At 39.1% G+C, this 72,089-nt stretch overlaps 1 protein-coding gene and 1 pseudogene across 2 annotated transcripts in view; both read right to left on the reverse strand.

The window, feature by feature from the left end:
- Positions 1–8,027: 8,027 nt before the first annotated feature.
- On the reverse strand, positions 8,028–46,411 carry LOC143638144 (cytochrome P450 2G1-like; annotated as a pseudogene).
- A 23,680-nt stretch (positions 46,412–70,091) lies between these two features.
- The window catches only part of LOC143383396 (cytochrome P450 2A13-like), a 6,183-nt gene continuing 4,185 nt past the window's right edge, over positions 70,092–72,089 (reverse strand). For both annotated transcript variants that reach the window (XM_076837886.2, XM_076837887.2), the window contains 3 exons: positions 71,581–71,768; positions 70,824–70,965; positions 70,092–70,273 (listed from right to left, as the gene is read on the reverse strand). In XM_076837886.2, the coding sequence (XP_076694001.2) occupies positions 70,092–70,273; positions 70,824–70,965; positions 71,581–71,768 (512 nt within the window). The remainder of the gene's footprint in view (positions 70,274–70,823; positions 70,966–71,580; positions 71,769–72,089) is intronic.

The following is a 72,089-nucleotide window of genomic DNA, read 5'->3' on the forward strand; positions in this document are numbered from 1 at the left end:
GTTCACAGTTTCAGAGGTTTTAGCCTATTGCCACTTGGCCCGATTGCTTTGAACCATCAGCACATGATGGTGGGGAGTATGTGGTAGAATAAGCTGCTCACCTCCTGGTGTCCAGGAAGCAAAGAAAAAGGTCAAGACTTGGGTCTCATAATCCCCTTTGAGGACATGCCCCTGATGACCTAAGACTTCCATTTAGGCCCCGCCTCCAAGGTTTCCATCACCTACTAATCATGCCAAAGTGAAGATCAAGCTTTAACACATGGGCATTTGAATGACATTCCAGGCCTAAATTATAGAGGTACTGTTTTTAAATTTTTGATTTCCAAGTTTCCCTTGCTAGTCTATATGTGTGTATATAGGTATACATATATAGTATACATACACACAAACGCTTTATTTTGTACATTGATGTTGTGTCCTGGGATTTGTTCTAGAAACTTTTTGTGTGTATTTTCTTGGATATATTACACAGACCCAATCCAATAATCTGAGTATTTTTCTCAGAATAATTCTTCCCAAACTGTATGTATTTTGTTTCTTTTTTACCTTATTAGCTAGAATTTCCAGTAAGATATTAAAAAGGTGTGGTGGAATCAGACATCCATGTCTTGCTCTCAGTCTTTAGGAGAAAACATTTCGTCATGTCTTTGTAAGCACATCTTAATTTGAACACTATATTTTCACTAGAAGTACTTGATCTGTATTTAGATTTTATAAAACTTAAAATTGAAAAGATAAATTCACATCTCCAAGTGTTCCAAAGTTACTTAAAATATTTCCAATAATTGAATCAAATGTTTGAATTATTTAAAATGTAATAAATGTAAATGTTCAGTAGGAGTTAGAAATTATCCTTTGTATGCACACAAGAAAAAAACTGAGCAAATTGAAAATCAACAACTCTTCTTAGATCTATCAGAGACTTGAGGTGTTAAGAAAAACTGCTGACCCCAAAACTGAAGAAACAGACAGGTAGATACAGAAAATCACAACTTATTAGAGCAGAATCCCAGGAGCAAAAATCTGTGAGAATCAGGAAAGCTAAACTGCAGTTGGCGAGTTGCTGGTGATTCAGTGTGGCCAAGTGTGAAAGGTAAAAACTCCAGAGGAGTCGTTTTTGGAACACACACACACACACACATACACACACACACACACACTTTCTTGCTTTACCTCCAGGAAACCCACCTCTTTTCAGACTGTAGATAGGAGATCAGTGCTCCTGGTGAGCAGAGGGAGGAAGTGGGCATTCTGCAATGCCCCAGGCATTCTGATATTCTTAGGAGGCCTTCCCTCACGGGCAGCCATCTTACCAGAGTCTAGCTGACTGGGGTTTTACTCACCAATGAGACTAGCCTGGGTGAAGGGGCACACCCAGCTCCAGCCCACCTCAGCCTTCAAAGTGCAGAAAGGAAAACACACAAGTCCAGCTGCCATGCCCTTTCTCTCACCTACAGGGAAAAAGACAAACAAGTTGGGAAACATGCGCAAGAGTCACAGCTCCTGGGCACAGGTCACTAAAAGACTGAGAAATATGCACACACTACAGGATGCTCCCTCTCCCTCAGCACCTCACCATCCGTGAATACAGCCCCTGGGTAATAACAGGAGGATACAACAGGAAGAAATGTGAATTTTCAGAGGTTAAGGAGAGGTCTCTGGGGAGCAAAGACAAGTGAGACAAAAGCTAGAACATGCAGTGGTACCAACCAGATGGGAGAATAGGGGTTCTCAGGTTCTATCCTGCTCACCCTGGAAATCTAACTCACCACTACAGCAGGCAGTAGTACCTTCATGAATGTTCCAGCACTTGGGAGTGAGGCTGAGATACCCCACTAGGACCATAAAACTGAGAAAAACCATGTTCAAAGAGTCAGAGGAGCAGTTTGCTCTGAAGGCACTGCCTCTTCCCCAAGCTGGCACTGATACACAGAAGATTCCCCTTGACCCATGGTTTCTGCAATGGAAAAAGCAAATTGGAGGCAGACACTCAGTTTCCCCATCACTCTGTGACTCTTGGCAGGAGGCTCATTCCTGTCTTGTCCCATTGGAAAATCAGGAGTCCTGGCAGGACTAGACACCTTGGGTCAGTTAGAAACAGAGAATAGAAGTGGGGCTCACCGCAACCAGCACACTGACCTCAGCAACTTGCCAACAGAGGCACCACTCCAAAGAGACCAACAAGTAGCCTCACAGTGCAGAAAGCACAGTCCACAGGACAACCAAGCTTAAGGTCCTAGCTGGCTTCACCACACAGCCCTGGTGCTCGGCTCATTCTTCCCAGAGGTTAGGTTAGGTGGCAACTGCAGCTCAGTGATTATCCACAGAAAGAGCATTGAACCCCACCCAACCCCAGCAGCCAAGAAGTGATCCAACTAAGCTCTGGTCTTGTCATTAAGTGTTCTCCAGGCTGAGAGGCAATTACAGGTCAGCCATTACCATGGAAGTAATTATCCATCTGGCCCTGCCCAATGCCACTGCTCAGTGGTGACCCCACCAAGCCTCAGTGCTTTTCTTATGCTTATCTTAAGCTGGGAGGCAGGTGCACCTCCACACATATCTGTTCAGAACAAGCTCTGATCTTTCCCACCCCAAGTGGCTGAGCAATAACCTGGAGATCTCCATCAGCCTCAGAGACAAGCACATGATCCTGCCCAGCTATAGATTCCAAATCATAGCACGACCCAGCAGGGAAGAAAACCTAGACTTTTTCCTTTTCAGAGATCATTGCAATGCCCTGTCAGTGCTGGCAGAGTCTAGCCAGTGGTCTCTTGGAACACGGTAGCATATAATTTGACATCAGAGCACAGGAAGTGATACAGCCCAGTGAGAGAACTGGCACCAAGATCTGTCTGTTTGGGGTTACTATGAGGTGGTCCACCCAGAATCCCAGGCTACACTAAATGATAAAGATCTATCACCACCAAAGACCAGAAAAGGCCTGAAGATGTGGGCATATCATCAAATGTGCAGGCATCAATGTAAGGACATGAGGACAATGAAATCAGAGAAGTATGACACCAACCAAAAATATCTAATAAAGATCCAATAACAGACATGGAAGAAACTGATAACCATGAAATGACTGACAAAGAATTAGAATAATACTCCAAACAAAGTTCAGGAAACTCCAGAAAAATACAGATGGAAAATTAAATGAAACTTGGAAACCAATTTATGAATAAAATGAGAAGTTTGACAAAGAAATAGAAAAAATAAAATTCCTAGAGAGAAACAGCACAATAACTTAACTGAAAAAAAAAATCAGTAAAAAGTTTCAAAAGCAGACTTGACCAAGCAGAAGAAAGAAACAGTGAGCCAGTAGATACCACATTAGAAATTGTCCAGTTAGAGGAGCAAAAAGAAGAATGAAGAAGGCTTACAGGAATTGTGGAACTTATCAAGCAAACTAACCTTTACATAATACAATTTCAAGGAGGAGAGGGATAAAAAGATATGCTTTCTAAAAAGCATGTTTTAGGAAATAATGGCTGATACTTTCACAAATCTGGGAAAGGACAACAATATCAGGTATAAGCAACTCAGAGGTTGCCAGTAGTCAAATTCAACCCAGAAACATTCACCCAAATATAACCTTATCAGATTATCAGAAGTCAAACACACACACACAAAAAAAAAATACCAAAAGCGGAAAGAAATAAGAAACGTATCACATATCACTTATGAAGGAGACCCAATATCGCTTTCAGTGAATTTCTTAGCAGAAACCCTGCAGGCCAGGAGGGAACAGGGTGGCACATTCAGAGTGCTAAAGAAAAAAATTGCTAACTAAGAATGCCTGGAAAAGCTGTCCTTTAGAAAAAAGGAAAAAATAAATATTTTTCTAGACCAAAAAAAAAAAAAATCCAAGAAAATTTATCAGCACTAGACTTACAGGAATTGCTAAAGGAAGTTCTTGAAGCCAAAAGGCTGCTAATTCATAAGTAAAAATATAAAAGTTAAAAAAAACTCGATAGTATGAGCAACACATAATCATACTCAGAAGTCTCAAATGCTGTAAGGAGGTGTGAAAATCAATTTCACCCCTACTAGAAGGGTTAAGAGATAAAATTATTAAAAACAATTGTAGCTGCAATAAATAAACTGTTAGGGAATAAAAATTATTAGGAATGTAAAATTTCACATCAAAATCAAAAAAGATGAGAGGGGAAGAAGGGCAAATGTAGAGTTTTTGTATTCAATTAAAGTTAAGTTGCTATCAGCTGAAAGTAGACAGTTATGTAAGACTCATGGTAACCACAAAGCAAAAACCTTGCATCAAATATAGAAAGAAATCATTAAAAAGCACCATCATCAGAGAAAGGCATCAAACCACAAAGGGAAATAGCAAGTTAGGAAGAAAGAAAAGAAAGACCTACAAAATAATCAGAAAATAAAATATAAAAGAACAGTGGGAAGTTCTTTCCTATTGATAAATTATGTTAGGTGTGAATGGGTTAACTTTTTCAATAAAAAGATAGAATGGCTTAGAAACCAAGAGACAACCATATGCCAATTACAAGACACATTACTAGTAAGGACAACACAGATTGAAACTTTGGCAAACAAGATGTTCCAATGGAAATGGGATCTGAAAGAAAACAGAAATTGCTATACTTAGATAAAATAGACTTGAAGTAAAGAATATGTATATATGAAGAGATAGAGAAGGTCATTACATAATGATAAAGGGATTAATTCAAGGATAAGATTTAACAGTTGTAAATACATGCACTCAACATTGGAGCACCTAAATATATAAAGCAATTAATAAATTATTATAAGGACGATATAATCTGCAATAGGGTAATATCAGGGGAACTCAATACCCTATTTTCAACATAGAGCCTGAAAATCAATAAAAAAAGTGCTGGAATTGAGTTATACTTTAGACCCAACAGCTCAAACAAACACAAAAACACTCCACCCAACAGCAGAATACACATTCTTCTCAAATGTCCCCAGAATATTGTCCAGAATGTCACAAAACAAATCTTATTTAAGATAGTTAAAAATATGTATCTTTTTAGGTCACAATGGCATGAAACAAGAATCAATAACAGAAAAACTCTTGGAGCACATGAAAATAGAGGAAATCAAACACATTTCTTAACAACCCCTAGGGTGACTGAAGAAATAAAAAGGAAATAGTAATACCTTGAAACAATTGGAAATGGAAACACAACATATCAAAATTTATGAATTCCAGCAGAAGAAATCCTAAGAGAGAAATTTATAGTGGAATATTCCTTTATTGAAAAAGGAAAAATTTATCAAATAAGTTCCCTCCAAGAACTAGAAAAAAAATGAGAACATACTGAAGCCCAAAGTTAACAGAAGGAAGAAAATAACAAATATCATAGACCAAAATTAGAAGAGAAAAAGAGGTGGGGAAAATCCCATAAAAATAGAAGTGAGAAAAAAATACAGTGGCACCTGCCCATAATCCCAATGGCTCAGGAGGCTGAGGCAGGAGGATCTTCAGTTCAAAGCCAGTCTCAGCAAAAGCAAGGTGCTAAGCACCTTAACGAGATGCTGTCACTAAATAAAATACTAAATAGGGCTGCGGAGTGGCTCAGTGGTTAAGTGCCCCTGAGTTAAATCCCCCCACCAAAATAGAAGGGGAATCAGTAAAGCAGAGAAAAGAAAAGGATTGATGGGGGGGGGAGAGGAGGGATGGGAAAAGAGAAGAACAATGGAATGAAATTAACCAAATTATACTATGTACGTACATAAATATGCCACAGTAAATTCACCTTTATGTATATCTATCAAGCACTAATTTTAAAAATCTATTAAAATAGAAGGAAGACCAGTAGATTAGAGGAAGGAAAATTGGGGGAGGTTGGAGGAAGGCAAAGAAGTGCTGGGAACTGAAATGGAGCAAATTATACTCCATGCATGTGTGATTTATGTCAAAATGAACCTCACTGTTACACATAACTACAATGCACTCATAAATACACTTTTTAAATGAAATAGAGATTAGAAAAACAGTAGAAAAATCAATAAAACTTAGCACTGATTTTTTTTTAAAGAAGAAAACCAAAGTCAACACGTTCTTTCTGAGATGAGAAAAAAAGAAGACTCAAGTCAATAAGATCACAACTGGAAAAGCAGACAATATAACTGATTTCACTGAAATAAAAAGGATAATAAGCAATTCCTATCAGTGACCATTTGCCAACAAATGGGAAAATGTAAGAGAAATGAATAAATTCCTCAACACAAATCCACAGTACTGAGCCACGAAGACATAGACAACCTGAGCAGACCATTGACAAGTGAGAAAACTGAACCTTTAAAAAAAAGTCCTGCAACAAAGAAAAGGCTGCACCCTCACCATTCGAGGCTTTCCCTAGCCTGTTTCTCCAAATTCTGCCAGTGAAACAATCCCAAAGATACTTGAGCCTCTTCCAGTGTACTCACGATCTCATTCTTGGCACTGACTTTACTTTTTGGTCGGTTTGACATTCCAACCCATTACCCACAGCAGCCAACTTCATAAATAAAATAGGTTTATTTGATTCACAGTTTTGGAGGTTCAAAGCCTAAATGGCATCAGTACAAAGCTCTGACAAAGTGCCATGGCAGACAGCAGGCACTCCTGCAGAAGAGTGGCCACATCTTGAACCAAGAGCAGAGAGTTGGATGGGGTCAGGCTTATTCCTTTTATGGTAACCCTTTTATAAAGTCTCCACCTTTTGCAAGAACTACCAAGGAGTCACCAAAAAACGACTTTATCCCCACCACCACCTCCCAGCAATAACCTAAGGACTTCCTGCTAGGCCCTGCCTCTTAAAGGTCCACACCACCTTCCAAATCTACCCCCATTAGGTCCCAAATCTGTAATCACACATACCTTTGGGGGAATACAATTCAAATCATATCCAAACCATAGCAACTTGCCAAGTGCATCGGTAGCTCTGAAATGCTGTTTGAGGAAGGAATATCATGGCTTTAAAGATGTTGAGTGTTTGTGTCTGTGGCAGGCGTGGAAATGTGCTACTCAGATCTTCATTCAAATACAGTGAGCAGACAGCCCCAACCTGTAGCACCATCAGGATCCACCTCAGCTAGAATCAGAGACCGTTTTCTTCCCAGGAAACCCCAGACAGTACTGAAGACAGCCTCTGAAGGTGTAAAGATGAAAGTGGTTAAGGCTGGGGCACTCTACAGGGAGGCAAAACCAGTCGTAAATATCCACTATTCACCTAAGAGGAAACACGAATGAGTAATAGAAGCCTAAAAGGCCATTGGAATGTTTTGGTATTCCACAATGATATCCAATTCAACACATAATAACCCTACTATACGTGACAGCCTTGAGTTCCTGGATGCTTTTGGTTTTCTGTTTTATTTGGTTTTGGTTTTGGATTTTGGATTTTGGTTTTTAGAGGAGGGAGATGATAGGGAGAACGAATGCAGACTACATTTTGGCCCACGTGGAGGGGCAAACTTAAAGACATAGAATATGCATCAAGAATTTGGTACAAACAGGGGCTAGGGATGTGGTTCAAGAGGTAGCATGCTCACCTGGTATGCGTGAGGCACTGGGTTCAATTCTCAGCACCACATAAAAATAAAATGAAGATGTCGTGTCCAACTAAAACTATATATATATTTTTTTTAAAAAAAAGAATTTGGTACAGACAGAAACAAACAGAGTTGATCAGATGAATGGAAAACCTGCTGACTTACATTGAATCTCAGGAGTGTCATTGCTTTTCTGTTGCCTATTGAAGGCGAGTGGCTGTGTATTTCCAGTAAGACACACCTCTTGAAGGCCCACACCAATTCCCAAAAGACCAGTGGTCCCATCTAAGTAGCAATACTGACTTGTCTTAGTGTATTTGTGTGAATTTGGGGCAATGAGGAGGGTAGGTGCACCTGGAAACACATTAGACCTCTATTACCTGAAGGTTATTTGCTTTCCAAGAAGGGAGTACTAAGTAGGCCATAAAGTGCAACTCACAGGTTCTCAAGATGTTACTTATACTCAATTATCTGGGAGTGATATCAGTGTCTTAGGGCAGCACCAGCAGGCATAAAGAGAAGTTCTGAAGGATGAAGTGAAGTAGAGGAAGCGTTCCATGCTGGCCAGAGACTCCCCTGGGCCGATGTGCTTTCCTGTGGTCACACCTGCAAGGTGCTGAGGCCTGGAAGCATCTGTCCTGCCTGCCCCACTGAACCTCAGCTGCTTCATCAGCATCCCAAGGATCATGACTGTATCCACTCTATAGGGTCAGTAGCAAGACACAGTGGGCTCCTACTGTTGGTGCTCAGTGAGGACCTGCCTTTATAGGAGCTCAATACTGGCAAAATGCCTCTGTTGCCTCAGATTCCACTGAGTCCAACAGGGAATGGTTCTAAAGGATCCATAAACTTCCAACTTCTGTTCATTTTAATTCCCCAAAAGTTTTTTAAATGCATCAAGTTCCAGACATTGGTGGGAGGAAAAACTAAAAGTTCACACTTAAATTATACTCTTTGTGAAGCATCCTTCCCATGGTTTAAAGAGATGAAGGTCCACCTCACAGATGGAGATCTGTGTGACTCCCAGGACCAACCACTGGTAAGTGCTGCAGTGGTGTGCAATTGCCCATGCATGGTGCTGAGTCCAGGTTTCTCATGATTTCCACCCTATAAAAAGCCATTGTGCTGAATTTCATACCATGATGGGCAAACTACCGTCTATCCGACCAATCTACCTGTTGGTTGTGTTCACGTAGGCTCAAAGTAAGCATGCTTTTTCCATTGAAAAATGGTTTTGAAAAGCCAAAAGTACTAGAGCATTTGATTATATAGGAAAATTATATAAACTGAAAATTTTAATTATTTGGGAACTCAGACACATTCGTTCGTTTTTTGTAGAAGTTTGTGATCAGTTTGATACGACAGCAACCTAAAGGAGTAGGTGACATTGAGGATTTTGTCCCTCAAAACTTAAAATTTTATTCTTCTAAGGTTATGAAGAAAAGTTCCTCACCCTTGTTCAATGCTATCACCATATTTGTTTCTGTTTTCCTAAAGATCAGAGCCAAGGATTCCAGTAGTCCCTGATTCAAGAATGCTCTTATCTTTTTGCCTGTTGTTTATGGTGCTATGATATGTCCCTTTACTTCCCATACTGACCTGAACTCCAAATATGACATGTTCTGACATGTTCCTTTAGGGGAAAAGTAGACCACAGAAACCTACTATATTAAAAGGACAAAAATGCTTCTCTCTTCCTGAAGCGTCCCCACTCATCCAACAAGTGCTGGGGTTAGAAGGCATCTGGAGAGCAGACATATTTACCAGGTCTCTGAGGACTGAACCAAGAAGAGGAAACACAACTGTGACCTGGGGTGAAGATGGAGGCAATTAGGAGGGATCCGTGTTGGACTAGGGGGTAGAGAACCAGGAGGAGAGAGTTATGATAGAGCACCAGCAATGAAAGGCAAACCTGCCATCAGGAGAAGGAACACTCAGAAACAAGGTCCCAGGTGACATTGTGTGTGGAACTCCAAAAGGTACACTATTTGTCACCTTCTGTATCTTATGAATTGCTGCATCCATGTAGGTCAACTTGATCCAGTCTATTACACTGGGGATCCATTTGTAGTTCAATCTCCCAGTAAATCTCTTCATGGATTTTGGCTGCTAGAGGCCAGAAATAATGATGCAGATGACCAAAGGGATTATATACACTCCATTATACAGGTAACTAGGAACATTCTTGGCACATGGGAGAGTTGCCAATAAACATTTGATTATTTAAATGACCAAAATCAAGTTAAATGATGGAGGTGAGGCTAGAAAAGTTGAGTGGATTTGAATTCGTCTCTCCAATTATACCCATTAGGAGAAAGTCAAAGGCTTGTTTTTGAGTGTATTAAAGGGCAAAGGGGACACAGTTGGAAATTGATTTTAAGCAAGATAATGAGTTCCTTATCTTTGGACTTACCCAACAGGCCAGATTACCACAAGTGGGAATTGGATTTTATTGAGTCAGATACCAAGTAGAAGATTATGTGAAATGGCCTCCACGTGGTAAGAACCTATGATTCTGTGCTCACTATCTCCTGAGCTTCTAAAGTTTGAAGAGTGTAAGTAGTAGGATTCTAAGATTTCTAGACTATATATTCATCCTATTGGGAGAGATAATGTGAGGGCCTTCCCCTTCCACCTCAAAATACTCCATCTCTAGCAGGAAACCACAGTGGAGGAGTGAACTCACTGCCAAGTGCCTCCCTAGACGATGTGGAGGATGGTGAGGACCAAGTTGATGAGTCTGAATTCTCTCAGGGATTATTTTTATTCTGAAACTGAAAAGGATACGGAACATTTTTCAGTAGCCTTCATGGTGGCTGTTTATCACTCTGACTAAAACACCTGGCAAGAACAACTTAGGAGAAACTTTATCTTGGCTCACAGTTTCAGAGGTGGAGTCCATGGTCAGCCGACTCTGCTGCTCTAGGTCTAGGGTGAAGGAGAGGATCATGGCGGAAGGGCATGGCGGAGGAAAGCTGCTCACTTCATAGAAGCCAGGAAGCAAAGAGAGACAAGGAGGAGCCAGGGGACAAGATATGATCCCCAAGGGCACATCCCCAGTGACCCAACTTCTCCAGTCACACCCCACCTTGCCACAGTCTGACTGGGCATGAATAACCGAGCTGCCACAAAGCCTTGTAGGTTCAAACAGCAACTACTTTATTTCAACTCTTACCGGCATTGCACGTGCGCTCTTCTGCCAACGCCACCCATGGGGCCTTCTCCCGGGACACACCACATACCAACCGGAAATCCCTCCTCCGGAAATCCCTCCTCCGGAAATCCCTCCTCCGGCACTTCCCCAACCAATGGGAACTCTCCGGGAATCCCCGGGAGAACTCCAAAGTAGAGCAACAACTCCAAAGTAGTGGGAGAACTCCAAAGCAGTGGGCGCCCCAGGCAGCTAGAGCCGCCCCATTGCCCGACAGTAAAGGTCAAATAGACAATACAATCAATCCAGCATCACGGCAGTTATATATAGCTTAACTCAAATCATCATCTCAATGGTTCGCTGGTGGCACCTTTCAAACATTCCCTCTGGCAAATGCCAGGCTTCATTCTGAGTGGCTATGGCTCTCGACACCACCTGCCAGTACAGTAGTCTTTTCAAATTATTAATCCATCAAATAAATTAATATATTGATTAGGTTACAGCTCTCATAATCTAATCATTTCACTTCAACATTCCTGCATTAACTCAGGAGCTTTAGGGGGCAGGGGCACCCTAACAGCCCTCTTATTACCTCCTGTGTTCAAGGAACGACTTGGTGAAAAGACACTGGCTGGGTAAATCTATGGGTGCCTGGGAGATGTTCCAGGCAGAGGCAATGGCCAGAACAAAGGTCCTCCAGCAGGGACATGCCAGGTGTGCCCAGGAAGAGCAAGGGGAGACCAGAGTGGTGGGGCTGTGGGAACAATAAAGAGAACGGGAGGGTGGAAAGTAGAATGTCTTGGAACTTCAGGAAATTCTAAAAATTAAGATGTATAATTCTAACCTTTGAAGTGCTAAGGTTCTGTGGCCTTAAAAATATTCAAATCTGAAAGCCTAATATTCTAAGATTCTCTGAGATAAAGGTGTTACACTTCTTAGTCTCTAAATCCCTTAGACTGTAAACCATTAACATATCCATTATAATTTGTAGTAGTCTTTGATATCTTTTACATAAATGCTTTAAAATGTCACACACACACACATACATATGTCTAAACATTTAACTTTTTAAAAAGTCTGTGAAATTAAAGTTATCATTCTACTTTTCCTCAGAATTACATGTTTGGCCTACATGGTTAGAAAACTATAAGATTTTAAGTTTCCATGATTCAACAGTTTTGAGATTCTGGTTTTATAAAAAAATCCAAAGAATTTAGACTTTTACAGATTCCATATTTTATTCCTACATCAAGGTAAACCATGCAAAAACTATACTTGCTATTTTGTAACTGATGTGTTTGCAGGGGTTTAGAGAGGCAGGCACCATGAGAGGAGAAGAAAGAATTGGAGAAGAAGATGTGTCTGGTTGTTGACCAAGGAGCAATCAATGAAGTCTGGAGAAGTTTGAGGGTCAAGGGACGATTTCTTGATCTGAACCCCGGAGGCTATGAATTCCCTGACATTCTCCTGTAATTAGTAGATGTGATTATGTCTTCCTAGCACAGATTGCACTATTCTGGAGTATATGTGTGACAAATCTGTGGGGAATAGGTAAAGGGGTTTCTCAGTGATGGGCACCAGGGACCATGTGGGCTGAGTCTGGAGTCAGACGGCTGAACTCAGTCCAGGGCTGGGTCTGAGCTCCAGGGAAGGCATTTTGTCTCTCTCATGTTGACTTGACTCTAACTATCCAGTCCCCTTGTGGCTCTCTTGCCTTTAGTTTCTCTAGTTTCTCTAGTAGGAAGCCAGTCTCTTTCTGGATCCTCTCTTGAAAATGTTCCCTTTCCCATTCTGAAGTCTCAAAGGAGGCTCATGGAGAAGCATCAGGGAATCTTCCATCAGACCCCACTGGTGATGGTTACTCCTGCAAGGATGTCGGTGTCAGGTCCTGCCTCCTCTCCTGCTGTGTCCAATAGTGCTGGACCCTCAGAGGGTCTGTATATGAATGTCCTACACTGTGCTCTCGAAGAATCTTCTCCAACCTGCCAAGGGGGATGGGGAAACAAGGATTCCTTCCTACTTGCTCCTCAAAACACAATCTAGAACTGTAGTGGAGGCAAAGGGAATCAGGCTACAGAGGATTGTGGGAGATGAGGGTCAGTTTCCTAGAGGCCAGAGAGCCAGAATGGGACCAATAACTGGTTGCTGCACAAAAAAAGTGGAAGGACAGGTAGCTGGAATGTCATGTGGAGGACCCTGAAAAAGTGAGTCTAAGCACTACTAGGATTCCCCAGACCTGCACATGCAGGTACACACAACCTCACACCTGGACGTCAATTCGATGATGCAAAAAGTCTTACTATGCAGTAATATTTTTAAACTATCAGCTATGGGGGGATGTGTGGCAGAATATTTGACAACTTATAAAAGTGTGAGTGTATCCCAGAATGTGTGGATGGATGGATGGAAAAATTTATTGCTGGATTGATGAAGAAATGGATGGACAAAAGAGTTAATGAAAGGGTAAAGGGTGGATAGATGGATGATCTCAGAATCAAAGAGATAAAATGGTTGAAAGACTCGTTGAATAGAAATCATCCAGTTGAATGTATGAAGATTAATGCATGTGTGTGGAAAAAATGAGAGAGAATAATAGATGATTAGGTGGAAATGGAAATGAATCTAAGGGCTTTTGAATGAATGGGACTTTGGACAATGTACAACAGTAGAGCAGTGGATGGATGAAGTGAAAGCGTTTGCATGAATAGATGAAGGAATGATGTCAGGGACAGAGGTTTGGGTAATCCTAACAAATGAGCTTGGGGGGGGGGCTGGAGATATAGCTCAGTTAGTAGAGTACTTGCCTTTTTTGTCACAGGGCCCTGGGTTCAATCTCCAACATCACACACATACAAAAGTGAGCATATGTTGCAAGCAGTGTTGGACATGTGTTCATATGTGTGCATGAAGAAAGATAAGTAAGTTAGCCAAAAGGACTTGAGTGGACACACAGAGCATGGAGCTGATGCATTAAGGGTTAAAGCAGAAGTAACACAGGAGGTACTTTTGGAAGCTTATGGCCTGAGATAAAAGAAGTGTTCTTGCCATGTGGTGTAACACTACCTAACCTTTGTCACTTTTCAGTTAGTTATTTGCAAATTTAGTGAAATATTAATACTTCTCAAAAAGAGTTTAGGAGATGATCCATATTGAGTATTTGTGAGTGTACCCTGAACACAGGCAGTGCATTATAAATGCTTTATTATTGGTTGCTTTGTTGGTCTAACAGGGCATCTTTCACTGATTCATGTCCACATATGATAACTACTGCCTGGAGACCCACATGCTCAGAAAACATCTCCCTGATTGGGAGTAAAGACACAGAAGAGAAATCTGATTGGAGAACCACACACACACCAAGCCAGGTAGAGGTTGTAGAGTGCTGGGAGACACAATGTGGAGGTAACGGGTAAAGGTAAGTCCTGGGCTTGGGAAAGCTTTCGGCACAAAGGCATAGTCATCTCGACTCCTGTGTTCCTGGAGGAACATCCCTTTTCCAAATCCGAGTGTCCTCAGGTGCAAAATGACAAACTTACATTAAAACTCAAAGGTTCATTTCTCTTTCTAAAGTGCTAAATCGTCAAATATTAAGATTTCATGTTATTGAGTCTCAGAGTTACAAGACTAAAAAGTACCAGAGTCCTTGAATTTATGAATCAGAATGAATAAGATGTAACTTTGTTATGGTTATATATGAATAGATGACCAGTGAGACTCCATATTATGTACAACCATAAGAATGGGAAGTTATATGCCATGTATGTTTTATATGTCAAAAAATACACTCTAGTGTTGTGTATATCTAAAAAGAATAAATAAAAAAAGATAAAAATAATTTCAGGGTTTTTTTGCTCGAATTAGTAATAGATGACAATAGAATGCATTTTGATACATCATACATAAATGGAATACAATTTCTCATTCTTCTGGTTGCATATGATTTAGAATTACACTGGTCATGTAATCAAGTATGTACATAAGGTAATAATGTCTGACTCATTCTACTATCCTCATACTCTCATGCCCCCTCCCCTCCCTTAACTCCTTTCTGTCTTACCTCAATTCTTTCCTAGCCCCACCCACTTATTGTGAATTAGCATCTGCATATCAGAGAAAACATCTGGACTTTGGTTCTTTGGGATTGGCTTATTTCACTTACATTGATATTCTCCAGCTCTATCCATTTACCATCAAATCCCATAATTTCATTCTTTGTTAAGGCTGAGTAATATTCCATTGTGTATATATACCACATTTTCTTTATCCATTCATCTGTTGAAGGGCACCTGGGTTGGCTTCATAGCTTGGCTATTGTGAATTGAGCTGCTATAAACATTCATGTGGCTGCAGCACTATAGTATTCTGATTTTAGGTATAAAACAAGGAGTGAGGTAGCTGATCAAATGATGGTTCCATTCCAAATTTTCTGAGAAATCTCCATACTGTGCTTTCCAGAGTGATTGCACCAACTTGCAGTCCCACCAACAATGTATGAATTAATCTTTTTCCCCACATCCTCACCAACATTTACTGTTGCTTGTATTCTTGATAATTGCCATTCAGATCAGAGTGAGATAGAATCTCAGTGTAGTTTTAATTTGTATTCCTCTAATTTTTGGAGGAGGGCATACAAGGATAGAATGAAGGGGCATTCAAACACTGAGCCATATCCCCAGTCCTATTTTGTATTTTATTTAGAGACAGGATCTCACTAAGTGGCTTAGTACCTCACCATTGCTGAGGCTGGCTTTGAATTCCAGATCCTCCTGCCTCAGCCTCCTGACCCCTGGATTACAGGCATGTGCCAGGCTTAATTTGAATTTCTCTAATTGCTAGAGATGCTGAACATCAGTTATATTTCTCCTTCTGTGAAGTGTCTGTTCAGTTGCCTAGCCCATATATTGACTGGGATATTGGGGGGCAGGCTGGTGTTAAGTTTTTGAGTTCTTTATATATTCTGGAGATTGGTGCTCTGTCTCAGGTGCAGGTAGTAAAGATTTTCTCCCTTTTTATAGGCTCTCTCTTCATGACCTTGATTGTTTCCTTTGCTGTGAAGAAGCTTTTTAGTTTGATTCATCCCACTTAGTGATTCTTGATTTTACTTCTTGTACCTTAGAAGTCTTATTAAGGAAGTCAGTTCCTAAATCAACATGGTGGAGACTTGGGCCTACTTTTTCTTCTGTTAGGTGCAGGGTCTCTGTTCTAGTACCTAAGTCCTTGATCCACTTTGGGTTGAGTTTTATGCAGGGTGAGAGATAAGGGTCAAATTTCATTTTGCTACATGTAAATTTCCAGTTTTCCCAGCACCATTTGTTGTAGAGGCTATTTTTTCTCCAATGTATATTTTTGGCACCTTTGTCTAGAATGAGATAACTGTGTTTATGTGGGTTTTTCTCTGTGTCTTCTATTCTGTACCATTGGTCTTCATGTCTGCTTTGGTACCATGTCATTTTAATTATTATGGCTCTGTAGTAAAATTTAAGTTCTGGTATTGTGATGCCTCCTGCTTCACTCTTCTTGCTAAGAGCAAAGTAATTGTTCTGGCTATTCTGGATCTCTTATCTTTCCAAATGAATTTCATGATTGCCTTTTCTATTTCTATGAAGAATATGTATTTATCACTGATATATAGGAACACATTTGATTTATGGATGTTAATTTTTATCCTACTACTTTGCTGAATTCATTTATGAGTTCTAGAAGATTTCTTGTGGAATTTTTTAGGTTTTCTAAATATAGAATGATGTTGTCAGCAAATAGGGATAGTTTGAGTTCTTCTTTTCCTATTCATATCCTTTTAATTTCTTTCTTATGTCTAATTGCTCTGGAGAGAGCTTCAAGGACGATGTTGAATAAAAGTGGTGAAAGAGGGTATCCTTGTCTTGTTCCAGTTTTTAGCAAGAATGCTTGCAATTTTTCTCCATTTAGCATTATGTTGGCATTAGATTTAACATATATAGGTTTTACAATGTGGAGGTATGTTCCTATTACTATCTCTACTTTTTCTAGTGTTTTGAACATGAAGGGGTGCTGTATTTCGTCAAATGCTTTTTCTGCATCTATTGAGATAATCATATGATTCTTGTTTTTAAGTCTAATGATGTGATGAATCCCCTTTATTGATTTCTGTATGTTGAACCAACCTTGCATTCCAGCATAAACCCCACTTGATTGTGTTGCACTATCTTTTTAAAATGTTTTTATATGCAATTTGCCAGAGTTTTATTGAGAATTTTTGCATCTATGTTCATCATGGGTATTCATCTGAAATTTTCATTCCTTGATGTGTCTTTGTCTGATTTTGGTATCAGGGTGATACTAGCCTTGAAGAATGAGTTTGGAAGGATTCCCCCTTTTCTATTTCATAGAATAATTTGAGGAGGATTGGTTATAATTCTTCTTTGAGGGTCTTGTAGAACTCGGCTAAGAATCTGTCTGGTCCTTGGCTTCTCTTTATTGGTAGGCTTTTAATGGTGTCTTCTATTTCAGTGCTTGAAATTGATCTGTTTAAATTGTGTATGTTCTCCTGATTCAGTTTTTGCAATCATGTGTCTCTGGAATTTGTTGATGTCTTCAATGTTTTCTATTTTATTGGAGTATAAATTTTCAAAATAGTTTCTGATTATCTTCTGTATTTCAGTAGTGTTCATCGTGGTATTTCCTTTTTCATCACAAATTTTAGTAACGTAAGTTTTCTCTCTTTTTCTCTTCATTAGCATGTCTAAGTGTTTTTCAATTTTATTTGTTTTTTCAAAAAACTAACTTTCTGCTTTGTTGATTTTTTAATTGTTTATTTTGTTTCAATTTAATTGATTTCTGCTCTGATTTTAATTATTTCCTCTCTTCTACTGCTTTTGGCATTGATTTGTTCTTCTTTTTGGAGGACTTTAAGATGTAATGTTAGGTCATTTATTTGTTGATGTTTTATTCTTTTAACGAATGAGCTTAATGCAATGAAGTTTCCTCTTAGCACGCTTTCATAGTGTCCCAGAGATTTTGAAACATTTTATTGATGTTCTCAATTACCTCTAAATATTTTTTAATTTCATCTCTGATTTCTTCTGCTGTCCATTTGTCACTCAATACCATATTATTTAGTCTCCAGATGTTAGAGTAGCTTCTATTTTTTAATTTCTCATTGATTTCTGACTTAATCCATTATGATCTGAGAGAATGCAGGGTATTATCTCTATTGTTTTGTATTTGCTAAGAGTTGCTTTATGGCATAAGATATGGTCTGTTTTAAGGAAAGATCCATGTGCTGCTGAGAAGAAAGTGTATTCACCTGTTGATGGATAAAATATTGTATATGTGTCTGTTACATCTAAATTATTGTTTTATTGAGTTCTATGCTTTCTTTGTTTATTTTTTGTTTGGAGAATCTAGCCAGTGGTGAGAGAGATGTGTTAAAGTCACCCAGTATTATCTTGTTGTGGTCTATTTGAATTCTTGATATTAAGAAGGGTTTTTTATGTACATAGATTCTGCATTATCTGGGCATAAATATTTATGATTGTTATGTTTTATTGATATATAATCCCTTTAAGCATTATGAAATCTTATTCCTAGTCCCTTCTGACTAAGTTTGGCTTGAAGTTCACTTTATCTGATATAAGGATGGAAACCCCTGCTTGTTTACAAGATGCAAGTGAGTGATATGTTCCTTTCCTATCCTTTCACTTTCAGTCTGTGGATGACTTTGCCAAGGAAATAAGTCTCTTGGAGACAGCGTATTGTTGAGACTTGTTTTTAAACCAATCTTCTAGTCCATGTCTTTTTATTAATGAGCTTAGGCCATTAGTGTTCAAGGTTATTAATGAGATTTGTAATCCAGTTATTTTTGTTTATTTCTCTTTATTAATTTGAATTTGTCTCTCCTTTGATTGGCTATTTCTTTTGTGTAGTTCCTCCTTTTGCAATTTTCACTATTTATTTTCATTTCATCATCATGAAATATTTTGTTGAGAGTGTTCTGTAGTGTAGGTTTTCTAGTTGCAAATTCTTTTAACTTTTATCATGGAAGTTTTTTTATTTCATCTTCAAATCTGAAGCTTAATTTTGCCAGATATAGAATTCTTGGTTGTCATCCATTTTCTTTCAGAGTTTGGTATATATTATTCCAGGTCCTCCTAGTTTTGAGATCCCAGGTTGAAAAATTAGCTGAGATCTGAATGGTTTGCCCCTATATGTAATCTTTTTCTCTTACCACCTTTAAAATTCTATTCTTATTCTTTATGTTAGGCATTTTCATTATAATATACCTTGGTGTGAGTCTATTGTAATTTTGTACATTTGGGGTCTGTAAGACCCTTTTATTTGATTTTCCATTTCATTTTTTAAGTTTGATGAATTTTCTGATATTATTTCATTGAAAAGATTGTACATTCCTTTGGTTTGTAACTCCATGCCTTCATCAATCCCAATAAATTATAAATTTAGTTTTTTCACGTTATCCTATAATTCTTGGAAGTTCTGTTTATGGTTTCTTAACATCTTCTCTTCATGACCAACTCTATTTTCAGGATTATATATTTTGTCTTCATTGCCTGAGGTCTGTATTCCAAGTCATCTAGTCTGTTTGTTATTCTATTAAAATTTTAATTTGTTTTATTGCTTCCTTCATTTTGAGGATTTCTGCTTGATTTCTTTTCAGAATCTCTATCCCTTCGTTGAAGTGATATTTCATCTTCTGAAATTTATCTCTTCTTTCACTACTTCATCTTTTACATCACAGATCAGTTTAACTATGTATATTCTGAACTCCTTCCTTGACATTTCTTCTACTGTGGTGTCAATGGATTCTATTATTGAAGCACCTTGGTTTGTTTGGGATGACTTTTTCCCTCATTTTTTCATGTTTTGTGTCTGCCCATCTAGCAGTGTGGATATGAGGCAGTACAGTTTCTGCCCTGTTGGCTTATAGTGTCCCTAAAGGTTTCTAGTACTTTGCCTTTAAGAGAGAGAAAATAGCAATAATACCCAATGCAAATACTATTCAGACTTAAACCAAACATTGCCTATTAAGATCTCTACAGTTTTGTCACAATAAAAAGAAATTATGTGCTCAATTATGTCTATAATATAAACAATTTGCAAAATTGTTTACAATTTCAAGTGGTGAACAAAGGGAAAAGAGAAGAAAGGTAAGATGTGATGTTGATGAGGAAGGAGGAGAGAAGCTAGAAGTAAAAAATTAAGATAAAGATGAATTAGTAGAGATTGGCCGTTAGCAGGAGAAACAGATAAGTGGAGGAAAATATATATATATATATATATATATATATATATATATATATATATATATATATATAAACAAAAATTTTTAAAAAGAAAGAAAAAAGTAAAAATAAAAGAATACACAACAAAACTGCAATATACTATTCAGAGATCCCAGTCCTCAATAACTTGATGCACAATAAATATACTTGGTTTCAAAATGGTAGAAATGTGAGAGAGAAAAGTAAAAATTAAAAAAGGGATCTTGATGAAAAATTGAACGATTTTTTTCCATCAGAGTTCAAAAGTTTATCAGCTTCCCTTCTCAGAACTTAGTCCACCTGGATTTTCTGGAGTTTGATGTTAGCTTCACCCTCAGGATGGTTAGTATTGCTGTGATGAGTGGATTAGTCCTGGAGGCAGAGCTCCTGGAGGTGGGGTGTAGACTTTGGTATGCTCTGGTCTCTTCACTGGGTGCTAATTGGTCTGGAAATTTTAAGTCAGCCCAGCTCCAAGGCCCAGCAATTGCCAGACTGCATTCCAAGAATCTCATTTGAGTTCCTCTCTTGTGGTGTAGGAGCTTGTTCTCAGCCCAATACTTAGCCTGCAGGCCCAGCAATTCCTGGTCTCTGATTCAGTCTCACGTTCACTCTTTCCCACTCTGCCTTTTTGCATTCCTGCTCAGGCACTTCTCTCCCAGGTGGTCCTCCAAACAGCTGGATTAGAGGGGGAGATTGGAATCCAGGTGGGTTTCTGTGACCAGTATTCCCCTTTAAAACCTTCTCCACACTTAATTTTATCCTGGTCACTTAGGCACACTCTTTCATGCTGCATGAGTTTGCCCAGCTTGTTTTGGGGGCCAGACTTGGGTCTGCCAGTAATTGGCTCCCCCAGCTGCTGGCCTCTGGCTGTGGCTGTAAAATGGTTCCTTCCATTGTCCTCTGTGCACACCACCAAGATAAGGTGGCTTTCCTCCTGTGCATGGATTCTGTGCAGCACAGCTTACTGTTTTTTCAAGCGGTGTCTCTGATCTCTAAGCTCCTCATACCCCAACACATCTCAGCCTTCCTGAGAATGGGGGTTCTTTTAATTCCTTTGTTGCTTTATTGCATTCAAATAGGGGCTATTGTGGCATGTGTCTCCAACTGCTTTTGTGATTGTGGGACTGGGAATCTTTCCCCCTTAATTTATTATACAAGATCTCCTAAGTCCCTGATATGTTTTCAGTGTCCAGCATTAAATTTCAGTAAAATCCTAATTCTTGATCATTCACTCACCTGGTTAAAAAGTTGCCTATCTGATTTTCTTGGTTCATGCCATGGAGCCACTAGGGAAGCAACCCCTCTATTACACCATTTTGCTGCCTCTCAAATTTAAGTTATTTTGATTCCTAAATCCTGAGTGTGTGAATTTTTCAGTGTGTGAATTCCAGTATTCTAGGATGGTCTGTTTTAAAGAGCTGAATATTTTGGAATTTAAGAATTCTATCTAAATGTTTTAGCTAGTTTCTTTTTCCAAGTGTCTGTGTATTAGAATTGGTGTCTATATGTTTTCAGCTATAGATTTGGCTGTGAGAGGAGGTAGACAAAATCACCTTCATGAAAGGGGACTTCTGTGCAAACTTGTAGCAGGTTCCCCAGGAAAAATATTAATGTGGAACCTGGTGGCAGCTTTCCCCTTCTTTGAGTAGTTTCTAGGCAAGAGGGATAAGCAAAAAAAAAAAAAAAAAAAAAAAAAAAAAAAAAGCAGAGTGCCAGAAAAACTATGGTGCCAGCAGGTTGGGGAAATATATTCAGGGCACCAGATTTGGCACAAATAGGTATTGGGAAATGTGATATGCAGAAATTTGATCATTTAGATTCCAGTTTACTGGGTAAGGATGTCATCAGGAAAGATATTGCTTAATCTAGGTATGTTTATTTAAAATTTAATCTTCCACTCGAGTAATAAAGGATTGAATCTCAAGGAAATACTCTAAGGTCATTTCCCACTCTTCATATCTCCAGTCCCCCAATTGTTCTCCCCAGGTGTGAAACTAGATTAATGACATTAGAGTTTTCTTCCTTATGATTTATGCATTCATTGCTATAAATTTTCCTCTAAGCACTGCTGTGGCTGCATCCTTCAAACTCTGATAATTTGTATTTTCGTTTTCATCTTGTTCAAATATTTACAAATTTGCCTTCAGAGTTCTTTATTGACAAATCACATTGTGTTTTTTAATCTACAGATGTTGTGAAACTTACTGATATATTTCTCTTATTGATTTATGATTTAATTCTATGGTGACTAAGAAAATACTTTATATGTTTATGTACTTATTAAATGCTGGTTGAATGGGTAATTGGGTAAACTTTTGTCTGCTTGTGAGCATGACTTATCCCAGATCATCTAACTTCTCAATCTGAGTTTGGTATATATTATTTTAAATTTGCTGATAAGCATTTTAAAGTCTATAATGCAGTCTGTCTTGGGAAATATTTTATATAAGATGGAGAAGACTGTGTATGCTGACGTGGTTGGATGAAGCACACTGTACAAGTCAACAGATACAACTGAATGCTGGTGCTGTTCAATTCAATTATACCCTTGCTGATTTTCTGTGTGCCAATCCTGTCAAAAATGGAAAGAGGGGCATTGTGCCTCCAAAACATGGAGTTTTTTATTTCTCCTTGCAGTTTTATCACATATTTTGATGCTCCATTGGTAAGCACATACATGTTAAGTGTTAGAATGTCCTTTTGGAGAACAGATTATGTAACCAGACTATGTAACCAAAGGAAAACCTTAATAAGCACCCCAACTTCACTTCCTTTTAGTTGACTCAAAATCAGTAATTCTAGATACTATGTACCACACCTTGACTGTGGATGTTTGACTAGAGCCATTTGATGGGTTAAAACTGTTGCCCTTCAAAATATCCTCCCATTCTCTGGCAAAAGGTGCCTTTTATATTTAATTATTAAGTACAAGTTAGCTATTGCTTGGAAAAGAGGTTAAAAATACTATTTGTTAAACTTAATAATCAGTAGGTTTTTCCTAGATTTACAGAATGTGGGATGCCCAATTGTCTTCTGATAGCATAAAAGTGTGGGCCCAGGATGTGGTAATGTGGTTCATTTTTAACTTTTTTTCCTTTTTATTGGTCCATTATAGTTATATGTTACAGTCAATTCATTGTCCCATATTTATACATGTACACAATATAACAGTATAATTTGGTCGATTTCACTACCCAGTACCTCCCCTTTTCCTCCTTTCCACCCTCCTTCTGGTCCCCTTCCTGTACTCTAATGGTCTCCCTTCTATTTTCATGAGATCCTACACACACATCTTTCCTTTTTTTCTTCTCCAGCTTCCACATATGAGAAAAAAACATGACCCAACTTGACTTCTGAGTTTGGCTTATTTCACTTAACATGATGTTTTCTGGTTCCATCTGTTTACCAGCAAATGACATAATTTCATTCTTCATTGTGGCTGAATAAACCTCCATTATGTACAAATACCATATTTTCTTTACCCATTCATCCATTGACAGACACATAGGTTGGTTCCATAGTTTGGCTAGTGTTAATTTTGCTGCTATACACATGGGTATGCAAGTATATTATGCTAACTTTAATTCTTCAGGGTAAATACCAAAGAGTGGCATGTATAGTTGGGTCATATGGTGGTTCCATTCCTAGTCTTTTGAGGAACCTCCATACTGATTTTCATAGTAGTTGTACTTATTTACAATCTAAACAGTGTCAAAGTATTGCTTTTTCCCCACATTCTCTCCACAATTTATTGTTATTTGTACTCTCGATGATTGCCATATAAATAGAGTGAGGTAAAATTTCATTGTAGTTTTGATTTGCATTTCCCTAATTGCTAATAATGTTGAACATTTTTTCATATATTTGCTGATCATTTGTATATCTTCCTTAGAGAAGTGTCTGTTTAATTTGCCCACTTATTAGGTTTATTTTTTTATTTTTTGTTGGTAAGCTTTTGGGGTTCTTTATATATTCTGGATATATTAATCCTCGGTCAGAAAAATAGCTGGCAAAGAATTTTCCCATTCTACAGGTTCTTTATTCACACTCATAATTGTTTCCTTTGCTGTGTGGTAATCTGGTTCTTTAATTAAAATTGGAATAATGTTTAACTTTCAGGAAAGAAATGTATTTATCTAAACTGGGTATTGAAATGGAGCAATTATATTACATTAATGCATACATATGTCTAAATGAACCCTACTATCATGTATGACTAAGGTACTAATAAAAACATTTTTATATTATAGAGACTGACTCAGGAGAGGAAATAAGATTTTTATCTCAAGGATATTGCCACAGAGAAAAGACAGCACAGGCCTTGGTTGAACAACATCTTACTCAGAGTGTAGCCTTCTTTCTCATTGTCTCTGCTCAATATCTCAGCCCTTTGCACCCAGAGATGATCTTAGTTGGTGACAGCCTCCGATCTTCTTTGCTTAGGTAATTTTCCAAATAAATCTTTTCCCTTGCCCCATCAACTTGCCTTGAGTCATTGCCCTTTTTGAGTGGCAAGTAAATAAACCTGGGTTCCATCACAACTGTGAGGTAATGCCTTTATCTGTGCCTGATAATTTTGTTTGCTCTGAAGTCTCCTGTCTCTGAAATTAACGTAGCCATATTGGCTCTGTTGGTATTTTTGTTAGTTTTGTATATCTTTCTCTAACTCTTTACCTATAATCTTTGTATTTTTATATTTATAGTGGGTTTCTAGTAGTCACCATGTAGGAGAGTCTTACTTTTGTATCCACTCTATCAGTCTCTGAGTTTTATTTGGCATATTTACACCATTTGTATTTAATGTAGTGTTGGCACATTCAGGTTAATGCCTACCCTATTTGTACCTGTTTTCTATTAATTGGATCTTTTAAAATGTTCCCCATTTTTCTGCCTTCTCTGGTATTACTTGTTTTTAATCTGATTACACTTTATTTTGTATCTTAGCACATCAATTATACTTTTTAAGATTTGTGTTTGTGTGTGTGTGTTTACACTAAGTTTGCAGACGTGGTTTTCAGCAACTCTTAGTCCACATCTAGTTACACCATACTGTTACATGGGAGGTGCTGGCAATTTAGAACAGAGTAATCCAAGTTCCTTTCTCTCTTCTCTTGAGGCATGCTATCATTCATTTCACTTATCCATATGCTCTGATATGAGAATTCATCATTCTTATAACATTTTAATGAACATCACTAGATCAACTAAGAATTAGAAAAATAAAAGGCTTTATTTTAGCTCTGTTATTTCTAATCTTCTTTCTTCTGTATATACAAGTTTCTGACCCATCTCACTTCCTTCTCTTTGGAAACCTTTAAATGTTTTCATAAATCAAATCCACCAGTGACAAGGTCTCTTGGTTTTCATTGTTGAAGAAAGCTTTGTTTTTTTGCTTTTCAAGGATAGTTTGCCGAATACATAATTGTGGGTTGGTGGCTCTTTTTTTATATAATGAGACATAATTCCTCATCTGTTAAATCCCAATTCTCTGCCATACCTGAGGCTGGAGGTGTGAACTGATCAATATAATCAATAAGCCATAGATATACGTTATAGATTATAGGTATAAGGCAAGATAGCATAGATAATCAATAAGTCATAGGCATAGGTTATAGACTGTAGGAATAAGGTAAGATAACATAGAAAAGCAATAGTAAGACATAAGTATAACATGAATATATAGATAAGTTCATCAGGAGTAAGCCTAAGTAACAGTAGTAAAATCATGTAGCTGTAAGACATAGGATTTAAGCCATAGGAAAAGGATATACAACAGTGAACAGTGATAAGTCAATATAGTTATAGATAAATATAAACTAGTAGGTTAATATAGATAAGGTAAGATCAATGTAGCCATGAACAAATATATCACCTTGATCTTGTAGCCTTGCATAGGATAAAGGACATAAGGGTTACAGATATTAGTAAAATGATAGATAAGAGTGTGTATGTAGACTATAAGGTGACTGTAGTTTCAAGTAGGCATCAAATAACTTACTATTTCTGAATGTGTAAAACAATTGTTGTGGTAGAAACTGATTAATCACTTGTAACAATTCCTACCTTACTGGGATAGCGGGAATGGAATCACTATAGTCATAGGAGCCAACAGATATGAGACTCCATCTTAGCTGTTCTAGACTCCATCTTGGTTTTTTCTGTTACTGTCCCTGTGAAGAGAGAACTGTGTGACCCATTTCTGGGAAACAGAAAGGAAATCTGTCTTCTTATAAAAACTTATTTTTCTGTACTTTGTACCCCATAAACTGTACCCCACTCAGATGCAGCATTGCTCATGGTGAGCTACATCCTGGGTTTGAGGGCACTTGCGGGTCTACATGACTTTTAAATAAATTCTTGCCGATGCCAACCCCTCAGGATATGGTTGTCCAGCACCTGCTTGGACCCAGGAATGTGGTCAATTGAATTAAAAATCTAATTGGGAGGAGAAAGCCCAGCGCCAGCCCAGCCCAGACCGGAGGAGGAAGCCCAGCCCCACCCGCGTGCTAGTCCCGAGGAAGCCCATCAACCCTTAAATCCCATCAAAGGTTGTGTGGCTACCAGCATGGTTCTGTGGCTCATCCAGGTACCCGGTTTCAAATTCCCCCACCCTTAGCTGCTTTAACTCAAAAAATTTCCCACAAGCTTTTGGGGGTTGTAGCTATCAACACAAAACAACAACTGTACAGGCACCTGGTTTCCCACCTCAGAGATTAGAGTAGGGAAGATACAGGTGGAAGCTCATGTCCTTTTACACTGGCTATATCCACCACCCTGAACACAGAGGCTCAAGCTAGGAATAGACAACGCCACCTACTGGAAGCAAGGAAAACAGTGTTCTGAGAGACTTTTTTTTTCTCTTTCTCTCTTTTCTTCTCTCTCTTTCACAACCTCAACATATGTGAAACCAAGAACTGTGCATGAACAACCCAATCACCAAAATAATATAATATAGAGGAATTGCATATGCCCCACCTTCCCCCATTTTTTCTTTATTTCTATCTTACTTTCTTTTTTCTTCTCTCTTATTTTTATTTTCTTCCTTGTTATTTTTTTTCTTTTCTTCATTCGTATTCCCTCTATCCCACTTTCAAGCTCCTAACTTTTGCTATCTATACATAGGGTAACTATCTAAATACAGATAGGATGTTGAGTCTATACATTCTTCCATAAATTACCAGTCTATTGGTTAGAGTTCTCCAAAGTTGCTAAGTTAGTTTAACCTCATACCCTCACTCCTTTCCCTCTAAGTATAACATCCTTCGTCTCAAATTAAGTTTTCTATATGCCACCAGATATGGTATGCCTTTTATGAAATTAATGACTATATTCTTAAATAATAATTAAAACCAATATCTGTAGATGTAGAATCTAACTATAAATGTATTAATAATGAAAACTTGTGCTTAGATGATGTACTGTATATTGGGAACTGTTAACATTGTCTTTCTCCACAAAAGAGGGATTTTGAGCTATACAAGAACAATATAAATATATAAGGGGAAAACCATTAACACAACAGTTTCACAAAGCTAGAAAGAAACATGAGCAGTATGAAAAGACAAGGAAAAAAAGGACCACAAACAATACAGATCAATTCAATATTAGATGAGGTAATATCTGCAGCTGATGGAATGTCAAAGAGTTCAGGATATACATGCTTCAGATGATCTGGAGTCTCAAGGAAGACATTATATAGCAAATTCAGACAATGAAAGATCACTTTGACAATGAATTACATAAACAAATCCAAGAAGCAAAAGATAACTCTATAGGGAGATAGAGGATATTAAAAAAACAAACAGAAATTCTGGAAATGCAGGAAACAATAAGCCAAATTAAAAATTCAAATGAGAGTATTACCAGCAGAGTAGAACACTTAGAAGACAGAATTTCAGACAAGGAAGACAAAGTTTTTCAACTTGAAAAGAACATAGACAGCTCAGCGAGAATGTTAAGAAATCATGAGCAGAACATCCAAGAATTATGGGATAACATCAAGAAACCAAACTTAAGAGTTATTGGGATACAAGAGGATATACAGGTCCAAACCAAGGGAATGAGCAAGCTATTCAATGAAATAATACTAGAAAACTTCCCAGACTTAAAGAATGAAAAAGAAATCCAAATACTAGAAGCCTACAGGACACTGAATGTACAAAATCATAAGAGATCCACACCAAGACACATAATAATGAAGATGCCCAACATACAGAATAAGGAGAGAATCTTAAAAGCCACAAGAGAGAGGAAGCAGATTTCATTTAGGGGTAAACCAATCAGGATAATGGCTGATCTTTCATCACAGACTCTGAAAGCTAGAAGATCCTGCAACAACATATTTCAAACGCTGAAAGAAAAAGGGTTCCAACCAAGAATCATGTATCCAGCAAAATTAAGCTTCAGGATTGAAGATGAAATAAAAATCTTCCATGATAAACAAAAGTTAAAAGAATTTGCACTAGAAAACCAGCTCTTCAAAACATCCTTGGCAAAACATTACAAGAAGAGGAAATGAAAAATAACAATGAAAACCAACAGCGGGAGGTAGTACAGTAAAGGAAAAACTAATCATAGAGGAAAAACAAATCATGTTAAGTAACATACATAATCAAATATGGCTGGAAGTACAAACCATATCTCAATAGTAACCCTAAATGTTAATGACTTAAATGCACCAATCAAAAGACATAGGCTAGGAGAATGGATTTAAAAAAAAAGATCCAACAATATGCTGCCTACAGGAGGCTCATCTGATAGGAAAAGACATACACAGACTGAAGGTGAAAGGTTGGGAAAAATCATACCACTCATATGGACCCCGGAAGCAAGCAGGGGTGTCCATACTTGTATCAAATAAAATAGACTTCAAGCCAAGGTTAATCAAAAGGGATAAACAAGGACACTACATACTGCTCAAGGGAACCATACACCAACAAGACTTAACAATCATTAATATATATGCCCCAAACAATGGTGCAGCTACATTCATCAAACAAACTCTTCTCAAGTTCAAGTGTCAAATAGACCACAACACAATAATCATGGGAGATTTTAACACACCTCTCTCACCACTGGAAAGATCTTCCAAACAAAAGTTGAATAAAAAAAACCATAGAGCTCAATAATACAATTAATAACTTAGACTTAATTGATATATACAGAATACACCACCCAACATCAAGCGGATACACTTTCTTCTCAGCAGCACATGGATCCTTCTCAAAAATAGACCATATATTATGTCACAGGGCAAATCTTAGCACTTACAAAGGAGTAGAGATACTACCATGCATTTTATCTGATCATAATGGAATGAAAATGGAAATCAATAATAAAATAAGAAAGAAAAAATCCTACATCACATGGAGAATAAACAATATGCTACTGAATGAACAAAGGGTTACAGAAGACATCAAAGAGGAAATTAAAAAATTCTTAGAGGTAAATGAAAATTCAGACACAACATATCGAAATCTCTGGGACAATATTAAAGCAGTACTAAGAGGAAAATTCATTTCATGGAGTTCATTCCTTAAAAGAAGGAAAAGCCAACAAATAAATGACCTCACACTACACCTCGAAGCCTTACAAAAAGAAGAACAAGTCAACAGCAAATTCAGTAGAAGACAAGAAATAATTAAAATCAGAGCTGAAATCAATGAAATCGAAACAAAAGAAACAATCGAAAAAATTGACAAAACTAAAAGTTGGTTCTTTGAAAAAACAAATAAGATTGATAGACCACTAGCCATGCTAACAAAGAGAAGAAGAGAGAGAACCAAATTACTAGCTTATGGGATGAAAAAGGCAACATCACAACAGACAATTCAGAAACACAGAAGATAATTAGAAATTATTTTGAAACCCTATACTCTAATAAAATAGAGGATAGTGAAGGCATCGATAAATTCCTTAAAGCATCTGAGATACCCAGATTGAGTCAGGATGATATAAACAATCTAAACAGACCAATATCAAGTGAGGAAATAGAAGAAGCCATCAAAAGACTACCAACCAAGAAAAGCCCAGGACTGGACGGATATACAGCAGAGTTTTACAAGAACTTTAAAGAAGAACTAATACCTATACTCTACAATCTATTTCAGGAGATAGAATAGGAGGGAGAACTTCCAAATTCATTCTATGAGGCCAATATCACCCTGATTCCCAAACCAGATAAAGACACCTCAAAGAAAGAAAACTACAGACCAATATCCCTAATGAATTTAAAGATGCAAAAATCCTCAATAAAATTCTGGAAAATCGGATACAAAAATATATCAAAAAGATCGTGCACCATGTCCTAGTAGGATTCATCCCCGGGATGCAAGGCTGGTTCAATATACGGAAATCAATAAATGTAATTCACCACATCAATAGACTTAAAGATAAGAACCATATGATCATCTCGATAAATGCTGAAAAAGCATTTGACAAAATAGAGCATCCCTTTATGTTCAAAACTCTAGAAAAATTAGGGATAACAGGAAATTACCTCAAAATGGTAAAAGCTATATACGCTAAGCCTCAGGCCAGCATCATTCTAAATGGAGAAAAATTGAAGGCATTCCCTTTAAAATCTGGAACAAGACAGGGATGTCCTCTCTCTCCACTTCTATTCAACATAGTTCTTGAAACACTAGCCAGAGCAATTAGACAGATGAAAGAAATTAAAGGCATAAATATAGGAAAAGAAGAATTTAAATTTCACTATTGCCGATGACATGATCCTATACCTAGTAGACCCAAAAAATTCAACCAAGAAACTTCTAGAACTAGTAAATGAATTCAGCAAAGTGGCAGGATATAAAATCAATACCAATAAATCAAAGGCATTCCTGTATATCAGTGACAAATTCTCTGAAATGGAAATGAGGACAACTACTCCATTCACAAAAAAAATAAAATACCTGGGAATCAACTTAACAAAAGAGGTGAAAGAGCTATACAATGAAAATTACAGAACCCTGAAGAAAGAAATAGAAGAAGACCTTAGAAGATGGAAGGATTTACCTTGCTCATGGATTGGTAGAATTAATATTATTAAGATGGACATACTACCAAAAGCACTTTACAGATTCAATGCAATTCCCATCAAAATCCCAATGACAATCCTTGCAGAAATAAAAAAAGCAATCATGAAATTCATCTGGAAAAACAAGAGACCCAGAATAGCTAAAGTAATTCTAAGCAGGAAGAGTGAAATTGATGGTATCGTGATTCCAGATTTTAAACTACACTATAGAGCAATAGTAACAAAAACAGCATGGTACTGGCACCAAAACAGGCTGGTAGACCAATGGTACAAAATAGAGGACACAGAGACAAATCCACAAAATTACAACTACCTTATATTAGACAAAGGTGATAAAAAGCAATGGAGAAAGGATAGCATCTTCAACAAATGGTGCTGGGAGAACTGGAAATCCATATGCAAGAAAATGAAATTGAATCCCTTTCTCTCACCATGCACAAAAGTCAACTCAAAATGGATCAAGGAGCTAGGAATCAGACCAGAGACTCTGCATCTAACAGAAGATAAAGTTGGTCCTAATCTTCATCATGTGGGGGCAGGCCCCAAATTTCTTAATAAGACACCTATAGCACAAGAGTTAAAACCAAGAATCAACAAATGGGATGAATTCAAGCTAACAAGTTTTTTCTCAGCAAGAGAAATAATATACGAGGTGAATAGGGAGCCTACATTATGGGAACAAATTTTTACCCCTCAAACATCATATAGAGCTCTAATCTCTAGAGTATACAAAGAACTCAAAATGTTAAACAATAAAAAAACAAATAACCCAATCAAAAAATGGGCCAAGGACTTGAACAGAAACTTCTCAGAAGAGGATATACAATCAATCAACAAATACATGAAAAAATGCTCAACATCTCTAGTAATCAGAGAAATGCAATTAAAACTACTCTAAGATACCATCTCACTCCAATAAGAATGGCAGCCATTATGAAGTCAAACAACAATAAGTGCTGGCGAGGATGCAGGGAAAAAGGTACACTCATACATTGCTGGTGGGACTGCAAATTGGTGCAGCCAATTTGGAAAGCAGTATGGAGATTCCTTGGAAAGCTGGGAATGGAACCACCATTTGACACAGCTATTCCCCTTCTCGGACTATACCCAAAAGACCTAAGAAGAGCATACTAAAGGGACACAGCCACATCAATGTTTATAGCAGCACAATTCACAATAGCTAGAATGCGGAACCAACCTAGATGCCCTTCAATACATTAATGGATTTTTAAAATATGGCATTTATACACAATGGAATATTACTCAGCACTAAAAAAATAATAAAATCATGGCATTTGCAGGCAAATGGATGGCATTAGAGCAGATTATGCTAAGTGAAGTTAGCCAATCCCTAAAAAACAAATGCCAAATGTCTTCTCTGATATAAGTGGGGGTGACTCAAAATGGGATAGGGAGGAAGAGCATGAGAAGAAGACGACCACTAAATAGAGAGGAGAGGTGGGAGGGAAAAAGAGGGAGAAGGAGAGTTGCAGAGGATGGAAGGAGAACCTCATTGTTATATAGAATACATATATGATGTTGTAATGAGAAAAATAAAAAAAAGTGTGTCACACTAGATTGGATAGAGAGAAAGGATGGGAGAGGACGGGAGGAGTCAGAAGGATAGGAAGGGCAGCAGAATAAAATAGAAAATATGATTGATGTATGTACATTCCATGTATGTATGTATTATATATCAAAATGCATTCTGCTGTCATGTATGACTAAAAAAATAAATAAAATTTTTTTAGCTTCTGATACTTTCTTGCTTGCTAACTGGAAAATTCCAGTCCTACTTAGAGCCCACAGGTCCTGCTAATTCATGTTTTAATTTCTGTGATTGGCTTACTTACTTGATGCTAAGCAAGCCACTGAGTTGTGGTTTTTGTCCATAAATTCTCAAGGAACAGACCAGGAAGCAGCTGTTCTCCCACAGAGCTTGAGTCTCTATGAGTGGGTAACAGTCCCTGGCCAAGTAAGTAAAGCTCTCTTTAGATTTTAAATTTGGACTCAAAAGAGTGTTTTCTGCCATGGCTCCCCATAACAGCTGTGTTCCTGGATTTGTCTCTTCACACTATTCCTTCTTGCCTTTTGGAAGGCCTTGGGGTCATGTTTTTGATGGAAGCTGAACTTTGATGGATTGGGCAATACACTGTGGTAAGTAGGCCTTTGGTATGAGGATTTACTTCCAGTGGCTGTGGGTTCTTCTATACTTCCTGCTTGCTGTAGCCATAGATGTCAATGTTTCTATTTCCTCTAGTGTCCTTTTGCCTTCATCGTTAGGTTTCCCTGGAAACTCCTTCTCACTTAGCATCTGGGCATAATGAGATTATGGCATCAGTATCTGAGTTCTTTCACCACAATCTTGTGTACTTACGCAGGATCCCTGTGGACGTGAAGATAAGGTGCAAAGGGAGAGCAGACCTTCACATCCTTTGAGTAAAGCTGGGCTTTCCCAGGGCCTGTGCCTTTGTTGTGTGAACTTCACAAACGCTGTCAGAATTTCCTTCTGTAAGACAGAAAAGCTGGAGAGGTTGGAGTTAGATGTTTCCCTGCCGCCATATTGCTTAGACCCTACTTAAGTCCTTGCCCTTGAAATCAGGCAGAGCTCAGAAATACTCTGAGTTCATTTTATAAGGGTTAATTTCCCCTTTTTCCGGACACAAAAGAGGGTTTCTCTTCTGTCTTCAACATGGGATCTGATGGTGTGGGAAATGGAAAGTCCAGTGGTCCATTTTCAGAATACAGTATTTAGCTTTAAATGTAAACTGACTTGGGATGAAAGAAAGGCACTTTGGAGACCAAAGTGAAAAGATTGAAGTAGTTAATAATGGAGTGTAAAAAGTCACAGCTGCTTGACAGGAAGTGAGAAGGAAGGGGCCACCTGACCCACAGAGACAAACTGTGCACAAGCCCAAAGGAACTCAGTCCAAGAGACTTTTCTGCCTCAATAGAACAAAGGGAGGTGGGAACAACTAAAGGTACATTTCTTTAAATGACCCATTAGGAGATGGTAAAACCTAGGCAATGTTTGGAAAGATTATGTACCCCATAACACTCAGCCAAAGAGGAACTGGGAGAAGGGTCTTGTCCCCTGAGGGATAAAACTCTGGTTTACCCAACTGTATTTCCCTGACCTCCAGCACCCGATGTTTCAAGACAGTCATTAAAGTAGAGCCTCGCTTTTTACTGTTCCTTGTTTCCTAGTCCATGTTTTTGGGCTTGGACAGGTAAGCTGGTTTCTTACAACTAGGATCCTGGACATTGACCTCACAACAGTCCCTCTTCAGACTTGAGAACTCTGCAGGAGTTCTTAACCCACAACTAGGCCACTCTCAGGCCCAGGGCTTCATCTATGACAGTGTCAGTGTTCCTTCCACTTTGGGCTCCAGGGGCTTCTGTTTCAGATAAGCTGTGATTCCCTTCTTCTCTGTCTCTCCAGCATTAGGAGGACCTGCTTTCTCTGTGATAATTTTCTGATGGACCTGAGAATTAATTTTCAGTTATTTCAGCTTTTTTTCTTTCTGTGAAGATGAGCCAAATGACTCTCAAGCTCTCTACCTTTCAAAGTCCAAGACAGAAGCTCTTTCCATTTACATTGATCTCAACAGGCACAAAGTGGCAGTCTGTCACATGGGGTTTATTCACATTTCTTTGATAGTGATGTTCAATATCTTTCCATGTGCATCTTGGCCACTATGTATTCTCTTTGAAAAAACAAAATGCCTATTCAAATCCTTGGCCCACTCTTTATTTGGTTTGACTATCTTTTGGTTGTCAACTGAAAGAATTCTTCATATATTCTTGAATAGTAAGTCCTTGAATTTTAAGATAGGAAGGGCACCAGAATAGAATAGACAATATGATTGATGTATGTACATTCCATGTATGTATTATAGGTCAAAATACATTCTGCTGTCATGTATGACTAAAAAAAATAAAAATTAAAAATAAAGCTATTTAAAAACATTTAAGTTTTGATGAAGTCTAATTTATTTTTCTTTCATTGATTGTGCACATGGTGACATATAGTCTTGGGTTTTTTTAAGGTTTTTTTTAGTTGTAGATAGACACAATACCATTATTTATTTATTTATGTGGTGCTGAGGCTCAAACCCAGTGCTTCACATGTACTAGGCAAGCGCTCTGCCACTGAGCCCCAACCCCAGCCCCATAGTCCTTATTTTGTGGTTGTCCAGTATTATTTTACTATGCTGATGGGCTGCAGTTCCATTTACTTGTTGAAGTGCATTGGGGCTGTCTCCAGGTTTTGTCACTGAGAGTAAAGACTCCATAGATGAAATTTCCATTAGACTGGAAATCCATGTCCGTGGTGTAACAGTGCACCACCTCATGCTTTGAATACAGCCCTGCTGCTCTGCCACTGAGGCTTATTTTTAAATGGATGTGTTTCTTTTTCTCTTCTCCCAAAAGGATTACCTTGTTCCCTCCCTGGGCTGAGTTCTCTGTCTTTGAACACACACCTACCATAGGAACTGAGTAATTCAGAACTCAGGGATAGCACCAGAAGATCCAAGAAATGGCTGTCTCCCAAATTAACAAGTCAATCACAACTCCCCACAGGGAATATATGGAATGAATCTCTTCTTTAAAAACCCTCTGTTCACCCTGATGGGCAAAATCACAGCCTCAGGGACAGGAGTCCCCTGTGCTTCTCCTCTGCCAGCAAAGCAATAAACCTTCTTTATACTTTTTCTCAAACAGTGTCCTCATCATTGAATTTGCATCAGGGGCAAGGCCCAAGCTTTCAATAACAATGGAATCTTCTGTACAATATATGAAGACTAGAGTTATAACGATGTATTACATATACTGGAAATTCCTAAGAGTAGTATTACATTTTACAGTTTTCACCAAAAAAAATCAGTATAGAAAGTTATTCATATGTTAATTAGTGAATTCACAAGGTATATTTTATAGAACAAAATGTTGCAAATGGTATTTGAATTTTGTTATTTGTCAATTTAGAAGAATACAGCAAAGTTACTATAAACATTCTGATGTAGAATTTTGTTTTAAAAGTTTTCTTTTTCTTTTGTTTTTTTTTAAATACCTAGGATTGGATTGCTGGGTTATTTGGTAAGTTTGTGTCTATAGGAAACTGCCACACTATTTTGCAGAAGAGATACCGAATTTTACATTACTCTGTATCCTAGCCAGCAGCTGCTACTTTTGTTTTATTTTAGTCTTTCTATAATATGTACAGATGTTTCTTTATGGTTTAAATTCATATTTTCATTATGTAAAATGATGTTTGGCAACTTTTCCTACACTTATTTGCTGCTTATATATATTCTTTGATGAAGAGTCTTTGGTATAAAAATTATTTGCCAATTTAATTAGTCATAAACGCCACTGCATTTGGACCAGCCTTATTTACCAATTTAAAAAGCTACATTGGCTTTTTGTTGTTGTTGTTGTTCTTGTTACTTTATAATTTTTTATTTAATTACTTATACATGACAATAGAATGCATTTATGCACTTTGATATACATAAAGGGGGTTTAATTTCTTATTCTTCTGATTTCACATGTTGTAGAACCACATTAGTCATGTAGTCTTATATGTACATAAGGTAATACTATCTGTTTCCTCTATCCTTCCTATCCCCACTGACCCACCCCCTCCCTTCACTTCCCTCTACCTAATCTAAAGTAACTCTATTCTTCCCTAGCACCCTACCCACTTATTGTGGATCAGCATCAGTATATCAGAGAAAACATTCAGACTTTGGTTCTTTGGGATTGGCTTATTTTGCTTAGCATGATATTCTCCAACTCCATCCATTTACCAGCAAATGCCATGATTTTATTCTTTTTAAAAGCTCAGTAATGGTCCGTTGAATGTATACACCACATTTTCTTTATCCATTGATCTACTGAAGGGCACCTAGGTTGGTTCTATAGTTTAGCTAGTGTGAATTCAGCTGCTATGAACATTGATGTGGCTGCATCACTTTAGTATGCTGATTTTAAGTCCTTTGGTTATAAATGAGGAGTGGGATAGCTGCATCAAATGGTGGTTCCTTTCCAAGTTTTCTGAGGAATCTCCATACTGCTTTCCACAGTGGTTGCACCAATTTGCAATCCAGCAATGTATGAGTGTACCTTTTTCACCACATACTCACCAACATTGATTGTTGCCTGTATTATTATGATTGCCATTCTGACTGGAGTGAGATGGTATCTTAGAGTGTGAACGTCTAGTGCGTTCGGGTCCCTGGGTAAGGGTCACGAAATAACTGGGACACAGGGGATGCAGAGCAAAGGCAGCAATTGCAACTGCATGCTGAGGTTTATTTGAAAGTTCCTTTTATATTCTTCTTCTAACAAAGCAAGCAATTCTTCAATAACACTTTGCCCACATTGCCCAGATAACATGCCTCAGCAGACACACAGAGCTAACTTCAGATTGTTCCTGTTTATTTGATAAGTACCCTCCTAAAGTTCATTGTAGACATTATCTACTCCCCTGAGGATGCATTTATCTCTTCAGAATGTACTGTTCCCAGGACAAGTATGCAGGAAGCTTCTTCCTCTTGGCCAAACCATGCAGAACTTGTGACTTGCGATAAGGGGAAGAGAACATTTCCTCCTCCTAACTGAGGTTTGCCTCAGCTGACCTAAATCACAGCCACAGCTCTTGCACACTGTCAGGCCTGAGGGAGCTAAACTCTGCACACTCAAACCCCAACATTAGAGTAGTTTTGATTTGCATTTCTCTAGTTGCTAGAGATGTTGAACATTTTTTCCATGTATTTATTGATCGATTGTATTTAAAATACTCATTGTTTTTTCATTGTTTTCTTATTATTGAGATTTTACAACCCTTTTTCTCAGTATGTCTTCTAAATCTGATGAGTATTTTACATATATGGGATATGTCGACCTATATACTCTACTCTTGCTTGAGATTCTTGATCTGCATTTAGATGTAATAAAATTTACCACTAGAAAATTAAACTCTCCTATCAAATATTTAATTGTCCCAAATATTTGTCTTAATAAATGAATCAAGTATCAGTGCTTCAATCTAAATAGATTAAAACTAAATAGAATTTAAAAGTTCCCAAGTCCTACAAAATACACCACCAGCAGTCATTTGCCCTGTGTAACTAGGCATTATCACAATGGACACTCAGAGCCAGGGAAAGAAGTACCAGCTGTGTTTCACACTCTTCCCACCAAGACTGGGAAGAAGAGGTTATGACTGGTGTCATTAAAGCCATTACTTCAGTGGTTAAAGAGAACTCTTGGCAGGTTGCTCCTGGAGAGCAGGCAGGTGGTCTTCTCACCTGCAATGGGAGGGACCTGCATCACCTCAGATGCTCACCCACGGGGAAAACCCAATGGAGAGAAAGAAGAAACCTGTGGGAGTGCTATCTGGTTTTGTCTCAGTCTGGTATTTACAGGAAATGAGAGATTTTGTTAAAGCATTATTGTTAATGTCTTTCAAGGAGTCTGACTTTTTCTCTTTTTTAAAGAATAATACCAATTAATTATCTAATACCTTGCAAGAAAAATGGAGTCACTGATCGTTTGCCAGGAATTTCCAGAAGATAGTTTGTAATACATATTTCAGCAGAATTTAAAATGTAATTTTTCATTTATTCCTATTTTAATTATATGTATGACATAACATTATGTGGCTGAATTTAGATTTTGACTTTCCAATGATCAGCATAACCCATTGGGTAGGATCCACCACACCTCTATTGTTGGGCATGCTCATCATTTACCTTGTACTGAATTCCTGTATTCAAGTGTTGTTGGAAAGAACACTATGAGGACAAAATTATGTCCTCATAATTTTGATGTTTGTATGCCCTAATGGAATGGTGAGATGAACACATGCACAGAAGAAAAAGCCTTTCTAAAACTAGAGATAGCTCGTTAAAAAAGAAAAAGAAAAATTAGAAGTCATTTTACTTCAGAAGAAATAACTTTTAGAAACATGAAAATTCAAGAGCATTAGGTAGAATCCTGTTAACCACCACCAGAAGTGGGATTACTAGCTAGGTAAGGTGACACGTGCCTGTAATCCCAGCAGTTTGGGAGGCTGATGCAGGAGGATTCCAAGTTCAAAGCCAGCCTCAGCAACTGAGTGAGGCCCTGAGCAACTTAGCAAGACCCTGTCCCAAAAAAAATATAAAAAGGGATGGGGATGTGGCTCAGTGGTTGAGTGCCCCTGGGGTTCAATACTTGGCACCCCCCCCAAATGAGATACTTTCCTAACTGTGAAACAACTTAGAGTCAGTGAGAGATATCCTGACAGTAGAGGACCCACATGGACAAGGAGTTTAATTCACAGGTTATTAAAGTTCAAATTCAGCACATACATAAACACAGCTGAGGAGGCAAGGAGAGATCTTCACTGCTGGCCTTGAAGCAGCAAGAAAGAGCCACGAACCCAGAAATACAAAAGAGGAAGCTGTTAATGCTGGAAAAGGCTCCCCCTTGGTTTCGGTCTCCTCAAACCTCTCTGAACTTCTGAACTCCAGGACTTTAAGGTAACACGTGTGTAAGGTTTGAAGCTGCCTCTTACAACAGACACCAAGTTGAAGGCTGGTTTAGTAGCCCCCAATCCAGAGATTTCAAGATCCCATGTCCTGGCGTTCTGAAGAGTGAAGAGTTTTCTAAGGTTGTGGGACCCTAAATTTTCAAGATTATGTCCTGGTAGGACTGGGAGGTGCCAGACAGGATGGGCCATTTCAGGGGGACACTCACCTTCCACTTCAGGATGCTTCATTAGCAGCGTAGGGTGGAGCTCACTGTTTCTGTGCCCGCAAAGAAGAGGTTGAGTGTGGTAAGGACCAAATTCTTGAGGTTGAATTCTGTGTGGGGATTAGTTTTTTTCCTGAAAGGGAGGAGATAATAAATAGCTACCATCTTAAGTCTTTGTTTTATTATTTTCTCTCTGTGAATAGTATAGGCATTTGTGAAAAGGCAATAGATAGGTAAAGTAAGTCTGGGAGAGAAAACAACCAGAGCAAAGGTCCTGAGGCAGGAGCTGAGGTCCTGATCCTGGTGTGTTAGAGGAAGAACAGGGCAGAGGGCACTGCGGCTGGAGTGGACAGAGAAGGAGAGCAGGAGAAGGGAGCAGTGCCTTGTAAGATTTGAAGGTTATAATTATAAATATTAGAGTTTATAATTTTAAACTACTAAGTACTAAGTTTCTTTTTTTCCTATTTACTTTTTGGTTTGTCCTTTGTAGATATGCATGACAGTAGAGTATATTTTGACACATTATACATACATGGAGTATAATGTATTCTAATTAGGATCCCATTCTTGTGGTTGTACATGATGTGGAGTTTCATGGTGATGTATTCATATATGAACATAGAAAAGTTATGTCCCATACATTCCACTGCCTTTTCTTTTCCTATCCATCCCTACTTCCCTTTATTCCCCTTTGTCTAATCCAATGAATTTCTATTCTTCCCCTCCCCACTTGTTGTGTGTTAGCATCTGCATATCCAAGGGCTAAGGTTCTATAAGATAAAAATAGAAATTTACAGATGTCTAAAATTCTAAGAATCAATGATACAACATATTAAGCCTCTTAATTTTTACATCTCTAAGACTTTAAAATTTTTAAAGTTTGAGCTCCAATTTTTTTTAAAAAAAAGAAACTAAGCTTCTAGGAGCCAGGGTTGTGGCTCAGTGGTAGAGTACTTGCCTAGCATGTGTGAGGCACTGGGTTTGATCCCTGGCACCACATAAAAATAAACAAATAAAAGAAAAACATTGTGTCCATCTACAACTAAAAATATATTTTTAAAAATAACTAAGTTTCTAAATTTCCCAAATTCCAAAACGCTAAACATTCACTCTGCTTTTCTACAACCATTAAGTCTCTGGCATATATGATTGGAAAAATGTAAGATTTTCAGTTTCCTTGTTACTAAAATTTCTGGATTTGAATCTTATTTTTGATAGAAAAAAGGTGCCATATCCATATACAATGGGGAGCTAGTCATCCACAAGGAAGAAGGAAATCCTTCCATCTGCAGCAAAATGGATAAAACCAGAGGTCATTATGCTAAATGAAATTAGCCAGACACAGAAAGACAAATACCACATATTCTCTCACATGTGGAAGCTAAAAACTCAACCAGAAAGAATAATTGTCATTACTAGTGATTGGAAAGAAGTGGGTGGAAAAGGAAGGTTGAATTTGATCAGTGCCTGCCTTATGATGTATGGAAATATCACACCAGTGATCACCCACTAATACATGCATTTAATGCATGTCAATATAAATAAATATTATTTCATCAACTTAAAAAATGTTTAAAGGCTGTGAGAGTTTCTACTTTCATAGTTTCTGTATCCCATCTACAGATAAGAATGAAGCATGGGAAGTAGTACTTGCTCTTTTTGCCCCAACCTCTGCAGAGGGGCTTAAAGGTGCAGATACCTGGAGGAGATGAGAGAAGGGTATTGGGGGAGGGAAGCAAGCACCTGGTGCATCTTGATGAGGAAGCAGTCGATGAAGTCTCGGGGATGGTGGGGGTCAAGGGATGCCTCGTTGATCTTGACTCTGGATGTAACAAAGTCCTTAAGATCCTCTATCATATAGTAGAGGTGTTTGTGTCTTCCTGGCAAATATTGCATGATTCCTGGTACATCTCATAGAGCTGCAGGGAACAGGCAAAGAGGATTATTTAGGAGTGGGTACTGGTCACCATGTGGGTTGAGTCTAGAATCAGGGAGCTGTGCCGCAGTCTCTGGCTGGGCACAAATCACGAGCCACTCACAACTTGTAGATTCAAACAGCAATTCTTTATTCCCGATCTCACACCGGCCTTCTACAAACACGTTCTGGGGAAATCCACGTTCTCTGCCCAAATCCACCACTCCACTGGGATTCTGTCTCCCAAATATACTGTCTGACCCTAAGAACTCAAGAGGAACTCAGGCAGCAGGATACGCCCTATTCTAAACGGGGAACACCCTAAACTTAGATTATCTTAAACCGGGAACACCCTAAACACGGATCCTCCCTGGTCCTTGAGCAAGGTCACCTTACATGCAATGTCGCTGCAAAATGTCCTATTTCCATGAGTCCTTCCACTAAAGAAACATGGGGGTACGCTGGCAAGGAAATTGTCATACCTACTTGGCTGATGGCTCCCAGCAGAGCTGGGCTCAAAATGCAGTGCTGGGTCTGAGAACCAGGTGTGGCTTTTGGCTTCCTAGAGATTTGGGCATATTGATAGTTGTCTTCCAGGGCTGTGGGGAAGATTAAGTGAGGTACAGGCAAGTACCTATTGAACTCAGACTAGAGGTGGCAGAGAAGTGACCAGTGGTACCTGTGCCCAGGGGGTGCTCATCTCTATGAAGCTCTCATTGTTCATCTGCAGCAGGTTTAGGAATTCCTTGTCCTCATAGTCAAAGGGGCTTCCAAAGACAACCGAACTGATGACATTGGAAACAGTACGCTTAGGAAGAAGGTGGGATCGATGGGGGCACCTGGTGATGGAAATTGTCTATGTTGGAGGTGAAAATTAGTAATCAGGGAGGTGGATTCACTCATTGGTAGATTTGGGTCTTGTATCTACTGCTTAATTGTATATGTGAATTACTTCATTTGGGGGTTTGAGTCTAGATTTCTCAATCTGCAAACTGGCTTAAAGACGACCTCATTTGTTCGTGCAGATTCCATGTTATGATCCATGCAAAATGCTTAGCACTGTACCCGACATGGATTTAACACTCAATAAATGCTGATGAGGTTTAATTATTTCTTTGTTATTGTTGCTTACATGCAGTTGTGGATAAGAGTCACAAATTTGGGGCTAGGGTTGTACTTAGTGGTAGAATGCTTGCCTAGCACATGTGAGGCACTGGGTTTGATCCTTAGAACCATATTAAAATAAATTTTTTAAAACGTATTGTATCTGGGGCTGGGGTCATACCTCAGTGGTATAGTGCTTGCCTAGCATGTGTAAGGCCCTGGGTTTGATTCTCAGCAACACATATAAATAAATAAAATAAAGGTTCATTGACAACTAAAAAAAATTTTTTAAAAAGGTACTGTGTCCATCTATGACTAAAAAAGGGAAAAATGAGTCACAGATTTGGGAGGAAAGCAATGGTAAGGACCATATTTTAAAAAGAAGGACTGGCGGTGCAGCTTAGTAGTAGAGTGCTTCCCTAGCAAGCATGAGTCCCTGGGTTCGATTCCCAGCATTGAAAAGAACAAAAGAAAACAAGAAGAAGAATGTCTGGACTCTGTCTAGCTCTACCATGGATTCCACTTAGGCTATGGAGGAAATTCTTCTCAAGACCTCAGCTGCACCATCTGTAAAATGGAATGCAGGTCAAGGAAGTAGATTTGGGAACAGTTGCTTCAGAAAAATGTACATATTTACAAGTGCACATTTTGACAGATAACTTGTGAGGGTACATGGCCTTTCAAAGCCTTTGTAAAGACCCTATAAATCATCCATGGAATCCAGATGGAAAAATCTCTGATTTAAAGAAATCTATCTCTGTTTCTAGCTCTTATCCATTTCTCTTTACATATTTCTCAGCCCCTGGGTCTTTTCTCTCTCGACTTCATTGGTTCCAGACCCTATTTTTGGTTGGGAACTGGAATCCTTTTAAAAGAATAATGAAATAGGTAAAGAGTTCCTGATTTGCAAGATGAAAAAAAAATTGAAGATTTGTTTTCCAACAATATGAATATACCTAACCCTACTGAATTGTACAACTAAAATGTTGAAGATGGTAATTTTGATGTTATTCACCACAATAAAAATCTATAAACATAATGAAATTTGATCCTGCCTCCAAAAAAAATCACAAACTCATATATCATCCTAGTCTACATATTATATAATGGGCACACAATCACAGGGATCCAGAGGTAAAAGGTTCTAGACAAATGGTCTCTGGGGGCCATCCATTTTGATTTTTACCATGGAACATGCCTGATAGCTTAGCAAATCTGTAATATTCTCCATACTCTTTATTTGAGTGTTTTTTTCCACCAAGGTACATCTACTATGACTATACTCCCCATAAACACCCAGTCATCTAGTAGCCCTCTCCTGTGACCCCCATACCCTTGGTCTTCCAGAATTCCTCCAGCAGGTAGCCAGCCTCCTCCTGGATCCGCTCCTCAATGCTCTGCTTTCCCATCCCAAAGTCCCACAGGATGGTCAGAGAAAAATGTCGGAGAATCTTCCATCATTCTCCATTGGCCATAGCTACACCTGCCAGGATCTGAGTGTCAGGCTCCTGCCTCCCTTCCCCTCCCTGTGCTCAGCTGTGTGCTAGGCAAGGAGTGGGTGAACTATAAAAAGTTTTTATTCTGGAAAAAGTTCCTCTTGACCTTGCAGGCTCAATGGGGAGACTAAGACTTCCCTTCCTTCAGTACACTCAACAGCAGTCCAGACTGAGGCAGAGGAAAAGGGAGTCAGGCTAGGAATAATGGTGGGGAGATTAGAGAGAGTTTCCTATAGGAAAGAGCTAGAACTGGGTAAATTACTTAGTGAGTGGGAGGGAAGGTGAAAGAGGTAGGTTTTAATCCACATACAGCACCCTGGAATTAGAACACAGTTCTATTTTCTGTGCACCAATGGATTCTCTAGATCAACACATATGTATACACAGAAGCTTGTACTTGTACATCAATACACCTACACTGAAGGAGTTAGCATGTAGTAAGATTTATTTAGAAATCACCAGCTGTGTGGATTGGTAAATTCTTTAATGACATTTCTGGGTAGATTTATCAATGAAAGGAAGAGTTTATGACTAGGATGACCGATGGATAGAAGATTGAAAGATTGAGTAGCTAGGTGAAATGTTAATATATGGATGGTTTGACATGAATGATAATAGTTTGAAGGTAGATGGAAAGATTAAGAGATAAACAAATGATGGAAGGATTAAGAAATGGATGGATGGGTGATTAATTGATATATACATAATATAATGGAAAGATGTTTGCATATAAAGAATAATGAATATGCTTTGATGGATTTATTGAGTAATGGATAGGAGGAAGAAAAAAGCACAGAGAGAGAGAGAGAGAGAGATGAAAAGATGGAAACAATGAACCTGCTTTGGATTAAAGTATATAGGGAGTTAGCAGTAGGTACGTGGGTAACACTAGAAATAATCCTCCTAAGTGGAAGAGTCAGAGACCTATGTGCTAGGTATGTGTATGAAGATAAGAAATAGGGTTCGCTATGAAGGCTTCAACTGGTGCACAAAGATTGTCACACACTAATTCATTGAATGTAAGAACTGAAATAACATAGTAAGTGATCACGTTAGAATCAGATGTCTTCAATTCAAAGCAAAGCGATTCCACCACTTTTGTGGGACATTACCTCATCCTCCACACCAGTGGTTTTTTTTATAAAATTAGTTCAATATTAATGGCTTCCTCAAAGGAGTTAATGCAATAATTCCTGTAGAGCACTTATCAAAGAACCTGGAACACACTTAGTACGTTGTAATACTTTCTGGTGATTGCAGTTACCTATCATGACCTTGGAAGTTTAGGTCTAATGTAGCCATTTCTGCATGGCCACTGAACTCATCTGCTCAGTCTACCAGAGCCTTCTTCACCAGTTCATGTCCAACAAAATAACTACTGGCCGCGGGCCCAGGTACACAGTGAACATGGGGCCATACTTCTTCCGGAGCTGGGAGTAAAGCAAGACACCAGAGGAGGGGTCAATTAGAGCACACATAGAAACCAGTCAAGGATTTTAGGGGAGGGAGAATTCAGAGGATATAAATATGGGTACAACAGATCAAGGTCATCTTGGAAAGACTATTGGGGGAAAGGCATGGAAATCTTCACTCCTGGGATCCTGAGCACAAACCATCCTCAACTCTTATATGCCCATTTCCTCATCCGTAAACTGATGGAGCTGGATTACATGAACTCTGAGATCTATACTTCACTCTCTCTGAAATGCTGAATTCCTAGAATCCTGAGATTTCATGGTACAGAGTCTCAAAGTACTAGTAAAAATCTAAGTACAAGAGTCCTTATGTTCAAGGATATAAGATCCCAAAATACTGAGCCTGTGATTCCAAAGTCCTGAGATCATGAGACTTTTATTCCAATGCACCTGGAATTTCAGAATTCTCAGATTCTCAGTCTCTCAGAGTCTGTTTCAGAAGTCATAAGGTCTACAAGTATCTGGCTATATGATTCATTGCTTCTAGCCCCAGGAGAGGAAATGGACAAACTTACCTTATGAGACACTGAAAAGGGGCATTAGAGCTGATTTGGAGCAGGTTCCCCAGGAAAGGAATCGGTGTGGGACCTGGGGGCAGCTTTCCCCTCTGGTTGATTTATTTCCGAGCAATGAGGACGAGCAGGCAAGACAAGCAGAGTGCCAGAAAAATGGTGAAGGCCCCTCCCAGATCCATGGCGCCAGGTTAGATAGTGTCCTGGGCGCCAGGTCCTGCATAAATAGGTTCTGAGAGATCAGCTTGTTCTGAAATCTGATCACCCTGAGATTCAAGTTTTCTGGGAATGGATACCATCAGGAAAGAGACTGCATTATTGAGAAGAGTGGTTACATAACTTGTAATCTCCCACCTGGATAAAAGTGAATCAAATTCACCCAAGGAAATCTACAGGGGCCATTCCCCTTTCTTCATATTTCCAGTCCCTCCATTTTTCCCTCAGCTCAACCCCTGTAGCATTTCCTGTGGGTTGTGGAAGGCTGCTGGGTATCTGCTTGGTTACAGAGTTTAGGGTTCAGAGAGTTTGTGTTCAAGTTCAAACTCCATCTTTTCTTCACTGGGTGAGCCATCCAACCCTGGGCCTCAGTTTCCCTATCTCTCAAGCTAATTCAGAAAGTCTTGATCAACAACAGGGCTGACTCCTCTGTTCATCTTTTGGTTAGGGTGAAGCTAAATGTTTTTAGTAAATAAAGATGAAAATTTCAAATAGTAAGAAAAGTAAGTCAATTAAAAGGGTATTAGTCAACACGTCTTTGCTACTCAAGATGACACTAAATAATAACAATCAAAAGCTGGTTTATGGATTTATCTTTGCTGGAATGTGTGTGTGTATGTATGTGTGTATGTGTGTGTGTGTGTGTATGTGTGTGTGTGTGTGTGTGTGTGTAAACACTTAGACATTTCTAACTTCAAATCTCAGCATACCCAGTTCCTTGCTGTACGACCTTGAAGTTTCTTTGTTCCACAGTCAGTCACTTTCCTAAGGGTCCTGCTTCCCAATTCCTGTGTCTCTTCCCTGCCTTCACAGATTGGATCCAGTGAAGATCACAAATGCTAAACACAGTTCCCAAGGACCAAGCAGTGTGCGTGGCATTTGCACGCCTCAGTGGCAAAGTGATGAATTTCCCAGCAGGAGGGGCTATAGCCCAGGGGTCCCCCACCAGCCCCTAGAAACCCCATTCTGGAGCTTGGCCAAGCCTCTAGATCACTGCCAAGCTTGGCCACTTGGCCTCTGTAACCTGCACCACATCTTGCTCCTATATGCACTCCAGGACAATGGGGACCGCTGGATCACACTGTTCCTGAGAGGGGAAAGTCAGCCTTTGACATGATCTTCTTCAGGTGTCTATGTAAACTGCACCCTGTTCACAAACTTGGCCGGTGTTGGACGGCCATGGTCATCTCCAGCAGAGGCCACTATAAATTTCCTATCTGAAAAAAATTTGCTTGGCACCCCCATAGTCCCAAGATGAGAACTTCATATCTCTCTCTCTCTCTCTCTCTCTCTCTCTCTCTCTCTCTCTCTCTCTCTCTCTCTCCTGAACAAATTTGTGGGTCAGAAGGATCTGGCAGATGGCTGTGGATCACATCCCACAGCTAGTGGGATGTTCTAGCTTTTACCAGGAGATGAGCTGTCCTTAGAAGATTCAGACTTTTTTGAAAAGCTGTTGTCTTCTGAAAAAAAAAATGACTAAAGAAACCATGAAGGAAGGAAGAGGTTTCATTGACTAGTGACATACAATCACCATCTTCATAATATCCATGTTACTGTTCAGAGTGTGAACACGTTTAACCTAAGAACCACCTGTAGGTGCTGCTTGTTTGTAAGCAGGCCTGCTTGCCATTGAGGTCAAGAATAAACAGAGTCGACTAAACTTAAAACTCACAGAAGTTTGTGCCTATAAAAGTTATAATGCAGGGTTTCAAGTGTCATATGGAACTCCTCTTGCTTATTTTACTCCTGAAACCATACACTGTGCCACAAGTATAAAATTGATAAAGTGGCATTAGTTACTATGTTTTCTAGGTTGGAATTTTATTTTAGTTAATATTTTCAGGAACTATGAAGCCATATAAAACCCATCTACTTACTGAAGGCAAAGAGGTTAGAGAGAAGGAGTATTAAATTAAGGAGGATTATTTTCAGTATGGTAAATATTGGATCCTTTTTTCCACCTCATTAAAAGAGGTCATTTTATATTGATTAAAGGTGGGAAATGAGAGTTAAGACATGAACTCTATTTATATCATGTTGTGGATTCTACAATCAATCTCTTAGTTCATGAATTTTCTTAGTTTCCTACCAATAAAATAAACGTGATTATAATTTTTTGTAAAAGTCACATGGCAACTTATTAATTGTGACCCAGGGAAAGTCATCTCACTTGTCTCAGCCAAATTACTGCAGCGATAAAACAAGTGTTATGAGATCTGCCTCAGGTTGTTGCAAGGACTGAATGATCTGAACAGGAAAAGCACCCATGAGGCAGTGGGTGGGACCATTTCCAGTGTCAGGAGGTGAAAGACACACACACACACACACACACACACACACACACACACACACACACAACTTTAATGCTGGCTCCACCTACCCAGGGACACCCAGTGACAACAAGCAGGAACCTTTCCCTCAGGGCCTTGGTTTCCCATGTGCACAGTGGGAAGCCAGAGTGTGATCTGCACTTCTTTTCCATTTTTTGAGGGCTTGTGGACCCTCATGAAAACTTTTCATCCTCCTTCACAGATAAATGTGGGTCTGCACATTGAATAAAACTTCAGGAAGTTCTAAGACCCCTCGTCATGCTCTAGCATGGCTTCCTATCATAGACACTTCTTTGTATTTGTCTGTCTAGTTTTAGCTCAGTATCTCTGCCCTTTGTTTCAGTGGTTCATGACAACTTTTGTTCCTTCATGTTTGGAAATCTGATAAAAGTCAGAAATTTTATCCCTAGAAAAATACGCCTATAGGCACTCTAATAGAGACCACCAATTGTTCCCTGAAATCTGCTTATCTCTTCTTCCACAGCAACAGAAATTCCAGTTTGTCATTGGGCATAGAGCCACCTAAAGTTAAATAATATACATTTCCCAGCCTCACTTACAGGTGAATGTGGCAACATAACTCGGTTCTGGCCAATGGGACTTAGTAGAATGGCCATGTGGCACCCTCTTGGTATCTCTATCAATGACACATGCCTTAACTCCATGACCCCATTACCTTCTATTTCTTTTATTTCCTTCTTTCTCCTCTCTCCTACCTCACTCTCCTCTCCTCTCTCTCCTCTCCTTTTCTCTTCTCTTCTTTTTTGGCACTAGGGATTGAACCCGGGATGCTTAACACTTGAGCTACATCCCCAGCCCTTCTTATTTTTTATTTTGAGACAGGATTTTGCTAAGTTGCTTAGGGCCTCACTAAATTGCTGAAGCTGACCTTAAACTTGGAATCCTCCTGCCTCAGCCTCCTGAATCATTAGGATTAGAGGCCTGTCCCACCACACCTGGTCCTTTCCTCTTTTCTGACAGCTGGGATGTGTAATCAATGTCCAATGCCACAGCAGTCATCATGCACCATGATGTGATCCTGAGAGTGGAAAACACACAGTAGAGCAATAAAGTAGAAGAGCCCAACCCTGTGGAGAACCATAATGATCTTGTACTGACAACTGCTGAATGTCTAGAATTTGTAAGAGAATTAAAGTATCTTATTTTTTCAGACTATTTCTGGATTAACCCATCACCCACCATACTCAAAAGTCTGTATGTATTTAACATGAAAGAATGATTGACAAATGAATGACCACAGTCAATTTTACCTGAAAAACTAAGAAAGGAGTGGGGGGCACTGTAGAGAAGAATAGTAATAGTAATAGAGGAGTTGTGGGGTGTTTAGACTGGGAGAAGAAACACTGAGAGCAGAAGACAGTTTATAATTCCATGAAGCAGTTGTGCAGCACAAAATATACGAAGGCCAGGTGAGGAAGGTGATTGATGGAAGAAAAGGTGAAGAGCAAAGAGACAGGGGTGAGTGAATGGTGTGGGGATGCAGCAGTGCCACTGAGAATTGCAGATAGCTGGCCAATTGAGGAAGAAAGGGGAAGGGATTTTTTTTTTACAATTCCAAGAAGGTGTGCTTGGACCCTCATCTTAGTGAGCTAGCTGCTATAACAAACAATCCCCCAAGTCACATGCACTCAACACAAGATGCAGTTCTTACTTACATAAGACATGTGCTGGAGACCGGAGCAGGAAGCCACGACAGCCGCCCAGCCAGACCGGAGCAGGAAGCCGCGACAGCTGCCCAGCCAGACCGGAGCAGGAAGCCGCGACAGCCGCTCAGCCAGACCGGAGGAGGAAGTCCGGTCCTGCCCCGAGCGCTAGTCTCCAGGAAGCCCATCAACCATCAAAGTGGGTGTGACTACCAGCACAGTTGTGGCTGATCCAGGTACCCGGTTTCCAACTCCCCCACCCTTAGCTGCGATAACTCAAAATATTTCCCACAAGCTTTTGGGGATTGTAGCTATCAACACAAAACAACAACTGTAGAGGCACCTGGTTTCTACCTTAGAGACTAGAGTAGGGAAGATACAGGTGGAAGCTCATTTCCCTTCACACTGGCTATACCCACCACCCTGAATACAGAGGCTCAAACTAGGAATAGACAATGCCACCTACTGGAAGCAAGGAAAACAGTGTTCTGAGAGACTTTTTTTTTCCTCTCTTTCTCTTTTCTTCTCTCTCTTCCACAACTTCAGCATATGTGAAACCAAGAACTGAGCATGAACAACTGAATTACCAAAGTAATATAATATAGAGGAATTGCATATACCCCACCTCCCCCCTATTTTTTTTTCTGTATTTCTATCTTACTTCCCTTTCCCTTCTCTTATTTCTCTTTTCTTCCTTGTTATTTCTTTTCTTTTCTTTTTTTTTAAAATTCATATTCTCTCTATACCACTTTCAATCTCCTAACTTTTGCTATCTATACATAGGGTAACTATCTAAATAGGAGGTTGAGTCTATACATTCTTCCATAAATTACCAGTCGAGTGGTTAGAGTTCTCCAAAGGTGCTAAGTTAGTTTAACCTCATTCCCTCACTCCTTTCTCTTTAAGTATAACATCCTTCGTCTGAAATTAAGTTTTCTATATGCCACCAGATATGGTACGCCTTTTATGAAACTAAGGAATATATTCTTAAGTAATAATTAAATCCAATATCTATAGTCTTAGAATCTAACTATAAATGTATTAATAATGAAAACTTGTCCTTAGATAATGTACTGTTGATATTGGGATCTGTTAACATTGTCTTTCTCCGAAAAAGAGGGATATTGGAGCTATCCAAGAACAATACAAATATATAAGGGGAAAAACATTAGCTCAACAGTTTCACAAAGCTAGAAAGAATCATGAGCAGTATGAAAAGACAAGGAAAGAAAGGACCTCAAACAATACAGGTCAATTCAACATTAGATGAGGTAATATCTGCAGCTGATGGAATGTCAGACAAAGAGTTCAGGATATACATGCTTCAGATGATCTGGAGTCTCAAGGAAGACATTATTCATCAAATTCAGACAATGAAAAATCACTTTGACAATGAATTACATAAACAAATCCAAGAAGCAAAAGATCAACTCTATAGGGAGATAGAGGATATAAAAAACAAACAAACAGAAATCCTGGAAATGCAGGAAACAATAAACCAAATTAAAAACTCAAATGAGAGTATTACCAGCAGAGTAGAACACTTGGAAGATAGAACTTCAGACAACGAAGACAAAGTTTTTCAACTTGAAAAGAGCATAGACAGCTCAGCGAGAATGTTAAGAAATCATGAGCAGAACATCCAAGAATTATGGGATAACATCAAGAAACCAAACCTAAGAGTTATTGGGATACAAGAGGGTACAGAGGTCCAAACCAAGGGAATGAGTAATCTATTCAATGAAATAATACTAGAAAACTTCCCAGACTTAAAGAATGAAAAAGAAATCCAAATACTAGAAGCCTACAGGACACCGAATATACAAAATCATAAGAGATCCACACCAAGACATATAATAATGAAGATGCCCAACATACAGAATAAGGAGAGAATCTTAAAAGCCACAAGAGAGAGGAAGCAGATTACATTTAAGGGTAAACCAATCAGGATAACTGCTGATCTTTCAACACAGACTCTGAAAGCTAGAAGATCCTGCAACAACATATTTCAAACCCTGAAAGAAAAAGGGTTCCAACCAAGAATCATGTATCCAGCGAAATTAAGCTTCAAGATTGAAGATGAAATAAAAATCTTCCACGATAAGCAAAAGTTAAAAGAATTTGCAGCTAGAAAACCAGCTCTTCAAAACATCCTTGGCAAAACATTACAGGAAGAGGAAATGAAAAATAACAATGAAAACCAACAACGGGAGGTAGTACAATAAAGGAAAAACTAAGCATAGAGGAAAAACTAATCATGTTACGTATCATACATAACCAAATATGGCTGGAAATACAAACCATATCTCAATAGTAACCCTAAATGTTAATGGCTTAAATGCACCAATCAAAAGACATAGGCTAGGAGAATGGATTAAAAAAAAAGATCCAACAATATGCTGCCTACAGGAGACTCATCTGATAGGAAAAGACATACACAGACTGAAGGTGAAAGGTTGGGAAAAATCATATCACTCATACGGACCCCGGAAGCAAGCAGGGGTGTCCATACTTGTATCAAATAAAATAGACTTCAAGCCAAAGTTAATCAAAAGGGATAAACAAGGACAATACATACTGCTCAAGGGAACCATACACCAACAAGACTTGACGATCATTAATATATATGCCCCAAACAATGGTGCAGCTACGTTCATCAAACAAACTCTAATAGACCACAACACAATAATCATGGGAGATTTTAATACACCTCTCTCACCAATGGACAGATCTTCCAAACAAAAATTGAATAAAGAAACCATAGAGCTCAATAATACAATAAATAACTTAGACTTAATTGATATATACAGAATATACCACCCAACATCAAGCGGATACACTTTCTTCTCAGCAGCACATGGATCCTTCTCAAAAATAGACCATATATTATGTCACAGGGCAAAGCTTAGCAATTACAAAGGAGTTGAGATACTACCATGCATTTTATCTGATCATAATGGAATGAAATTGGAAATCAATAATAAAATGAGAAAGGAAAAACCCTACATCACATGGAGATTAAACAATATGCTACTGAATGAACAAAGGGTTACAGAAGACATCAAAGAGGAAATTAAAAAATTCTTAGAGGTAAACAAAAACTCAGAAACAACATATCGAAATCTTTGGGACACTATGAAAGCAGTACTAAGAGGAAAATTCATTTCATGGAGTTCATTCCTTAAAAGAAGGAAAAGCCAACAAATAAATGACCTCATACTACACCTCAAAGCCTTAGAAAAAGAAGAACAAATCAGCAGCAAATACAGTAGAAGGCAAGAAGTAATTAAAATTAGAGCAGAAATCAATGAAATCGATACAAAAGAAACAATCGAAAAAATTGACAAAACTGAAAGTTGGTTCTTTGAAAAAATAAATAAGATTGATAGACCACTAGCCACACTAACAAAGAGAAGAAGAGAAACCAAATTACTAGCTTACGGGATGAAAAAGGCAACATCACAACAGACAATTCAGAAATACAGAAATACAGATGATAATTAGAAATTATTTTGAAATTAGATAATTAGAATTATTTTGATAATTAGAATTATTTTGAAACCCTATACTCTAATAAAATAGAAGATAGTGAAGGCATAGATAAATTCCTTGAGACATATGAACTACCCAGATTGAATCAGGAAGATATAAACAACCTAAACAGATCAATATCAAGGGAGGAAATAGAAGAAGCCATCAAAAGACTACCAACCAAGAAAAGCCCAGGACCGGATGGATATACAGCAGAGTTTTACAAAACATTTAAAGAGGACATGTGCTGATATTCTTGGTCCTAAAAGCTATGAGGGATATCGGGAAATACAACCTCCTAGTCTCTGCCACCTTGACTTTTATTCTTATTTTTGCTCCATAATTTCCTCTTATTGTCCTAATAGAAAAACAAATAACTGTTTTGGATTATTATGAATTCATTTTTGAGACAGAACCCTGCTTTACTGAATGATGCTTCCCAAACAGATTGCATGAATATTTGTAATCAGTGGGTTTTGGATATAAATTCAAGGAGTCCACAGAACCATTGAATCCTAGTCACAGTCCCTGGGTAAGATTTCCTGGGCCAGAAGAACTTCTCCTCTTTCTTCTTCTTTCTCCCATTCTCTCTCCCTCTCCCTCTCCCTTACCCTTTCCCTCTCTCCCTCTCTCCCTTTATGTCTCCCTCTCTCCCTCTCTTTCTCTCTCCAGTACTTAGAATCAGCTTATGGCTTTGAACTTACTGGGCAAGAACTATACAGAGTTATACCCCCCAGCCTGACAAGAGGAATTTTAATGACATTTCCCATAAAGGAGTCAACCTGAGCCCAAGCTGGTGAAAGTGTCCACTATAAAGAAGTATTGAACAACCAAGTAGACAAAATAACTATGGTATACAATTTTTGCCAACAGCACTGGCAAAACTGGCCTCTGAACACAGTGATTCTGAATATTAGTTGTTGCTGTACAAAAAGTTACCATAATTAGAGCATCTTGAAGCAACACAAACTTATTAGCTCACAGTTCTGGAGGCAGAAAGTTCAGCATGCATTCACTGCGTTTTCTGGTTAGGATCCAATGAAATTGCAGTCAAGGTGTTGACAGACTGTCCTCTTACCTGTAGAATCTAGGGAGAATTAAACAGAATTCTATACAAACAAAGCTTGTTAAAATAACCCTTATCTTTCTAGTACTCCTCCATGATTAGCACATGCTCAAGCCCCTTGTCTTGCCATATATTCAAAATTCACTACTCTTTTTTGAACTTAGTATATTAGCATCTGGCTCTAACTGCTCCTTTGGGTTTTCTCTTTCCTGAAGAGATTCCCATGCAAAGATAGAAACCATATTCTTTTCTCCTGTGAATCTTTCTAATGTTAATTTTATACTTAGGGACAGCTGAAATACCCTGTGAAGTAAAATTTTCCTCCCCTATAGTACCACTGGAAAAATGATATATGGGGCCTCTATATCTTTTTTGTTGAATCTATGATTATTTCACACTGAAGAGAAAGAATCTATGTTACCATGTTGACATAGAAATTGAATGCATCCTAAGCACTGTGACTTAAAATTCTTTTCTTTGACATCTGTATTTCCATTTTTGTCTTCATTCTTGCATTATCTTTGGTTTTCTGTGTTGATTTTCTCAAATTTCTAAAGATGGACACTTAGTGTACTAATTTTTGTGTGTTCTTTTCTTCTCCCATGAAACTGTAAGGTACAAATTAATGTCTAAATACAGATTTTCCTTATTCCCATGGAACAAATCAGAAAGAGTGTTTCCTCCCATTTTATCCTTATTTGAAATTTTTTGTCTAGTCTATATAGATTTTTAAACAAGTTTATATAAATCCACCAAAATTCTTGCTTGTATTTAATTGTGTTAAAGTTATAGATCAATTTGAGGAGAGATGACTTCTTTATTATGTTGAGTCTTTCAATCCATGAACATGGTATGTTTCTCCATTTATTTACATAGTAATTGATTTTTCATCAGTATTTTGTAGTTTTTAGAATACAAGTAGTGTGAAAATGTTGCTACATTCATAATTAAGTATATTTGAGTGACTGAAGTAGTATTATGTTTTAAAGTATTATTTCTTCAGGTTTATTGCTAGTATATAGAAATAATAAAAAATAATTTTCACATGTATGTTAACCTTGCAGATCTCACTTATTAATTCTAGGAGGGTATGTTTGGGTAGATTCTTGGAGATTTTTTTGCATAGACCATTGTTTCATCTGCAAGTAGAGACAGTTTTATTTCTCCCCTTCTAACATGAGTGCCTTTCATTTTATTTTTCTCTTGATTTGATATGTTGGCTAGAATTTCCAGTAATACATTGAACAAAAGTGTTGAGAACAGATCTACTTGCTTGTTCCTAATTTTGCAGGGAAGTCACTCAATCTTTTACAATTAAATATAACATCAGCTGTAGGTTTTTATAGAGTCTTTATCAAGCTGAAAAAGTTGTCTTCTATGTATAATTTGCAGAGAATTTTTATTATGAATAGGGGTTGAATTTCACCAAATGATTTTCCTGCATATGTTTATTCAATCACATGACTTTTTCTCATTTCATCTGTTTACATGGTGAATTGTCTGGGCTTATTATTTTCAATGAATAGACTATTTTTAAAGTAGTTTTACTTACTTTATTGTAAGTAAGTTTTACTTACAATAAAAATTGAGCAGAAACTACGGAATCCTTCTTCTCAATTCTCTCTACTCTATTCCACTGAACTTCCTTCTATTTTCCTGGGATTCCCACTTTTTCCTTAATTGGCTCTAACTTCTGCATATGCTAGAAAACATTTGACCCTTAGTTTTCTGTTTCTGGCTTATTTCATTTTAGCATGATGTTCTCCATTTCATCCATTTACCAGCAAATTACATAATTTCATTCTTCTTCATGACAGAGTAAGACTCCATTGTGTATACATACCACATCTTTATCCATTCATCTGTTGACAAACACCTGAGCTGTTTCCATAACTGAATTCCAATCAACCACAGTGAACCTTTGTGAATTCCACTTAAACGTAATGGATAATATTTTTAGTGTGTTGTTGCATTTGGCTTCTAGTTTATTGTTGAAGATTTTTGTGTCTATTTTCATCAAGATTTTTGTATACTATTTTATATTCACCTATAGTTTCCTTTTTTGATGTGTCCTTATCTGGTTTGCTTCACAGTAATGCTGGCCTTACAGAATATGTTTGGAAGAATTCCTTCCTATCCTATTTTTGGGAGATAACTTAGGGGGAATTGATATTAGATTAAATGATTGACATTGGAATGGGCAAATATGTTTTGGAAAAACCCCCAAAGCACAAGGAACAGAAGCAAAAATGGAATTACATTAAACTAAAAGGCTTCTGCACAGCAAAAGAAACAATCATAGAATACAACCTACAGAAAGGGAGAAAGTATTTGCAAACTGTATATTGAACAAAGGGTTGATATTCAGAACATATAAGGAACTCTGAAAACTCAATAAAAAATAATAACATAATTAAAAACTGAATAATACATCTAAATAGACAATTCTTTAATTAATACTACAGATTTTAAAAATTATATATATTTTTGTATACTATTTTATACACACACACACAAATGACTAACAGGTACATGAAAAAAATGATTGACATAACTAATCAGCAGGAAAATGTAAATCAGAACTACAGTGAGATGTCATTTCACCCTAGTAAGATTGGCTATTATCAAAAAGACAACACAACAAGTCCCAGCAAGGATGTGGAGAAAAGTGTACCCCTGCACACCACTGGTGGGAATGTAAATTAGCACAGCCATTGGGGAAAACAGTATGTAGTTTCCTTAAAAAAATAAAACTATAACCATTATATGATTCAGGAATCCCACTAATGGGTATCTATCCAAATAAATGAAACCAGTATGTTGAAGAGACATCTGCATTCCTGTGTTTATTTAGCCCTATTCACAATATTCAAAAAGTGGGGAACACATAATTGTTGAGAGCCACAGTTGAAGGGGCCCCAGCAAACTTCCAGCTTCCAGCTGATTGGCTCCTCTGTGATGATGCTCATTGGGCTGTTTCCCCACCATTTCAGTCCACGGAGCTGCTCATTGGGGGACTCTTTTGGCTCCGCCCACAAGACCCAGCCAATCGGCCTCAAGAGCAGGAGGAGTGGGGTGGGGGTTGAGAGGCTTGTGGGAAGCCAATGGTGGCAGTTGGGCTCTGAGGGAATTCCTGAAGAGCTCATGTGGTGCCGAGTGTGTGTTCTAAAAATAAAGTTCGTTTCTGCTTGATAAGTGGCTCCTGAATTTTGCCCTGCCAGACTGCGGCATTTGGTGGCCCGCAAAAGGAACGACTGAGGGTAAGTGATAAGGTAAACTGCTCACCCCTGAGGGCAGGACGAGAGGATGAATTTTAAGCCATTTTAAGATTCTTCTTTCATTTTGTTTCGCTTTTGTTTTAAGTTGCCTGTCCCTGGAGATGTGTAGAATGGAAGAAAAACCACTCACATCTGAGGAAAAACTATTTGCGTCTGAGGAACAGATAGGGAGAAAGGACAGATGGACATTTCAGGAGGACAGAAAGGCTGATATAATGATTTTTTGTTCCATTCTGTTTCTTTTTTCTTTTTTCTTTCTTTTTTTTTTTTTTTTTTTTTTTGGTGTTATCTTGTTGGGTTGTATTATAGTAGAAATATGGGATCAGAAATTAGTAAAAAAAAAACAAACCGAAAGACTGTTAAGTAAATTGTTAGAGGAAAGAGGCATCTCAGTAAAATCAAGAACAGTCAGGGCATATGTTGATACAATACAAAAATGTAGCCCATGGCTTTTTAAGGAGGAGTTGTTAAATATATCACAATGTAACCATCATGGTGAAGATTTAAGGGAAAAGGAAAAGAAAAGCCCAGGAACTCTGCCAGTTGGCACATTGCCATTGTGGGCATTGGTATCTTGTTTGCTTAGTCCAAAGCCTTCAGTTCAGACAATGGTAGAGGAAGGAGAAGACATATTGATTCAAGTAAAAGAGAAGGTGTCTCAAATTAGTCAGACAGAGGAAGAAAGTTTAGAGCAGAAAAAGCCATCAGGGGAAAAGTTACATCAGGAGACTGCTACTAACACCTTTCTATCACCAGAGGGCGTAAGTGTCCAACCAACAGCTCCACCTCCATATGCTGGAAGGCTCCCAACCCCCATAGTTGATAGATGGGATCCTGAGACAGGACCTCAAATATTAGCATGCCCTGTATTTGAGCAGACAGGAGGGCAGTGAACTCACCATGCTTTAGATTTCAAAACAGTGAAGCAGCTAAAAGAGGTTGTAACAACCTATGGTCCTCAAGCACCCTTCACTGTAAGCATGGTCGAATCCATTACCAACTTGAACATGACGCCAGCAGATTGAACTGGTATGTGTAAAGCTGTGCTAAATGGAGGACAATACCTCTTATGGAAGGTTGCCAATGACGAATTTTGCAAGGAGACGGCTAGGCAAAATGCAGCAGCTGGTTATCCTCAGAGAAATTTGGATATGTTGTTAGGAAAGGGACCTTATGAGGATCAGCAGCAACAAATTGCATATGATCCTGCTATATACTCACAAAATTGCTGCAGATGCAGTTAGGGCATGGAGGACTTTACAAGGACATGGAGGTTTACAAGGACAATTATCTAAAGTAATACAAGGAGCTAACGTACCTTACAATGAATTTGTAGATAGGCTTATTCAAACAGCTACCAGAATTTTGGGGAATACAGAACAAGAAATGCCATTAATAAAACAACTGGCTTATGAGCAACCAAATCGTTGCTGCAGAGAGGTCATTAGACCATGGAAACATGAAGATTTAAACACATATATTAAATTATGTAGAGATATTAACGAATAAGGGCAAGATTTGGCAGCTGCAGTACAACAGGTTTTAGATGCCAAGCCAAAAACATGCTACAATTGTGAACAAACAGAACATTTTAAAATGAATTGCCCCATAGAGGAGGGTTTAACAAAACTAGGTATCAAAGGAATAGAATATCATGTATTTGCCCATGATGCCATAGAGGGAGACATTGGGCTAATGAATGCCGTTCTCAAACCACCATAGAGGGTACTCCGTTATCAAAAAACGAACAAGGACCAGGTGTCTATCCACGATATCATGGAGAAAGGCATCAGGCTCCATTGCCAAAAAATGGACAGGGGGGCCCAATGCTCCGGGGCCCAAGACCACAAATATACGGGGCACTGGAGGAACCTAGCAACCCCATCAGGGTAGTGCCCAGGACACATTGTCCATTAGATCCCTCACTAGACAAACCAGAGGAAGTGCTGGATTGGACATCTGTACCTCCGCCAGAATAGTACTAACTCCAGAGATGAGAGTTCAAATCATCCCCACAGGGGTAAAAGGACCTCTTCCCAAGGGAACAGTAGGCTTATTATTGGGACGCAGTTATTCTACTATAAAAGGACTTATGATAAGTCCTGGGGTAATTGATCCCGATTATGAAGGTGAAATAAAAATTATAGCCAGTTCTCCAAAGGGTATATCAGTAATTTCACCAGGAGATAGAATAGCACCAGCCTGCATGATAAATTTTCCAGCCGTACTGTACAAAGAGGTTCCAGGGGATTAGGCTCCACAGGTGTATATTGGGCTATGCTGTCTTTAAATTTAGATTCTCGCCCCATGCTAAAACTAAATATTCAAGGACATTCTAAATTTAATGGGCTACTTGATACAGGTGCAGACCTTAGCATCATATCTCATCAAGAATGGCCAAAACATTGGCCATTACAACAAGCCACTCAAACGCTTTGAGGCCTAGGAGTGGCAACTAATCCCCATAGAAGTGCAATGGTATTAGATTGGAAGGATCCTGAAGGATGTGAAGAAACAATACAGCCATATGTATTAAATCATCTTCCTATAAATTTATGGGGACGAGATGTCCTAGATCAATTAGGTTTGACATTAACAAATAACATCGATCCAAATGAGCCCACTATTAGGGCTAGACAAGGTTTTAAGAAAGAAAAAAGATTAGGAGAACAAGAACAAGGTATAGCAGCACCAATACAAATAGATCAAGGAATAGATAGACATGGATTGGGTTTTCAGAAGGGGTCACTGAGACAATCAAAATGACTTGGAAATCAGAAAGACCAGTATGGGTTCCTCAGTGACCCCTGACTAAAGAAAAGATACAAGCAGCCCATGACCTGATCAAACAACAATTAGCTGAGGGACATATACAACCTTCCATATCTCCCTATAATACTCCCATTTTTGTCATTAAAAAGAAATCTGGTAAGGATTATTGCAAGATTTAAGAGCCATTAATAATGAGATGGTTATTATGGGACCTGCTCAATCAGGGATTCCCCAATTGTCTGCTTTGCCAAAAATCTGGTATGTTTTAGTTATAAATATTAAAGATTTTTTTTTTCAATTCCAATTCATCCTGAGGATAGTCCACGTTTTGCATTTACTATCCCTGCACTGAATCATGAAGGTCCTGATCAGAGATATGAATGGAAAGTACTCCCTCAAGGGATGGCTAACAGCCCAACTATGTGTCAAATTTATGTTAACAAACTAATCGAGCCACTTAAAAATCAAAATCCTGAACTACAAATATTTCACCATATGGATGATGTATTATTAGCACACAAAGATAAAAACACATTTGTAGAATGTTATGCCACACTTACAAACTTATTAAAAATTATAATCTAGAGATAGCAATAGAGAAAGTACAATTAAATTTTCTAATTAATTATTTAGGAGTTCTATTATCCTCCACCATGGTCCGTCCACCAAAAATTCAAATACGAGTAGATCAACTCAAATCACTCATCGACTTTCAAAAGTTATTAGGAGACATAAATTAGATAAGGCCTTATCTAGGCAAACCAACGGGAGAGTTGGGACCTTTACTTGATATCCTAAAAGGTCCATCAGATCCAAATTCACCCCGAATGTTAACGCCTGAAGCAAGAAAGGCATTAAAAATCATTGAAACATATATGGAAAATATGCATTTGGATAGAATTGATATAAGTTTGCCTTTATTATTTATTGTACTACCAACAAAAAATATTCCTACAGGAGTATTTTGGCAAGAAGGTCCATTATTGTGGATACATTTATCTTATTCTCCTAACACTATTCTTACTAGGTATCCTGAGGCTGTAGGACAATTAATACTCAAAGGAATAAAAGCAGCAAAGGGAGTGTTTGGAATTTCTCCCAATAAAATTATTACTCCATATACTATGGATCAAATTGATAACTTAGCTAATGAGTTAAATACTTGGGCAATAATCATGTGCAAATCTAATGTTTCATTTGATAACCACTTACCATCTAATCCTTTATTGTCTTTTTGGTCCTCACATCCTGTAATTTTTCCAAAAGTTACAAGAAAAACACCTATTATGAATGCTCCAAATATATTCACTGATGGGTCAAATAATGGTACAGCCTTAATAGTTACCCCTGATCAAACTTTTACATTTTTAGTACCCAAACAATCAGCTCAAAAGGTATAGCTTAATGCAGTATTACAAGCTTTTGTGATGTTTAAAGATTCTGTATTAAATTTATTTTCCGATAGTCAGTATATAGTTAATGCTATAGTATCTCTTGAAGATGCTGGTAGGATTTCCCCTTCCTCTACTGTTTTCTCTTTGTTTTCCACTATACAAAGTCTAATCTGGGACAGAAAAGATCCATTCTTTATAGGTCATATCAGGGCACATACAGGATTGCCTGGAGCCCTTAGTTTGGACAATGGTTTAGCAAATAAAACTACACATGACATACATATTTTCTCTACACTAGAAGAAGCTACAAATTTTCATAAAAAGTTCCATGTCAATGCTAATACTTTACAAAAGCATTTTAAAATAACTAAGGGACAAGCTAGATAAATAATAAAACAATGTCAAAATTGTGTGACCTTTTTACCACAAGTTAATCTTGGAGTCAATCCTAGAGGACTGATACTTAACCATATTTGGCAGATGGACATCACACACTTGCCAGAATTTGGCAAATTAAAATATTTTCATGTTACAGTTGATACTTCTTCCGGATTTTTGATGGGCCCCCTTCATGCCGGAGAAAAAACTAAAGATATTATAGCTCATTGCTTACAAAATTTTACCCCTGGTTATACTTCTACCTCTTTTAAACAATTTTGCTCATCATTTGGTATTACTCATATAACAGGAATCCCATACAATCCACAGGGACAAGGCATAGTTGAAAGAGCTCATCAAACTATTAAAATGTACTTATTAAATCAAAAAGAGGGAATTGGGAAGGGGTATATATTCCCCAAAGATAAACTTAAAATAACCCTTTTTTACTCTAAACTTTGAAAATTTGGATTCATAAGGGCTTAGTGCTGCGGAGAGGCATATGTGTCCAAAAAATGTACATAAGCCCAAGGATATTCTAACAGGACAATGGAAAGTCCTGACCCAGTAATTGTCTGGAGTCGGGGGTCTGTTTGTGTGTTTCCACAGGGAGAACAGCAGCCGATTTGGATTCAAGAGAGATTAACTAAAGTGATTTCTACAGACCAAAAAGAAGATGATTTGGCTCAAATCCATTTCAGCTGATATCCAGAACTCCAGTTGGGCTATCCTTACATCTGCGACAGAACCAGGATTCAATATCTATTTTATTATTGCCCTTTCCCACATCATTAAGTTTTTTGAGCTCATACAGACCTAGGTTAATGTTTTGCTGATCAGTTCTATTTTTTGACTATAGAGTTTTTAAACATTGTAATGGAAATTTCACCTGGAAAAAGTTATAAGGCCCTTTCTATTATGTTATGTGTTGTATGTATTATATTATGTGTGCACATTTGTGTTTTGTGTTGTATGTTTGTATGTACATATATCCGTAAATCATATATGATGAGCGCTCATGAAAAAATGGATCCAAATATTTTTTTTATTCACGTGATTTAAATGGTTTAATTTAAATTGGGTAAACAGCTGTTGATGATTGTTTTAATATGTGAACAAAAAAGGAGGTTAACAGATCTGTTTGTTTACTTTCACCTTTCCTTTTCATTATATTTAATAATTTTGTTCAGAATAGTGTAAATTGTTCAGAAAATTGTTTTCTTTTAGTGCCTACTGGAATGTTACATAATTTTTTCTTTAACCATTATTGCCAGAATTCCTATCTTCATCCCAGTGCCGGTAAAGACAAAGATAAAACCAATCTACAGCTTCTGCAATATCTATCACTGAACTGCTTGCAGAACTTGTATCACTTGTATGCATTGTGAACTATCTGTTGGTGCAGCGACTTGTGGTAGTGTTGGGGTATTTTTGCTGATGGTGTCATGGATGGTACAATTTTTCCACAAGGAGCCATCAATTGGCTTGGTGTATCCTCCTCCATTCTGCTTGTGATGGTTGTTCAGCTAAAATTTGGGGGCCAACAGAGGTGAGGCAAAGAACCTCACCCCCCCACTGGTGTATAGGCCTATCCACAAGTATGGCTGTATGCTGGACCAGTAGTCAGTGACAGCTAAGATCCAATTGCAATGGTACCAACCTAAGACAGGAGGCTGATGCCTTGAGGTCAGCTCATCTGATGACAGGTAAGGAACATATGTAGTATTGGACAACCTAAGGCAGGCACAGTCCCTAAGCCACATGCTTGTTGTTTAAACAGAGAGGAGGAGATGTTGAGAGCCACAACCGAAGGGGCCCCAGCAAACTTCCAGCTGCCAGCTGATTGGCTCCTCTGAGGTGATGCTCATTGGGCTGTTTCCCCGCCCTTTCAGACCACAGAGCTACTCATTGGGGGACTCTTTTGGCTCCGCCCACGTGACCCAGCCAATCGGCCTCAAGAGCAGGAGGAGTGGGGGAGTTGAGAGGCTTGTGGGAAGCCAGTGGTGGCAGTTGGGCTCTGAGGGAATCCCTGAAGAGCTCGTGTGGTGCAGCGTGTGTTCTAAAAATAAAGTTCATTTCTGCTTGATAAGTGGCTTGTGAATTGTGCCCAGCCAGACTGCGGCACCTAATGTCCACAAACCAATGGATAGGTAAAGAAAATATAGTACATATACATAACGGAGAACTGTCAGCTACAGAAATCAATGATATCCTGTCATTTGTGACAACATGTGGTGAACTGGAGATTGCTGAGTGAAATAATCCAGACACAGAAAGATGAGAATTATATGATCCTACTCATGTGTGGAATCTACAAAACTTATCTCATCAAACTTCAGAATACAATGGTGGTTCCCAGAGGCTGGGGCAACTTGAGGTGAGAACTGGAGAAAGTTTGATCAGTGGTTACTGAGTTACAGCTAGATAAAAGCAAGAAGTTCTGCCATGCTATTGTACAGTAGGGTGACTATAGATAGCAATAATATATACAGTCCCTTTCAAAATGCTAGAAGAAAGGATTCTGAAAATTTTTACCTTGATGAAATGATGTTTGAGGAGATAAATGATTAACCTGATTTATACATTGTACAATGTACCCAAACATTACATGGTACACCATTAATATTTGTAATATTCATGTTTTGATAAATGTTACAAATAAATTTTATAAAGAGCATGTTGCTAGATCACATGGTTGGCATATGCTTGACTTTTAAGAAAATGCCAATCTATCTTCCAAAGTGACTGTACCATTTTTGCATTCTTACTGGTGATGAAGGAGAGTTCCTGGAGCTTCATCTCCTTGCCAGAATTTAAAATTGTCAGAGTTTCAAATGAAGCCCTTCTAATAGGTACATAGTGGTATCTTATCTACCATGGTGTCTCATTGTGTGTTTTTGTTTCCCTGTGGTACTGGGATTGAACCCTGGGCCTTGTGCATGTGAGACAAGCTCTCTACCAACTAAGCTATAGCCCCAGCCCCCATTGTGGTTTTAGTTTGTGGTTCCCTCATGACACAAGATGTTGGGCTTCTTTTCATCTGCTCATTTGCTATGCATGCATTCTCTCTGGTGCGATGTCAATTTACAACTTTTCCCCATTTTTTTTTCTATTTGTAATTGTGTTGTTTTATTCCTTTCCGTCAAATTATAGAAGTTCTTGTATTATTCAGATATAGTGTTGAAAGTATGCTTTCCAAATATTTTCTTTCAGTCTTTAGCTTGTAAGTTTTTAAATTTAAGTAAATTGAACATATTTATTGTTTCTTTCATGGATTGTGCATTTGCTATTCTAAGACTTCATCACCAAAGCCAGGTCACCTGGATTTTCTAAACATTTCACAGTTTTCACCTCGTATTTAGGTCTAGGTATGCTTAGAGTTAATTTTTGTGAAGGCCGTAAGCTCTAGGTCTAGATTCACTTTTTCAAGGTGGATGTTCAGTTATTCCAGCATTTTTTTCTTGGAAATACTATGCATGTCCACAGGCCTGCCAGAGTCGTGGAAGCTGCCCAAAGTGGAACATCATGGGTTTCAGTGAGGGATGATGGGAAGCTACATCCCAGCCTCTGACCTCGTTTCCTTGGGAAACGTTCTCCTGAAAGCTGATTCCTCCCCCAGGGTTCCTCTGGGTCTGGAGTTGTCTCTATCTCTTCTCTGAAAGCTCAAGAGAGGCACATCAGAATTTCCCTGTCCTGTACCACTTTCTGTCCTTCATATGTCCTATCTGTGTGACTTTAGGCAGGTTCTTAAACTTCCTATGAGCCTGTGAACTCATCCTTAACATGGCGTCATCGAATTGCCTGACAGGCTGGTTTATAGGATTGAATGTGCTCCTGCATAGGGACGTTATGGGGGTGAAATGTGTGCTCCCAAAACGTTCAAGTCCTAATCCTCAGGACCCCTGCTATGTGACCTTATTTAAGCATAGGGTCATGGAAGATGTGGTGAAGATGAGGCCACTCTGGAGTAGGGTGGATTCCTAATCCATGTGACTGGTGTCCTTATAACAAGGTGGCCAGACAGGGAGAATGCTATGTGCCAACAATGGCAGGGATGGCAGTCATGCAGCTAGAAGCCCAGGAACGTCAGATTTCCAGCAAGCCTAGAAGCTAGGAAGAGGCGCAGAAAAATTCCCTTTTGTGTTTCAAATGGCATGACCCTGGCAACACCTTGATCTTGACCTCCTAGCTTTCAGAACTGTGAGACAATACATTTCTGTGTTTGAAGCCACCCATTCTGTGTTATTTTGCCTTGGTAGCCCTGGAAAATTAATACAAGGGGCTAAGCACAGGCTCTGGCACAACCTAGGCTGTTGTCACCATGGCAAGAACAGGTGTGTGTGTGTGTGTGTATGTGTGTGTGTGTGTGTGTGTGTACGTGCATGTGTGTGGCTTTACTCTTGGAACTCTGGGTTTGACGGAAAGATTGGTGGAAATAAAGGTACTCACAAAACATCACCCCATCTCATCCATCTATCCCTACAACCATTTAGGGTTTCAAGCTCTCCAGAACTGGGCTATCTGTCAACCTTCACATCACTACTGTGAGGAAGGAGAGATGAGAAAGTGCCCCAAGAAGTTGGCAGCAAAGCCTGGCCCAGATCCAGGGGTCATGCTCCCATCTCAGTCTCAGCACAGCTGGGGAGTTGGCCATTCCAGAGCCCCACAGCTGAAGGCATCCTGTTTGAACAAGTGAAAATGGCTGCTGGTGGCACCTGTGGAAATGCCCTGATGAACTCCTGGTTTTGGTTTTGGTTTTCTTACCAGGCATAAGTTTGAGGGTTATGAGAATTAGCACTTGGTCTTTTTCTCTCCTCTCCCCTCTTACAGGGTAAAGACCTACCCAGCACTCTGTCTTCCACCAGAGGTGTGTCTCATTGGCAGAACCCACAAATGGCACCAGCCTCTCATTCCTCTCCTCTTTCTCAATAGGAACATTCAGCTTGGAGGACAGACATTTGCTCCCACTGAGGTGCTTAGAATACATTTCCCAAAAATTGTGTGGGGCAAGTTCTATGAAAATTGTGAGCACCAAGAGTTCCAAGCCTCAGTGATCTGAAGATTCTGAGGGGAAATTTCTGGGTAGTTGTCATTCCAAGGTTCTGAATTTTAGACACCACAGTTATAGGATGTGACAGTTTTGTCACTACACAATTCTAAGATTCCCCAGGCTGGATTTGTGGCTCCATGGGAGAGCATTTCCCTAGCACATGTGAGGCCCTGGTTCGATTCTCAGCACTGCATAAAAATAAATAAAATAAAGGTCTATTGACAACTAAAAAAATATTTAAAAAGAAAAAAAAAGACTTTAAAAAAAGAATTCCCTGAGTCAAGTATTTTAGAAGCTCTTTAAGGAGATATGCAAATGAGAGGATGTGGCTTAATGCTGATGCTGGGTTGTTGACCAGCATGTTGGTAACAACAGAGGGGTGTGAGTCTTTGGGTCCATTCTCACTCCCACTCCAGTGAACAGGAAGAGACCATTTATAGAACCCAGGTTGTAAGACATAGATAACAGCAATCGAGAAACATGGGAATCACTTCCTGTTTGGAAACTTGCAAAGGCCAGGGGAACAGATTTCTCTTTGGTGGATCTCAATCTTCATTTGTTAAGAGGAGGTGTGTGTGTGTGTGTGTGTGTGTGTGTGTGTGTGTGTGTGACATTTAAGAAATGTGGAGATCCTGATGTATACAAACGCTCAGATTATGTACACTGCTCAAGGATCCTCCTTGTTAGGAGATTTGCATTACCTCATCTGACAGCAGGAAGCAGGTGATTCTGAAAATGACTCCTCCGAGCACCTCACCTAAGAAACCCATGGCAGAATATGTAATCATATCCTTGTGTCAGGGAACAGACACATGTGAATGGAGGGAACACGAGGTTGAGAGAATAATTCCACCAAATCGGCCTGTTGTGCTGACCCCCATGTGCTTTCTTTTCCAAAAAGAAATTTACCTGCATCCCTGCCTGCTAAAGTAAACAGGTTATGTTGCATTTCTAGAAAACTGTCTGCTAACTGTGGGAGAAATGCAGGCCCAAAATATTGTTGACAAGAGGAATTCAAGTTACCCTTTAAGGCGAAGATTTTGTGACCAGCTCCTGAAACTCTGGGGAATAAAGATAGTTCCTCCTAACCATAAAATCTGTAAGAATGTATGGCAGAGTCCAGTTAGAAGTGATCGGCAGGGCAAAGGTGACATAGAGTTGCCATGGCAGTGGGGACTTGAAAGTCTGATGTTATCTTGCTGTCAGTCAAAAGTCAAGGCATGAACCTGGGCCGAACTCTCTAGAAACTTCTTAGGAATCACACAAAATACTGGAATGCAGAAGAGGCAAGTTGTCCCTCTCCTCTCTGAGAGGAGCCACTCTCTTCCTTGAGAGTGTCCCCTTTCCCTTTACCTGTCCCTTCAATAAACTCCTTCGTGTTACTCTGAGCAACATATCTGAAATCTTTCAGGTTTGATCACAAGAATTGGGTTTGAAGGGGGTTCTTCACAAGGACTTGGTTTCTTGAAAGTCCCCGGCTCTGTAACATTTACACATCTGTGCATGAACACACACCTGCTCATGGCTGTACACAAATCCAAAATTCTGGCCTTCCCTGGAAGACTTCATCTCCCTCACACACATCATTGAGAGGCCTGATTCTGGTTCCCCAGATAGACTCTGAGTCCGCCACACTGGCCTTCTCTGACAGACACACAGATGATGACCGCTGGTTTTCAAGTTCTGCATAATTAGGCGGGAGTGTAGATAAATATGTTGTTTTATTCAGGGAAGTGATAATATTTTAAAATCTCCTCCAAAGACTGGGCACAGATGTTGAAGCATTTGCTAGGCACTTCTGTTCTGTGTTCTGTGTTCACATAGTGACTTAAACTTTCTAAGCCTCAGCCGTGTCACCTTAAAAATGGGCATGAACTCTGTTCCCTTTCACATGGGCTTTTGAGTATTAAGCTGGGAGATCGTTAGATGCTTTTAACACTGAGCTGACAAAGAATGCTTGCTCAAAATAACAGCTGTTATTATTACTATTACTATTACTATTACCATTTCGACTGCTACTACCACCACCGCATAGTGTAAGGTCTCCCTGCTCTCGGGGCCCAATGTCCAGCAAAGGCAGTCTGTTGGTCTGTTCTGACTCTTCCCCCTCTTCTATCCAACTTGCCTCTTACTTCCACTCTCCCTTCCCCTTAACCCCGCCTCCCCCTTGGCTTGGCCCCAGCTCAGCGGGCCTGGAAGCTCATGGTGTAGGTCCTCGGGATGGTGGCAAAACCCACATGTTTAGGAGACACGTCTATGTCCTGGGGCGCCTGTGGGGACTTGAGGCAGAAGTTCTGCAAGATGGTGGTGAGGAAGAGAAAGAGCTCCATTCTGGCCAGGCCTTCTCCAAAACAGTACCGCTTTCCTGAAGAGGAGAGGAAGGAGGGGCCAAGGTGAAGCCAGCTCCCTGCAGCCTCACCAAGTCCCAGATCCCTGCTGCATTCTCCCAGGGAGTAGGGGCTGCAGCACTGTGACCCGAGAGACCTTCAGGAAGGGCTCTAATCCTCTCTGAGCCTCCATTTCCCTGGCACATGAGGTGGGGTGATCCATGCCAGCCTGTAGCACTGGGAAGTTTAAGTGCCCCTTCCCCCCAAATACATTCTCAAATATGGCTGTATGCTCTCATCTTCTAAGAATATGAAGATGTTGTTGTGTGTCCTTAAAAGGATTTCTGACTCACTCTGATCCTTCATCATCCCCATCTCTAAATGAGATTTGATCATCCCTTCCCTTTTTCCTGGGTGCAGATATATAGGTCCTGGTTACAGGAGTTGCAGCTGGTAGGCTCCAGGGTAGATTTCAAGAGGGACTTTAGAGCTGGAGAAAGATGCTAGGCTACACTTAGAGAGGAAAGCTGGGATGAGCTTCCCCTGGTGGTGTGAGCCGTGGCCTGGCATCAGGCGATGGTCTCTTACCAATGGAAAAAGGCACAAATGCATCACTCTTCTTAAACTGCCCTTTGTCATCCAGGAAGTGCTGGGGGTTGAAATCTTCAGGGTTGGAGAAGAACTTGGTGTCTCTCAGCACCGAGCCCAGCATAGGGAATACTTCTGTGCCCTGAAGAAGGGGGGAGGAGGGGTGGATAAGATGGGTTAGAAGAAGAGAGCGTTGAAAGTTCACAGGCACCAAAAAGAGAGTTAGGGTACCCCACCGGAAGAGAAATGGGAGGCGTGGGAACAGGGCTCTTCTGAGAGAGAAGCTTTGGGGGGGTATGAAGTTAATGCCTGTGAGACAGGAAGTATCGGGGAGTAGGGGGTTCACCCTCTGAAGCAGTAAAGTTAAGGGACACAGGGTCTTTGACTCCTGGGACAGGATGTTGCCGGATGTGGGTTCATCTTTCTCAAGGCTGGAGGTTGGGGGAATTGGGGGAAATATGGGATTTGTGTCCCTCAAGGCAAGATGTGTGGGGGACATGAGGTTGCTGTCCTGAAGGCAGGAGGTCTAGGGAAATGAGATTTGTGTCTTCTGAGACAGCGAAGTTGGGAGACATAGGGTTGATTCTCCTGAGACAGAAAGGCTGGGGCTACTCAGGACACAGGAGTCTCTGAATGGCAAGATGCAAGGCACACAGCAGTTGCATGATTCTTTGATGGAGGGTGTGGGATAGGGACTGGAAATCTATTGATGGGGATGGGGTGCTAGGGTCCCAGGGAGTGGCTCAGAGGTCAGCACCTTGGGGAGGAAAAAGCCCCGAAATTTGGTGTCCTTGATGACCCTGCGAGACAGGCCCATGGGAATAATGTCTCCAAATCTTTGGATCTCATGGATCACGGCCTCTGTGTAGGGCATCTTGGCGCGGTCCTCAAACTTGGGCTGCCGGTTCCTGCCAATCACCCGGTCAATCTCCTCATGGAGTTTGGCTGAGGGAAAAGGAAGACAGTATTTAGGTACCTAGTGGCTGGGAACAGGCACGACAATCCAAACACGTAAACCTGGGTGAATGGCAAGCACCTACGTACGACACCCCCGTAGACCATTCAGAACAACCAATGGCCACACACATTGTGGCAGCAGGGTCTTGTTAACTTGATCGTACCAGATGGGAACCGCCAGTCAGGTGCCCTAGGGAGTGCCTGGGAGCGGGCAGTGGGACTTAGCAGGCTTAGCAGAGGAGCAATTTGCTAACTGGTTCACACACTTCCGATATTTTCATGCTACTTGGCTGATGCCTACCCACTGAA

Source organism: Callospermophilus lateralis, chromosome 18 (genome assembly GCF_048772815.1).
Source record: "Callospermophilus lateralis isolate mCalLat2 chromosome 18, mCalLat2.hap1, whole genome shotgun sequence".
Taxonomy (NCBI): Eukaryota; Metazoa; Chordata; class Mammalia; order Rodentia; family Sciuridae; genus Callospermophilus; species Callospermophilus lateralis.